The sequence below is a fragment of the Rousettus aegyptiacus genome, unplaced genomic scaffold, assembly GCF_014176215.1.
Source record: "Rousettus aegyptiacus isolate mRouAeg1 unplaced genomic scaffold, mRouAeg1.p scaffold_m13_p_6, whole genome shotgun sequence".
NCBI classification, from domain to species: Eukaryota; Metazoa; Chordata; class Mammalia; order Chiroptera; family Pteropodidae; genus Rousettus; species Rousettus aegyptiacus.
The window spans coordinates 75,281,020-75,353,108 of record NW_023416309.1 but is presented as its reverse complement, the minus strand read 5'-3'; the positions used below and the strand labels follow the sequence as shown (position 1 = coordinate 75,353,108).

At 42.1% G+C, this 72,089-nt stretch overlaps 1 long non-coding RNA gene and 1 pseudogene across 3 annotated transcripts; both read right to left on the bottom strand.

Moving 5' to 3' along the window:
- Nucleotides 1–30,684: 30,684 nt before the first annotated feature.
- On the bottom strand, nt 30,685–42,532 carry LOC118603990. Of its 3 annotated transcripts, XR_004951573.1 has the most exons (4): nt 42,251–42,532; nt 41,639–41,805; nt 34,189–34,277; nt 30,685–32,688 (listed from the first exon to the last, which is right to left on the bottom strand). It is a non-coding gene; the product is annotated as an uncharacterized LOC118603990 (long non-coding RNA). The 3 variants fall into 3 exon arrangements; XR_004951574.1 differs by lacking the exons at nt 30,685–32,688; nt 34,189–34,277 and adding an exon at nt 35,656–35,732 and having other exon boundaries at nt 42,251–42,531; XR_004951575.1 differs by lacking the exons at nt 30,685–32,688; nt 34,189–34,277 and adding an exon at nt 37,797–38,742 and having other exon boundaries at nt 42,251–42,531.
- A 21,735-nt stretch (nt 42,533–64,267) lies between these two features.
- On the bottom strand, nt 64,268–64,386 carry LOC118604312 (annotated as a pseudogene).
- Between the last annotated feature and the right edge of the window lie 7,703 nt (nt 64,387–72,089).

Genomic DNA, 72,089 nt, shown 5'->3' with positions numbered 1-72,089 from the left:
CTCTTCTGCTTCTATTTGCCTGATAGTTTATTTATTTATTTTACTCCTGATTATTTATTTATTTATTGTCATTTTGTTTTAGGGAGCTGACCCCTTTCAGTATTTCCTGTAGTGCAGGCATCGTAGTGGAGAATTCCTTCAATTTTTGTATGTCTGGGAAGGTCATAATTTCTTCTTCATATCTAAAGGAGAGCTTAGCTGGATACATTATTCTAGGCTGCTAGTTCCTTTCACTTAATAATTTAATTATTTGATTCCATTTATTTCTGGCTGGTAAGGTTTGCATTGAGAAGTCCGAGGATAATCTAATGGGTTTTTCTTTATACGTTTTTTATTTCTTCTCTCTGCTGCCCTGAGAATTCTATTTTTGTTGTTTTGGTTTTTGATAATTTTAATACAATATGTCTTTGTGAAGGCCCTTTTGTGTTGAGATAATTGGGTGTTCTATTGACTCTTTGAATTTCAAGCTCCAGCTCATTTTTTAGATTTGGGAAATTCTTGTCTGTGATTTGCCTGAAAATGCTTTCTAAGCCCTGCTCCTTTTCTTAGCCTTTGATAATGCCCATTATTTTTATGTTACCTCTCCTGATGATGTCAACTAATTCTTTAATTTCTCTTTCATTATTTTTCGTTCTTCGATTTCTCTCTTCTTCCTTCTGATTTATTTCTAGATTTCTGTCGTTGCTATCACTGATCCTTTCTTCCATTTGATTGACTCTATTTCCCAAGCTTGTTATTTCATTTTTCAACTCTTTCAGTGTGTTCTTCATCTCCAGAAGATATATTATGTTCTTTTCGAAGATTTCAATCTCCTTGTTCTGCTCATCTAAGTGTTTTTTCAATTTCTGAAATTGTCGACGTGACTCATTTCAGAATTCGCTGCGGTTTTTTCTGAAGTACCATCCTGAATTCTCTGTCATTTAAGTTGCACATTTCTATGTCTGTAAGCTTATTTTCTGGAGATATTTCTCTTTCTTTCTGAGATGCTTTGCCACCATGGTTTTTCATGGTGTTTAATGGACTATTTCTCTGCCTAGGCATTAATGGAAATGTATTCTGCTTATTTTCCAGAAAAAAAGATTTATTATATAAATGTCACTCTTTAGGCTGTTGCAATGAAGGCACTTTTCTTTTGGTTTCCAGTAGGTTGTGTCTAAGCCTCTTGGATCCCTGCTTTATATAAAGCCTTAAAGATGCCTTATTTTCTTATAGATATTTAATCATGCTTGCTACCCTCAGTTTCAGTCCCTGTCAGTATTAGCAACAGTTTCAGAAGTGTTTGCTTATATTCCCCTGGGGCTCCATGGTGATTGGTCTCAGAGCTTATTTCAGTGCTGGGGGTGGTGTGGGGTGAGGGAGCCCTCTATGTTGGGGTATGGGGGATGTAGCTCAGTCTCAGTTTTGCAAACTCAGTTTTGTAAACATCAACTGTTGTTTTTCGGCCATCCCGCGTCTCAGCTTTCTACTCTGATGACTGAGCCCTGCTGCCAGAAGCATGGACCTCACATCCCTCCTAGGCAGGGCTATTCAGTGAACTCGCCACACCTTCTCCCCTTCCCCTTCTCTTACAGGTAGCTCTGGCAGCTGCAAGAGGCACTTTCTTTTTATCTCCCAGTCCATTGTCTGACACACGGGGTTCTGACCTGTGGTAGCTCTTATGTGCAGATCTCATGCTCAGATGTGCTGGTATGCAATTTATGTGTTTTTTGTTTAGTTTTAGATGTTCAGCTTATTGTTGTATCAAGGGGAGATATCTTGGGACATCTCTCACACTACCATTTTTCCAAAAATCCAGTAAACATTTTGAAGTGAAACATGTATACATGAACATGCTGGGTCACACTCTAAATATACTTCTTCCTTTGCATTTTATAAAAATAACAAACCAAGTGGATTAGGGCTACCAGTATTGGGCTAAAATTTTGGGCTTTGACTTTTTAAATCATGCTTATTGAGGTGTGCTCTCCTTTCTCTAGTCCTTTGCCTCACCAGTAGCCAGTTTCAGTAAGTACTCCCTCTATACCTAACCAGATCACACTATGTCGAATGACTTGTTGGTATAACCATGGCCATTATTCTTCCCTGCAGATCATGCATGTACTTTCCTTGGCCTGTCAGCTGGCATCCCAACTCCTGCTCACACCATTCCTTGCTGTAGGTCCCTGTGGCCTTGAGCTTAGAGACATTTTTGGATTTCATTGAGAAATCTTCCTACCTCCTTCTCAGATGGGCTCATCTTTTTCTTGTATAGATCATGAGCCTTCGTTTTTACTTTTCTACTGACCACTTTTCCCTCTATCCATTCCAAGAGGAGATTCTACACCTCCCAGATATTCTTCCATGTTTCTGTCTGCTGCTACCATCATCGTCTGTTGCAGACTCTACTATAGACCGAACGTTTATGTTTCCCCCAAATTCATATGTTGAATCTAATCCCCAGTGCATTAGTATTTGGAGATGGTGTCTTTGGGAGGTGATTAAGTCACGAAGGTGGTGCCATAATGAACAGGATTAATACCCTTATAAAAGAGATCATAAAGTGATCCCTCATACCTTGCTCTATATGAGGTCAAGATGAAAAGACAGCTGTCTATGAACTAGTGGGCTCCAAATCTACTAGTGTTGCAGAAAAGTTGCAAAAAGCAGACTGGTGAGAAACCAAAGCAGCACTTGGAGAGTTGGAGAACTCAGTTTTATTATGCCAGCAGTCCCAGAGGAGCTAACGCTCTAAAGATCTGGGCCCAGAGCGCAGTTGCAACATTGCTTATATAGAACTTATTTGGCACATGCTGATTGGTTAATTTTTCCTCAGATGGTTACAAAGCATGGGAGTTGCTATGGGTTGCAGACAGTTATAAAAAGTTACAAAGCAGGGGAGTTGCTAGAAGGTTCAGGCAGTTACATTTGTTGCTTAGACAGAACAAGCAAAAGGGAAGATGAGTCTTTAGTTAATTTTGAGTATGATCTATGTAGCAAGCATATCTACAGAAGCAGAACAAAGGGCTGATTAGCCTTTTGAGTGAAAATTCCTCTTCACTAGCACTTTGATATTGGATGTTCCAGCCTCCAGAACTATGAGAAACAAATTTCTGTTGTTTATAAGCCACCAGTCTGTGGTATTTTTGATACAGCATTCTAAGCAGACTATGACAAACTCTTATTTTTCTACTTCTTTGGTAAATTCTATGCAGTTTTGGTAAAGAAAGATACATGTCAGGGTTGAAAGTGGAAACTGGATTTTTAAAAATTGAGTTAAAATGAAGAATTAATGAAGAATTCAGTGGCAATTGGTGAAGTTACCATATTATGCAACCATCACCTCTACCTACCTCTAAAACATTTTCATCACTCCAAAAGGAAATCTCATACCCATTACACAGTTGCTCCTCCCTCCCCCCTCCCCATCCAGGCCCTGGCCACCACTGACCTGCTTTCTGTCTCTATGGATACTCCTATCATGAACGTTCCATCAAATAGAATCACAGAACATGGGACCTTTGTATCTGTTTTCTTTCGCTCTGCATGGGTTTTGGGTTCATCCATCTTGTATCATTCATTTCTTCTGTGGTTAATACTATCCTATTATATGTGCACATCACAGTTTCTTTAATCCATCTGTCCAATGATGGACATTTGGGCTTTTTCTATCTTTGTCTATTGTGAATAGCATGTCTATGAAAATGCGAGTACAAGTATTTATTTTAGAACCAGTTTTTAATTCTTTTGGGTATATATCTAGAAGTGGAATTGCTAGGTCATCTTGTAATTCTATATTTAACTTTTCTGAGGAGCAAGGACACCATTTTCCACAGTGGCTGCACCATTTTACATCCCACTAGTAATGCACGAGGGTTCAAATTTCTACACATCTTTGCCAGCTCTTACTATTTCCTTTTCTTCCCTGATTATAACCATCCCAGTGAGTATGAAGTGGCATCTCACTGTGGTTTAACTTGCATTTTCCTTACGATTAGCGATGTTAAACATCTTTTCATGTACTTATTAACCATTTGCATATCTTTTTCGGAGATATGTCTGTTCAAGTTTCTAGGCCATTTAAAAAACTGAGTAATCTTTTGGTCATCGAGTTGTAAGAGTTCTTTACACATTCTGGATTTGGCTATGAATTCTATCTTTGTCTAGGTCTCTGTTTAACTATATTTGGGAAAGCTGCACTTATCCTGGGCTGATTTGGACCTAAACGGTCATGAATGAACTGGGGTGAAAAAGGTGTGCAGAGGTGTCCTCTGGCTCTCTGGTTTTGGTTCTGTTCTACCTAGCACTTCTACCAATGACTTGAAGGAAGTCACAACTAAAAATTAGGTAATGCTAAGTTTCTGCTTATTGGCTTGGAACACTGATAGGTGCCCATGAAGAAATTTCCAAAGAGGATTAGTTCTGTGCTCAACAGAACCTTAATGACCTAAGTTTCTTACCGTTTGGGGACCTCAGATGTAAATTGCCCATTAGAGGTAGGGAGGCACTTGAGGTTCTGTGGGCAGCACCTTCATTTACAGAGGAGGGGGGGGGGTGCTTACCATTACAGGGGATGTATGTGTGGGACATCAGAGGTAGAGGAAGGCTATTAAACCCATCTTCAGGAATTAAAGCCAAGAGATATTCCATGAAGCACCTAGTGATCATCTCAGAGAGAGCTTTCTTTAACTGTTGACATGGGGCCACACTCTATGGACTTTGTAGGATTCTGGGACTCCTTTAATGTCCTCATATTCATTGGTCTGTTACTCCCTCAGTAATCATTAGTGAAACACTTAAAATGCAGATGACCCGTGCTTGGCTTTGGAGGAATCAAGGAAAGAGATAGCTGTGAGCCACAACAGGCTGAAGGAGAACATGAGAAGGTATGAAAGGTAATGGGGTTACTCCAGGGGAGTATGTTTTGGTCTCTATCACTAGAAGTCATATTCAAAGATGACTTAGATGGGGTTGAAGATGGGTTGAAATTATGAAAGAAAAGTAAAAGTTTAAGGGGTGAGCAGAAAAAATGTATTATAGTTGGGTCTTAAAACTCAATTGCATACATATGGGATAAGGGAAAACAGGCTTGAAACATTTTACATAAATAGGGAGACCCGTTTTGGTCATTGACATGACAAGACTGTCAAAATTTGAATATAGTGGAGATACAGATTACCCAGATCAAGGGAGGCCATTATCTCAGGTTTTTTTCTGGGCTTGAGGTGATCTCACATAGTCATACACCCATTGCTTGCAATACTGTGTGAAGGGGTATATTAGACATGGGGCACTAGAGAGTTTTTAAAGCAGGGTGACAGGATTGTAAAAGCCTGGGAATCATGTCTTATGAGAGGTGGTTAGAAAAAAGTATTTTATTCAGAAAGGTGAATAGTTGAGGGTTGGGGCTGTAGTCATTAGCTTCATCTACATCAAAGGCTGCCATGAAGATGGTATATTAATTTCCTATGGCTGCTCTAATAAATGACTGCAAATCTAGTGGCTTATAACAACATAAATTCATCTTACAGTTCTAGAAGTCAAATGTCTCACTGGGCTAAAATCAAGGAGTCAGCAGAGCTGCATTACTTCTGGATGCTGTGGAGAAGAATATGTTTCTTGTTTTCTCTAGCTTCTAGAAGCTTTCATTGGTTTTCCAGCCCTCTTCCCTCTGCAAAGCAGCAATCTTAACCTTCTGGCCTCTGCTTCCATCTTTACATCTCCTCTCATTCTCCCGCTTCCCTCTTTCCTTAATAAGGTCCCTTGTGATGACATTAGGCACTCTCGAACCATCCAGAATCATCTCCCTAGCTCAAGGTCTTAATTTAATCATGTCTACAAAGTCTCTTTTGCCATGTAAAGTAACATTCACAAATGCCAAGGACTAGGTTGTTGACATCTTTAAGAGGTTATTCTGCCTACCACAGTTGGAAAAGTGCTTGGTTTCATTTTGTTATCTTCCATATGGCTCCAGAAGATAGAATCTGGCTTAATAGGTATAATTAACGGGGAAGGACATTTTGAACTAAGATAAAGTAACTGTGTCTCATATTCTGACTTTCTACAGCAAGAGAGGTGGGCTCAGGAGGGAGTGGTCCTGCTTTCTTGGGATCATTAAAGTAAAGGATGATTTTTGCTTGGAACAGTGGTTCAGTGGGATTTCTTATATTGGGTGGGATGTCAGACCAAATGGCATAGAAAATCTTTCCCAATTTTAAGACTTACATTTATGCAGACTGTTCAGGCATATCATGATTCAGGAGATTAGACAAGGTTTGTCACAAGTGATGTGACAAGACACAAGCATGTCATGCCCTGTATGGTAGACATGCGTCCTTCTTGTGCCCCCTCAGCATTCACCATTTCTGCACGGTCCAGCAACCCATTGCAGGCACCTGTCATGCTCTGCTCAGCCCAGCTGCATGCCAGGCTGCCATGACTGAAAGTTAATGCCACCAGAAGCAGCCCTTGGCCAATGACAAAAAGAAAGGAATGAATAAACAACTCAGTCTCCTCACCCCTGGTGGTGGTTATGGGGGATGCCTACAGAGCTTCCTAAGATAGTTGCAGAAAAGATGCAAAAAAAAAAAAAAAAAAAAGTCAGATTGGCGAGAAATCAAGCAGCATTTGGAGAGTTGGGGAACTCAGTTTTATTATGCCAGCAGTCCCAGAGGAGGTAGTTCTCTGAAGATCCGGCCCAGAGCTCAGTTGCAACATTGTTTGTATAGAACTTATTTGGCATGAGCTGATTGGTTAATTTATTCTCAGGTCGTTACAAAGCAGCGGGAGTTGCTATGACTGCAGGTAGTAACATTTGTTGCTTAGAAAGAGCAAGCCAATGGGAGGATGAGTTTTTAGTTACTTTTGAGTATAGCCTATGCAGCAAGCATATCTACAGAAGCAGAACAAAGAGCTGATTATCTTTTGGGGTGCCAAGTCCTCTTCAAGATCACCTCCCAAATAAACTACCCCTTCTCAAACCTTTATCTCAGAATCTGCTTCTGGGGAACCCAGACTAAGATACAATGGAAGGTTTAGGGAGGAAATACACTCTTCCATGACAAGATACGATTTGAGAAGAGCCTTCCCTGCAGGCAGTACTACAACCTCTCACGAAGAAATTCCTACCACGATAGTCCCATCTTCATTCTGACAGCTCTAAAATGGGCTGCTGCCTTTCCTAGCCCCAAGTAAAGTGTTGCTCTTAGTGCTCCATGCAGAAAAATCTATCACAAGGAGTCATGCCCTTATTCCTGGCATTTGTCTGTGTAATTGGTATGGAATTTTAATGGTCACAAGTTGGTTGGGGAAAGGTGTGATGTCCTTGATTTCTAGAATTGAGTTTATTTTCTGACTCCAAGCACCAAGCTGGTGAAGTGCAGGTTACTTCATTGAAGAAGTCCGTGTCTTCTTAGCCTATCCATTATTTGAGGGATATATTTGGGATTTCCACCTCAATCACTCTTGGCCTTCTTTCTCCTCATTCGGCCCCAAGGAGAGACAAGACAGGCCTGCTTTGTGATTGGCAGTACAGTGGAGAGTGAGGGAATGTGTCCTTCTTGTCGTTCCTACTGTGGGCTTACCATAGCTTTGGTGCCAGGCCATCCTCGGGCTCTATGCTTAGTAACCAAAGTTGGCTGCTTTATCCTGCGGTACTCTACATTTGCCCAATGAACAGCATCTTTCCATATCCTGAGTATCCTACTGTCAGCCACTCTCTGAGTCCCTAACTTGGGACCTTGGGATGTTTGGGCTTATCTTCAGCATCCCTGAGGACCTGGCTCCCTCTCAGGTCTCTTGTCCATGCCTTCTGACCTGTGGGTACAGAAGCATCTGTGGATTTACAACCCCAAAACTTTAGCCAACAAATGGTATATGAGCTTCCCTTCTTCTCAAATGCTGCCCTTTCTCCTTCCCATCAGAGGAATTAGTACTGGTCCCAGCAATTCACACTTTGACCACAAATAGTGACCACCCCAGTTCTCATGTCTAAATGGGGATGGTCTCTGTGTGTATAGAGGAGATGGGGGACAACAGAACAGTGTGTCCAAAGCTTTTACTCCACATATATTATCCTCTAGCCCTAGATGGCTTGAAAGCAGTAGGTATAAACAAATGGCAGTAGTTTCTCAGCATCTTGTGTCCCTGGGGCAAGTCCAGCCACAAGGAGAGCAGGGTTAGAGTGGCCACCAGATGAACCTGCCATGAAGACTCTATCCTGTTGCCTGGAAATGGCCTGGGGCCCTGCTGGAGAGGAGTTCACTGGGAACATGTATGCCCAGCATGGAGCTTTACGGGGTTTGCCTCAGTCATCAAAACACATTCTAAATATATCTCTCAATTATTCCTGCACTGGGGCTGTTTGGTGAATGCTCGGTTTGCACCACCTAAGAGATGGAGAGGTGGGCTCTCCAGTGGGTCTGGAGCGTGGGCTTCAGAGAGTGGTAATGTTTCTCAGATCTCCTCTGCAAAGCGCCAACTGTGGCAACACTGTAGCTCTGCAGGAAATGGAAACACACTGCCAGGTGGCAGGACAGGCTGCTTCTTTAATTAATTAAGGAGCCTCCCCAACTTTGGGTTGATGGTATGGTTTGTAAATAGTTTATGCACCTGCTGCAGCCATGTGATATGGGAATGCTCCCATACTCCATGGAAGTGGAGTCTAGGCCTCTTTGCCAAGAATAACAGTAGAAATAATATGTCTTTATTGAACATTTATACTCTACCTACTATGAGGCACTACCAGTCACTTTAACTGCATTTTCATTTAATCTTCACAACAAGTAGGTGCTATTATTAAGCCCATTTAATAGAGGGGAACACTGAGGGCAGAGATTAACTCAATAGCTTAAGCTCATAGTTGGTAAAAACGGATCAGAACACAAGACTTATCATTATACAAACCTGAATTCTGAGCCTCAGTTCATCATGTGTAAAATAGGGTAAATCTATGTACCTCATAGATTAACATGAAGATTAAATAAAATTATGTGACAAAACTCTACCAGCCTAAAGTTTGCCATTTAGCAATGAATCAGTATATATTTGAATGCCTATGTGATAGTTAATTTTATATGCCAACTTGGCTAGGCCATGGTATCCAGACATTTGGTCAAATATTATTCTGGAAGTTTCTGTGAAGACATTTTTTAAAGATGAGACTAACATTTAAATCAAATTATTTACCATCCATACTGTAGGTGGGCCTCATTCAATCAGTTAGAAGACTTAACAAAAAATGACCAAACTTCCCAGAAAAAGAAGGAATCTTGCTAGCAGACCCCTTTCAGACTCAAATTGCAACTCTTTCCTGGGTCTCCAGCCTGCCAACCCAACCTGTCAGATTTTGGAATTGCCAGCTTCCACAGTTGCAGGATCCCATTACTTAAAATAAATTTCTCTCTCTGTATATATAGATCCTGTTGACTCTGTCTCTTTGGAGAACCCTGACTAAAACACTTATGAATCGGAGGATGCTTTAATAATATGTGTTCATCCATATGGAATAATATGCAGTTGTTAAAAAGAACAACTCAGATTGATGCATTTTGATCTAGAAAGATATCAATCAAATTTTTTTTAGCTCACTAAGTACATGCTTACATTTTTAGAGAAAAAGAAAATGGAAACACATGTGTGTGTTTTTGTGTGCCTCTATGTTTATAAGCACAGGGAAAGATGTGAAGGGATACACATCAGGTTGTTGACAATCACCCTGGAGGATGGTGACAGTGGCCGTGAAAGTGTTACTGGGATAAGGAGGGAAAGTTGCTTTTCTTCTCTATACTTCATTATTGTTTGATTTTAGCATATATTATGTTTGTATTAAAAAGGTAATGAAATAGATAAGTCCATTATTAAAAAATGTGATGATTTTGAATCGTCCTCCCCACCTGTGTCTGCAGGCAGAGGGGACAGCACGGCAAAAGTCTGCATTCGCTTCATACTGATCCATACCAAGGAGACATCTTGTCTGGGAAAAATCGACTGGTGGTATCCTGAGCTTACTCTGATTACTATGGCTGTACCTACACAACGCCCTGGACTAAATGAGTGTCTAGGCCAACGTAGTTTGAAAGCTATCTCTTACTATTCCCGGCCCCGGTTTTGGGTGTCTGGGTAAGTTTGCTGGCCCCCTGCGTGCAGCTAGAGAAGCCAAGTATTGCTGGCAGTGCTAAAGCTCAAGTCTTCCACCTGTAGCTCCATATGTCAAGAGCATTGAGCAGCACCTAAGGGCTAGCTGCTGTCCTGGGTGTTGAAAAGTCACTTGCAGCCAAAGTTCAACTCTCCATGAACTTTGACTAAGTGTTTACCCAGGAGGAGCCATTCTGGAAGCCTAGAAGAGTGAGCTGTCTTTTCAGAGTGCCCTGGCTTTTGGAATGTGGCCAATTCAACACTATCAGAAGAATATCGAGCAACTTAACCCTCTTCCTTTCCATCCTTGTGCAGAATCAGCTGCTCACAATTGGAATTGACTATTGGTCTGGCTCACTTAGTTGAATTAATGCATGGTGTGCTCCATCTGCTAAGACTAATCTCCCACCTCCACGTTCAATGCAGACCAGGGGTCTTCTCTCCCCAGACTATGGAGAATGACAAAAGGAAGTGAGGGTTCCCTAATACCTCCTTAGTCAGCCACTTTGAAGCAATTTATCCAACAAATGTCCATTTGAATATAATTCACTATTGTCAGTTACAGGCAAGGCCCTGCTTAAGTATCATAGTTTGAGGAAAGTAAGACAGTTCAGGCAAATAAAGTATCCCAACATATGCATAATGAAGAAGGGGCCCTCTGTGGAGTGCCCATCAGAACCACATGAGAAGGTTTAAAAAATGCAGGTGCCTGAGCCAGAGATCTGTATTGAGAAGTACTATGATAGTACAATAGGATGGGTATTTGTTATATTAGTCATGCCCTATTTCTGAAATGATGTGTGTAAAGCAAGGAGGGGTGAGTGCTAAAGCTTACAACAGCAGCCATATCACAGTAGGGCTGGCACTCTGCAGGCCCAGCTGCAATGGTCCACAAGAGGTGACTCCTCTCATATTCCACTTCTTGTCTGTATATTAGGGAAGAACTGATGAAAGAGTGACAATAACTAGCTCACTGTAATTATCACTCCTGTCCTGAAGAAGACATGGTGTATCTAGATAATAGCAGGAGTCCTGGGTGGCAGCTAGAAGCCATGGGTGGCTGAGCTGCAGATCTAGTTCTGAACCATTGCTGACCTTAGGGATGACACGTGTTGGGATTGATCCTTCCTCATTCCTCAAGTGTAGAGGAAGCTCTTGATGAGAGCCAGAACTGGGGCCTGCAGCTCATGTAGGAAAAAAAGCAGTGTTGGGGCATCAGGAGACCAGAGACATTAGCCCTGGATCTACTTTGAGATTGGTCACAATGCCTTCTCCCTACTCTTGCATCCCTGAGCTTTTCTTAAACTATGAAAACTATGAAGGAATGAGGCCAGATGAGCTTTTATGTTCCCTCCCTGTTTCCATTGTTTGCTATTCTCTAAATATCTAGATAGAGTAAAACATAAACAAACTGAATCATCATATCCAGAGAACATCTAGTCTTTTTATAATTTTTTAAATCATAGAAGTAACACATGCTTATTATAAACATTCAAATAACACAGAAATATGCAGAATATAAAGTCCCTTCTTCCCTAATCCTGTTCCTGAGAGGCAAAAATTACTAACGGTTTAGAGATGTCCTTTCCACAGGTTTTATTATAATACCTCTATGTTTTAATTGTGAGCTTTACCAATGAACTCCTAATTTTAAATACTAGAAGACTAGGTTGACTGGGATTGAGACTTCGAAGTCACTGACTGGTCCCTGCAGTTCCGTGCAGGTGCGGATTAGTCAGGTAGAGCCACGAGCCCTTGGGCTTGGTTAGGAGGAACATGGGTGGTGGGAAATCTTTACTCTGAGTTGTGACCCAGGCTCCTGGCTGTGTGGAGGGATCCAGAAGTGCCTGCCACATTCCCTTTCATAGAGACATTGATTATGAGTTACACTTCCTTAGCCTGGGAATTGTATTTGCATGTTAATTCTTTAAGCTTCAAATCTTTTCATCCTGGCCTCAGGCTCTTGCACAGTTTGCTAAAGAAATCCTGTCAATTTATCAGCCTATGACTGATGACTGGATCACTCAGGTTTTTCACTCTGTGTGTGTGTGTGTGTGTGCGCGCGCGCGCGAGCATGTGCATGTGCAGGCAATTGACTAAGGTAGTATTGTGGGAGAGAATTGCTTCTAGTGGGCTGCAGCCAGTGTTCATCCAAGATAGCACCCCGGGGTCATACTTGTGGAATCTGGAATGGCCCTTGTGGTGGCTGAATACCTCAGCCTCGAGAACAGGAACAGGACCTATCCTGTAAGGAAAACTCCATGCCTTTTTGCGGGGGCTCTTGTGAGGAGGTGACTTTGACTTCAGTCAACATGAGATCTGCCTTGACTGAAGGCTGAGAAGGGTGAGGCCAGCTCACAGGTAGTGGCCAGTGGCCAGTGGGCTTTTTGTGGTCAGTCACCAACCATACATCCAAAGTCAATTATTGTGGTATACTGATATGTTGAGACCCCATCCTTAATTATGTCTCCAGATGTGTCCAGACTTATGTGGCTCCATTTATTATTGCAATTTTTTTTTTTTTGCAAAACAGAAACATACTAAACATATTATTCTCTGTGTCATTTTTCTCCAATCAACATTTTGTATATCTCTTTGTAAGTTAATACATGTAGATCAGTTTCATTCTTTGTAATAGCTGTGTAGTATTCCATAGACTATGCGGTCTCCAGGTTCACTTTTCCATTATAAACAAGTCTTCAGTAAACATCTTTGCTCATACATCTTTTGGACTGGTGGTTTTATTTCAGTTGGAGAGATTCCTAGAAGCAGCATTGCTTTTAGGTCAAAGGGACTTAGTACCTTTAACTTTAATAAATCCTGATAGATTACTTTCTAAAATGGTTTAAATAATTTACAGTTCCACCAACAGAGTTTGTGGGTGCTCCTTTTCTCATACTCTTGCCAGTGTGAGACATTTTCAGTCTTTTTAAATTTGGAGGCTAAGACATAGAAACACATTTTAATTTTTGTTTGTATTTTCCTGAAAATGAATGAGGTTTTGCTTTAATCCTAAATTGTGCTCTATTATCTTTGCATTGATGCATTATCTTTGCAGATGAGTTGGGTTGGGGTTGCATGTAAAAATAGAAGGTGAAGACCTTCCAGAAGGTCAAAGAGCTTGGAGAAGATTGGGCATGTCTCTTAGATCATTCTCCAGGCCACATGGGGGCTCCTGGTAGTGTCTGGTGCTACCTCATGCATACAGATGAAAGGATAGGGCTATGACACCAATGAGGGCAGCTTAGAAAAATGTAAAATGGAATTGGTGGCCTCTTTCTTGAAGGTCAGAGTCTAGCACAGAAGGATGGGCTTTTTCACAAGGTAGTAATTTTTTCATTCCTGGAAATATTTAAGCAGATATCATAAGACCATCCTCTGTTTATTCATTAAAGGTAGAATAGTGAATAAGACAGGGATGGTCTCTGCTTTCATCAGTCTCAGAGTCTAATGAGAAATTCATGTGTTTAAACACATGGTTATACACATACGTGTTTAATTACAAATGTGATAAATGCTTTAAAAAATGCAGAGAAACCTAACTTAGTCTGGGGATTTAGTCACTTGGGAAAGACTTACCTGAAGAACGTTTAAGATGAGACCGAGGGATGAATAGCAAGCAGCTGACCAGATGAAGTGGGTAGTGGCATTTCAAGTAGAGGGCACAGCATGTGTGAATCCTTGGTTGGGAATGTCTATATTGTACAGAGCTCAGAGTAGGTGACCTCTTGGCCATGGAGAAAGTAAGTCTTCATCAATGTGAGCTCCACCAAGTTGTCTCAACACCTCTTTTACAGGTGCTGGGCTGGCCTAGTTGGTCACTGGCTGGGAGGCATTTAAAAGTCAAGGGTCCATGAGGGAGTCTTAAAAGGCAGAGTTGAAGCCCAGAGAAAAAGAAAAGTCCTAAATCATACTGGAGTGATGAGATCCAAAGCATACATAAGAGAGGGCTATGGGTTGAACTGTGGTCTCCTCAAAATCAGATGTAGAAACCCTAATCCTCATGATCTGCAAAGATGAGATCTTTTTGTAGAAATAGGGTCTTTGCACATGAGTAAGTTAGGATGAGGTCATCAAGGTGGGCCTTAATCCAATATGACATGTCCTATTTAGAAGTGAAAATTTGGACACAAGGAGAACACCTTGTGCAGACAAAGGCAGAGGTTTGGGTGAAGTATCTATAAGCCATGGAATGCCAAAGATTTTCATCAAACCACCAGGATTAGGAAGAGACAAAGAAGGATTTTCCCACCAGGATTAGGAAGAGACAAAGAAGGATTTTCCCACAGGTTTCAGATTTAGGACCTACTGACACCTTGAATTCATACTCCAGAACTATGAGGCAATAAATGTCTGTTGTTTAAGGCCCCTAGATAGTGGTACTTTGTAATAGCAACCCTAGAAAACTCATACAGAGAGTGCTGGAGATCATCACAGTCAAAATTCTTTGGGGCAGTGAGAAGAGCCAGGATAAAAAAAAATCAAGTTCTGGAGCTTCCAAGACAGAGTACTAAAAGAGTGTGAGGACAGATGGGGCAAAGAAAAGAGACTCCGAGAGATGGCCAAGAAAAGCAATGTCTTCTGCTCAGTTTGGGAGTATTCTAGGGCTGGTGGTCATGAGCTATCCCTGCTGAAAGGCCAATAATGTAACATGCCCCAATGATACAGGAGACTTTGTAAGTCAACCTAATTGAACTGTGGAGATGACTAGCTCCTATACTTCCCTGAGTATAGAATGACTAAACATCCTAGTTTCCCTAGGACCAAGGGGTCTCCAGGATACGAACCTGCAGTGCTAAAATTAGCCAAAACCTCAGAAAAATTGGTATGAGTTGGTTACCCTACCTGGGAGTGACCTCAAAGGAAGCAGTTTCTTTAGACAATATGAAAACCCGGGTGACATTCCTAGGCTAGCCCACCAAAGAGGGTGAGGTAGGCTGTACTCCAGCCACACTACCGTGTTGATGGGTTTGGCCAGGCACAGTGAGGGTGCGGCAATGATATCCATGCAACATTAACCTCTTACAGATCTCAGAACGAGAGGCCACACCAGAGTCCTCCCTAATTGAGAAACTTCCAGGCTTCTCCATTCTAGTCCTCCAGAATCTGTGAAGAACACCTGTAGCAGGTTAAATGGTGACTCCCCTAAAGATCAGCCCATTCCTAATGCCAAGAACCTGTGAATATCACCTGTTAGGGCAAAGTTAAAGATCTTCGGAGGAGTTTATTTTGGATTATCTGGGCGTCCCTACATGCCATCATAGTTATCCTTATAAAAGGGATGCAGAGGAAGTCTTTATACAGACATACAGAAGAAGGGAAAGGTGATATGAAGATGAAAGCAGGTGGAATGATGCAGCTATAGGCCCAGGAATAACTGCACTGCCGCCGGAAGCTGGAGGAGGCAAAGGATGGAGCATCTGCTAGGGCCCCCAAGTGGGATCGCGGCCCTGCTGACACTTTAATTTTAGACGTCTAGCCTCCAGAATTGTGAGAAAGTAAACTTCTATTGTTTTAAGGCATCTTATTTGTGGTAACTTGTTACAGCAGCCCTAGGAAGCTAAATGCAGCACCCAAGATCTTACTTAGCTTTCTGGCCGCCAGATAAGAGAACCTACATCTGGGTTCTTCCCCGTGATCAGGGTCATGTCTGCATCTAACACGCTGTTGCCAAGAGTTTGTCATGAATGATAGGGAGCTGGCTTGGAGTGACTGCATTCAGGGAAGGGAGTGGGGGAGACTCTGCTCAGAGCCATCTGAGCCCTAGCGTTATTTCATAGTTAATCAGAACCAACCTTCTGCCATATTTGAGAATCATGGCCACTTCCTCTGCAGTTGAGAACTGGATTTTGCCAGGCAGCTTGTGTTTTCTGGGGGAAAAATAGGCATGCAGGGCTTCTGGCAACGTGATGGGGAAAGAAACTGGTGGCAGAGGAGGGAGCGCAGGGAAGGCTTGGCAGTGGAGCTAGTGTTAATTCATTCCAACAGCCTCTCCCATTGGTTCAGCCTTTTTCAGTTCGCAAGGGGTTTTTATATTGGATTCTGGCAAGAGCCCTGGGAGGTGGGCAGGGAGGAGTGCTGGTGTATTAGAAAAAAGTCTGTGATGGCTAGAGTGGGTGTTGAGTGGCCTGGGCTCACAGCTGTGAATGGAGGCGGCAAGACCAGCTGCCTCAAATCCAGTGCTCATTCTTTAGCTTTAGGGGACTAAGAATTGAGCTCAGGCAGGTGCTACTAGGCAGGTAAGACATCTGTTTTACTTCACGAAACAGCTCCTGCAATAACCATTGCTTCTGTGAGGGACTGTCTCAGGTTGGATCCTCTAGGATATAGACTCTGAACATGGACACTGTTAACAAGGAAATATTTGGGGGAACCTATGCCTGTGGAAGGGAGGAGAAAGAAGCGACACTGGGAAGAGGGAGAAGTTGAGCTGCAATGCCACCTTAACAGTGGCTTTATCAACCCCACAGAGAGCTCTGGAGCCCCTTCTTTCAGATCAGGGTACTTCAGAACTCCAGAGGCCCAGAAGGGCAGAGATAGAGGGAGCCTCAGGCATTTTACAATCCTATCTTCTTGTTGTAGCATAGGGAAGCCCAGGCTCAGAAGGGCAAGGAAATGCCCAAAGTCACCCCAAAGTTTAACAGTGCTCAGCTTCCACAGATAGCTCCTTAGTCCCTCCTTCCCTTGGCCTGGCCTGGGTTTCTCCTCCTCCAGGCAGCTGCCCCTGATTCACCCACCCAGCTCCTTTGCACCTTCAAGTTTCTTCCTCAGCAATGACACCTTTACTTTCCAGGAAGTACTTAGTGGTAAATGACAAACCCTGGAGCTTCAGCATCCCGTATACCCCTGTGAAGGTCACAGGGTTTGAGGCTAAAGAGACCTGAGTTCTAGTTCCTAGCCCATCACCACTGATCTTGTGTGACCACACACAAGTCCCTTTCCTTTTCTGAGCCTCGATTTTCCTATCTCTAAAACTGTAAAGGGGTTAAAAATACCTTCTGCACAAGGTTGCTGTGAAATTAAGTTAAATCATAAATATGAAAAAGATTATTACCATCGTTATTATTATTTCACAAGGTTATTACTTCATCTCAACTGCTGAAGTCCATTTGAAGATAGATTCAATATTCTTTTCCCTCTTTGCTCCCCAGGAGAGCTCTTACACAGAGAGTGCTCAACCAGCACAGTAACAAAGTGTTGGGGTGTGTGTGTGTGTGTGTGTGTGTGTGTGTGTGTGTGTGTGTATCCCTCTTTTTTCCCCATTTTTCAGCTTTATTGAAATATAATAGCCCATTAGTTGCTTGTATTTACATTGTACAATTCAATGAGTTTTTTCAACGATAGTTGGCATACAATAATATACCAGTTTCAGTTGTACAGCCTAGTGATCAGAGATCCACATAACTTGCAAAGCAATCACCCCCACTAAATCTAGTCCCCCACTTCCCCTTTATATATTTATTACAACATTATTAACCATTTTCCCAATGCTACACTCTACAGCTCCATGTCTCTCCATTTGTACCTCTTAATCCCTTTGCCTTTTTTGGCTGTACACCACAACTTCCTTCCATCTAGTAGCCCTCAAAATATTCTCCATATCTATGAGTTTATTTCTGCTTTTGTTGTTGTTGTTTATTTTGTTCTTTAGATTCCACATGTATGTTAAATCATGCGATATTTGTCTTTCTCTATCTGACTCATTTCATTCAGCACAATACCCTCTAGGTCTGTCAAGGCAATATCTTTTTCTATTCCCTTCCTTTTAGTCTGCATGTGTCTTTTAATCTGAAGTGAGTCTCTTGTAGGCAGCATATGTAGAGGTCTGGTTTTCTTAACCATTCAGCCACTCTATCTTTTGGTTGGAGCACTTAATTCTTTTCCATCTGATGTAATTATTGATAGGAATGTAGTTGTTACCATTCTTTAATCCTGTTTTTGATACATGTTTTTTCTTCTTAAAGAACCTCTCCAACATTTCCTGTAATTCTGGCTTGGTGGTGATAAATTCCTTTAGTTTATTTTTTATCTGGGAAGCTCTTTATCTGTCCTTCAACTCTAAATGATAGCTTTTCTGGATAAATTATTCTTGGTTGTAGATCCTGGGTCTTCCTCACATTGAATATTTTGTGCCAAGCCCATCTTTCCTGCATAATTTCTTTTGAGAAATCAGCTGCCAGTCGTGTTGGGTGCTCCCTTGTAGGTAGCTAACTGCTTTTCACTTGCTGCTTTTAAGATTCTCTCTTTGTGTTTAATCTTTGGCATTTTAATTATGATGTGTCTTGGTGTGGGACTCTTTGGGTTCATCTTTTTTGGGACTCTCTGAGCTTTTTGGTTTTATATCTATTTTCTTCACCAGGTTAGGAAAGTTTTCCATCATTGTATCTTCAAATAGCTCTTCAATGTCTTGTTTTCCTTCAGATACTTCTATGACACAGATATTTTTACATTTAATAGTGTCCCATAGGCTCTTTAAATTATTATTATAGTCTTGGCTTCTCATCTCTTGCCATTCTGTTTGTGTGTCCTTGGCTTCCTCATCCTTTATATAGGTTGTTCGATCTTCTTCTTTATCAACTCTATTGATTTCCTCTAATATACTCTTCACCTCAGATAATGTGTTCTTCATTTATGACTGGTTCCTTTTTATAATTTCCATTTCCATCTTCAAGTTTTTTTTAAATCTCCTTGTTAAAGTTCTCACTGAATTTATCTACACTTCCCTTAAGTTCATCGATCATCTTTATAACCAGTGTTTTGAACTCTGCATCTGTTAGATTACTTGACTCCATTATTCCTGGGTCTCTGTTCTGTTCTGTCATATGGTTTCTGCTTCTTTGTCTTCCCATTTTGGCTGCCTTTCCGTATCTGTTTCTATGTACTAAGCAAAGCTCCTAAGTCTCCCAGTCTTATTAGTGTGGCTTTGTCAAGCAGGTTTCCAGTGGCACAGTCCTGAGAGGAGTTCAGCTGCAGGCCAAATTTAGCCCTAGCCTGTGCCCCTCCAGGACAATGTGTCAAGATTCAGTAAGCAATCCACAGGTGCTGTGCTTATAGTGGCCTCAAGAAACCACACCAGAAACTGAGGCCATCTGTCACTAGTGTTGATCTCGGTGTTGCTCAGCAAGGAGCACCTAACTGGATGAGGACATACCTGGGTATGGCTTGGGTGGGGCCGCGAGTTGGGGGAGGCGGGGTTTCAGGGAATCCTCTGGATGGGGTGACCTCTGTTATCTACTTAGATGTTGTCTCAGCTATGGTGGTACTGCCTTCAGCACACTGGGAGTGGGGAGGGCTCAATAGAGGAGAAATAGATAATGCGGGTACTCCTGTCTGGGAGAGAGCCTCATTTCCAGCCCTCACTCTGACAACTCAGTGTCCCATCCTGTGCTAGGAGCATGTCATTTAACCCTGTCAACATCCCTATGAGCAAGTATTATAAACTTCTACTTTACAGGGAAGGAAATTGAAGTTCAAACAGGTCAAGTTACTTGCCCAACATCACACAGCCAGCACAGTGGTGATGCCAGGAATTGAAACTGGGAATGTAGCTCCAAAGCCTATACACCTTCTGTGTACTACTCTTAGTACATGTTGCCAGTGTCTCCCTAAGTTCTGTGTCCCAAGGCTGCTGAGTTTAGAGCCATGGGAAGATGACTGATTAAGTCTGCAGACATCACCCTAAGAATGATCTGTAGTTTGGACAAGAAGTGGGTTAGAACTCAGAGATGATTTCCCCCTAGAAATGTCACTGACAAATCATAATTACTTGGAACTGCCTTACTTTGGGTAATCTTTCCCTGTGGTAACATACTTGCAGTATGTGTCACTTTCTCCACAATGGAGTTTTGGAACTATCAACCCCTGGGTCTCTTGCAAGTCCCTCAATACTCCAAGAATAGCCTTGGGAAGATACCGGCTCCCACAACCCATCCTCTATAGTCTTCTACTGGGCCCCTTGGTGGATACTGTGATACATCACTCTTCAGATGCCATCCTCCTTCCAGATACCACCCAGAAGAAGAGAGCCACCTCATTCGCGATCATTCCACTTTCTGGGGCAGTCCACATCCAATGATCAACACAGTGGTAAAAATATCTGGCCTTGCCCCAACTTGAAATGGCCACAAAGGGTTACCCTGGTTCCAGAGCTCTCTGTGGGGTTGGCTAAGGCCATCACTGAAGATTGCATTGCAGCTCAACTTCTCTCTCCCCGGTGCCACTTCCTTCCCCTCTCTTCCACAGGTGTAGGTGACCACAATCTCCAAATGATTAAGAATTTCAAGACGGCATTCAATCAGGGACTGTCTTTTCTGAATTCAGGCCCAGTGCAGTTGCACATGCTGCAGGCCCTTGAAGCAAGCGCCAATCAGACCTGTCAATAATGGAACAAGAGCTGGTTTTGTGAGGTAGTGAACTCCTGCATGTAAAACCAGTGCTGGGGGTGGGGGTGGGGGGTGGGGAGGTCTTGAGCCTCCAAAGGGAACTGTATTCAAGTTGACAGGCCTCAGGACCAAGCTGCACATGCAGCTGCTTCTCTAGAGGGCCGAGTGAGTTAGGAACCTTTTGCATAGGAACTGGGAAGAGCCCCTTGGTCCCAGCCCTTCAAAGCTGCAGAAGAAAGATGAGACAACTTCATCTTTTCCCACCGCAGGGGATATGAGGTTTTGCCTGAAGGCTCTATCTTTACTCAGAGACTTTGCCCTCAATGCCCTCTCTTCCAGGTAGGAGGCCAGACTTGTAAATCCCTCCCAGTGGAGAGAAACAAAAGTTTTGCCTGGGAATCCTGTGGCAGATTCCTAATGCAGTAGAGTCTTGCAAAAATGATCTGCTTGCAGGACAGACAGCCGTTGAGGGCAGGGAGAATCTGTGGCTTCTGGCCAGCAGACAGCAGACAGCTGCCTTCCCAGACCTGCTAGTTCTGGCTGGAGGGAGATTTCTGCCCTGGTTCTAGAAGCCTGACCTCGGGTCCTGCTTGATTTCCATTATCCTCACCTGGCACACTCTTTAGGGACTCAGGCCTCAGAAACTATCTTCAAGAATGGCCCGATTCAGGACCACTGGACCTGGAGTCATGGGCCAGGCCAGGGAAAGCCTAGAGTTGTAGGGTGAGGCCGAAGCTGGCCAGGGTTGGGAGCCAGATGCTGTGCTGCCTCTGCTCAGTTCCCCAAGACTCCCCAGGCCTCAGGGCCTAGTATTGCGTGGAGTGCAGCTGCCTGGCCCTGATGTAGTGGCCTCCCTGTTAACCTCTAGGTGGATCTGCAGGCTTTCTGCACTAACCCCAATTTCCAATATCCTGTAGTCCAGGTGAGGCTCCTAGGAGGTTGGTTGATGAGGTATGGAGCAGAGTGTGTATCTGTTGCTTTGCCTCTCACATCACCTCAAATGTCTGGGTATCTTTCCAGATAAGGGCATCCTTGGGAGGTAGACTACAGGGTTTACATAGAGAGGGTGTGACTCCCCATACCCTTTGGATGACAATCTACAGCTTAAAAAGCACTTTAACATACTATCCCCTTTGATCCTCACCATAAGCTTTGGTGTAAGATTGTGATCCTTGTTTTATTACTAAGACTACTAAGCAGCAGAAAGGTTCAGACTTCATCCAAGTTACCCTGAGAAAGAGCTTGGTTAAGGTTTGAACTTAGCTAAGCCAAGATCAAAAAGACTAACCCTTGGCCTAGATCCTTAAACAGGATCAAGTATCCCTCCCAATTTTCTCTCCACTGGAGGGATTTACAAGTCTGGCCTCCTACCTGGAAGAGAGGGCTTTGAGGGCAAAGGTGGGTTGTTCAAGAAAATACAGATGTCTGGGCCCACCCCTACTTTCTGATTCTATAGTTTGGGGGTGGGGATAGAGAATTTACTTTTTTAATAAGTGCCCAGGTGATGCCAATGCTGTTAGTCAAGGGATCAAACTTCGAGAACTCCAAGCCTAGAAATACTTTTCTAGAATTCAGGATATAGACCCAGGCCCATAGGAGCTGTGTGCCTACTGTGATGCCAGCCCTGTTCAGGGCATGGGTGGTGAGAGGCCATGCTTGTGTCATGCTGGGCACTGTCTTCAACCCTTTATACGCATCCACTCCTTGCAGCAACTCTATGAGATGAGAATTCTCATTATTTCTATTTTATAGATGAGGAGGTACAGACAGAGGAAAATGCCTAAGGTTATACCTAGTAAATAGATTTGAGCTTCAAGCCCAGGCAGTCTGGCCACAAAGTCTACCCTCGGGTCTAGCAGACCTGTCCTATCACTTACTGTCTCCATAATCTTGAGGATGTTAGGTGAGCTTCAGTATCCAGGTTTATAAAATGGAGAGGGTAGTGGTGCCTGCTCTATGGGATTCTCAGGATTAGAGATGATGATTTGAAAGGACCTGGAGGAAGGGTCTGGCATACATAAGCAGTAATTAGTATTGTCACAATTGCTGAGCACCAGCCTCATTTCTTGGCATAAGTCCCTCAGCCTGTGCATGGGGAGAGCCAGGCAAGTCCATGATTTCTACCCCCTGGGACTATGCCAGGGAACCAACCATGAAGCCCTCAGCAAGTGGGCAGCCCTGTCCCCTGCAGTTTGAGGAGAAGGAGGCTATTCCTAAGTCCCTTACTGATAAACAGATGTGTAATATTGCCTCGACTGTGTGATTCTAGGCTCCTCTGGCAACGTAGTGGGTGTTCCTTGGCTATGTTTTGTGGCTTTTACAATTGTGTTTCTTGGGGTTCAGTAGACTATCTGTAGATCATGCAATTCAACAGACATGGCTTTGAACCCCAACTCAGGCATTTAATAGCATTTACCATGGGCTGGGCACCAGTCTAAGTGCTCTATGTAAATTAACACATTTAATCATCACATCAACCATATGAGGTAGGCACTGTTATTATCACTATTCTGGAAATGAGGAAGTAAGTCACAGAAAAGTTAAGTAAATTGCTTAAGGTCACACAGCTAGCAGAGTTGGAATTTGAACCCTAAGATACTGCTGTAGATGTTATTTACTTAGGGTTGTTCAAAGTGTAAGTAAATAACTCCAAGTTATTTACTTAGGGTTGTTCAAGATTAATTCTCTTAATCTTGCAGAAACCCTATGAAGTAGGAGTTATTTTTGTTCCTACTTTATAGATGGGAATTCTGAGTCTCAGAGAGATTGTATCTTTTCCAAGATTACAAGGAAGGTAGCATAGCCTGATTGTCAAGAACAGGAGGATCTGTGGTTGGACTGACCAGAGTACAAATTCCATCACCACCATTTACTAGCTGTGTGACTCTGAGCAACTTACTTAACATTTCTGACCCTCAGTAAAGTGGAAATAGTCATATCTAACAGAATTGTAGGAGATTATTACTTACTATGAGATAGCCTCTACTGTAAGCATGTAATATTTTACAATTTAACCTGTTACAATAACCCCATGATTCTATTATTAGACCTATTTTAATGAATGAAGCACAGAGAGGTTATGTAACTTGTCTAAGGTCACACAGCTAGCACATGGCAGAGCTAGGGTTAGATCCTAGACAGTTAGCCTGGGCAGAATGGCTCCAGAGTCCATGTTCTTAACTATTGCACTGAACTGATAATATATGTAATCAGTTTATTCAATGAGCTGAATTTGGTAGGCTGCAAGCAGAAGGTAATTTAACATTTAACTATGCCCCATTAATTCATTCTCTTGAATAATTCTTCCTCGTTCCCAGATGAAATCTTCAGCAGACCCTTAGTTTTCCTGCTCACTCTTAGGGATTAACAGATGACCTCATCCCTCCCCCACCCCCAGTTACTAAGAAGTCTGCTTCTCTCTATTATTGAAGCTCTAATCTCATACTCATTTTAAAACAACTTCATCTTTCTAGTCACCTCTTAGCGTGGGCCTCCTGCAGGCCGGGACACCTGCCATGGGGAAAGTGGTTGTGGCTGGACTTCTCTCCACTTTCCACCTTGCGCCGGTGCACCTCTTGCCTTCTGCAGGCTTCCCCAGGGGAGCTGACACAGGGACGAGAGGCACAGTAAAGGCACACGTGGCCAGAAAGTCACCGTCTGGGGCTTGTGCATTTTAAGCACTAATCCTAATCATGGGACACTTTGGAGGGTTTCTTGGGGACCTCTGATGGAAGTTCCCTGAAATAGTGGTCCCTGCTCACCAGGTTCCCCTTGGTCCCTGGCTTCTAGCTGACCATCCCCCAACAGACTCTCTAATGGAATCATCTCATCTTAAGTTGGGTCTTTTCATGAGTCAGCTTTGTCATCTCATTCCTGTGTGAACACTGGCCCTTCATGTGTGGATGGAGATGTTATTATCATCTACATATAAGCCATCTTGAAAAGAATCCAGGCCTTTGGAAGGCACCAGGGACTGGTGTGTCCTACATATTTGAAGGTGTGATTCACACTCCCAGTGTGACTGCTATAGCTGTTGCCACAAAAATCCAATTTCAAATAATAACATTTATTTCAATATCACAGTCTCTATCTCTGTCTAATTTTTTATCCCAATAGTTTCTTCATGCTTCCATTGACAACATCTCAGTTCTCCTGAATGGCCATAAAATAGAGTCAAGGTACATCAGATTTTCTTCCCAGGGGTGATATGTGCAGTAGAATAGAAATCCTCTTCATAAAGGAAAACATGTTTTCAGTTTTATTGTTGAAAAATGTATGCAAAATTTCCATGACACAAGACACTTGTTATTAGCCAGTAACTTTTATTATGAGTTTTTTTTTCCCTAGTAAAGTAGAAACTAATAAGAGTGTTTTCCAAGCTTGGGGAAAGACTGGTCAAACAGAGGTCAAGGGAAGATTTGTCACTGGAATTTGCCCTTGGCTGAGCAAAGCGAGGGGATTCCTGGGAATGAATCCCTCGGTGTGGTCACCAGAGCCCTGAGGTGTGTGTTCAGAGTCCAAACTCTAATTTGGCCCTCAGCACTGACTGGCTGCAGAGGTTTGGATAACTCCTTTTCCTGGGCTAGGCCTCAATTTCTTCACCTGTAAGACAAGGACCTCCTGGAAATGGGCAAAATTACTGGTGATAGTGAGAATTGCTATAACCACTTTGAAGAGAAATATGGCCATATCCAGCAGAATTGAAAATGCAGCCAAACCGAAGACCCAGTGATTCCACATTGAGGTTTTGACGCTGAGAAAAGCCTTGTGTGTGGGCAAAAACTGTAATGATGAACAAATGGAAACAGCCTAAATTTCAGACTCTGAGAAGGAACAGTGAGTACAATGTAGTATATTTATATAATGAGATTAAAAGCGATTAATAGGAATGAGCTGGATTCATGCAGCAATGTGGATGAATCTCAAGATTGGCATATTGAATGAGAAAAGTGAGTTGCAGAAAACACTGAAGAATGATAAATGGAATATTCTACCCCTTATGCAAATCAACACACACCCAGCAATACTACATATTATCGTGGATTCCTATGTCTACACAAAAGTTAAAGAATTGGATTGAAAAGGTGCACATCCAGTTTATGATAGTGGTTGCCTTGGCAGGAGGAAAGTAAATTGGGAATGAGGAAGAAAAGGGACTTTAAATCTAACTGTAATATCATATAGATGTATAGATAAATATATTTATTTTTTATAAAAGAAGGCAAAGAAAATAGCATACTGTCAATAACAAACTGTCAATTCTGGGTGGTAGATAAATAATTGTGCAATGAGTGCTTGGTTGTATGTTTTTCCTGTATCTTTAAAATTTCTCAAAAAAATTGAAAATGGAAACCTATGCATATAAATAAACTTATAGGAGAGAATGGGAACATAACAGATAAACGAGGCTGGGACCCACTCGCGGAGAGAATCAGGCAACAGAGGGAGGAACTGAAGGATCCGTGGGAGGTCTTTAAGGTGCGGTAGGTGATGGGGAGAGTCACACTGAGTTGTGGGCACAGCAAAGATAACAGCTTGGCAGTATGATGAGCATGAGGTTTAGGGAGTGGACAGGAAAGAAGATGAAATTGGAGATGTGTACTTGGGACAGGTTATTAAAGGGCTCTGAGAGCCAAGTCCACAGTGTGGACTCCACGCTGTAGGGCCGGGGAGCAGCAGAAGCCTAAGAAGTCTCCCTCTGGCTGCCGATGTGGAGGATGGGATGGAGAGGAGGATTTGGGGAAGTAGGGCAGGTCACGATTGTCTGGATGAGCATCTATGGGTGGGGCCAGCTTGATTTGGGGCAGTGCCAACAAGAAAGATAGGCAGATGCAATGACAATAATAGCTAAAACCCACATCACACTTGCTTTGCACCAGGCCAGGGCTTAGCACTTTACATGTATTAATTTGAAAAACTTCCCAAGAGCATGAGAAGTAGGTGTCATTTCTATCATTTCCATTTCACGGATGAGATAACTGAGGCAAAGTTAAGAAACTTGTGCAGGGCTCCCCAACCGGGAAGTAGGGCCAGGTGATTGACCCAGGCAGTCTCCATCCCAGGCCTATCTTGAGCCATTTCAGGGTGCTACCGCAGACATGAATGCTTGGTAACAACTGTGAAGCCTCCTTTGAAAAGAAGATCCACTAATAAAGAGATGAGGATGCCTAGATATGTCTTACCTGTGAAGGGAGCTTCCTCATTTCCAAGGGGCTTTCATCCAGCATTGTCTTAGAACCTCCCTATGAGGTACAAAAAGCTGATATTGGAATTTCCATTTTAGAGACAAGAGAACTGAGGTTTAGGTAGATTAAAAGATTTGCCCAACTCATGTGGCTGAATAGGCCTCAGACCCAAGGCCTTGGCTCCTCTGACCCCACCAAATGGCCTATTGACCTTTCAGCCTCTTTGATCATCGTCCTTACACAATTCAGGTTGATCTTTCACACTGTTCCTTTGCCTTGAAATATCATGAGGGCATCATGGCATTTTCCTGACTTCACCTTATATGTGACCTTTCACAGAACCAACTTCCGAAGCCTACACATTTTTCCTCAGACCCTTCAATGGTCTCCTCATGCAGCCCATTGATTGAAGTACAAAATTGGGCCTTTAGTTGACCCCCAAATGCATCTTTCCTTCAGGAGGCCCAATAGAGCAGTTCTTGTGGATAAATTTTATGGGTCATGTTTTAAAAATTGCACCCAAATTAAATTTGTGCTCATTTAATTAGAATATGTAAGGTGAGGGAATTTTTATTGTTCCTCCTACTGGGTTCCAGGCACATGACCTCTCTGGAAACCATTGTTCTGTCCACTAACAGATGGCGGACAGACCGGGCCCTCCCTTGTCTGCCTGTAGGTTAATGATCTTAGGAAGTAGGCAGCCAAAACTGGAGGCACCATTGTGACCATCAAAGTCCATGTCCTTTCTTGTATAAAGTGGAAACTGAGGGCCAGAGAAGGACAGCAAACTGCCCAGAATCACATAGATGGGGAAGATATTTTCGACAGTTGTGACACCTCCTAGGGGCCCTCTGTCCAGACAAGGATGTGGTTCAGTGAATGAGAACTTCTTCTTAGATACTGTGAGGGGCAGAGACCTGGACTTCAAGGTCTGGGGAGCAGTCCTAGGCCTAAGACTCCAAAAGCTATCCCCACTGAGAACCTAGACTGGGGCATGTTGTAGGAGAAATCATGCTCTCCCAAAGATGTCCGCCTCCTAAAGTCCCAAACCTGTAAATGTGTTCCCTCCCATGGCAAAAGGGATTTTGAAGATGTGATTCAATTAAGGCTCTAACATGGAGAGATTATCCTGTATTATCCAGATGGGCCCCAGGTAGTCACAAAGGTCCTTATGAGAGGGAGGCAGGAGCTGTCTAGGAATTAAGAATCCATATCTGAGTCAGAGAAACTGGGACAGCAAAAGCAGAGGAGAAGGAGGGGAGGGAGAGACTACGTGAGTGTGTGAGTGTGAGTGTGTATGTGTGTGTGTATGCATGCATGTGTGTGTGTGTGTGTGGCAGACAGATATTTAGAGATGCTATGCTGCTGGCTTTGAAGATGGGGGAGGGGCCATGAGCCAAGGCATACAGGCTGCCTCTATACACTGGAAAGAACAAGAAAGAGGATTTCTTTAGAGCCTGCAGGAGGAGTACAGTTCAGATCCCACCTTGATTTTGGGACTCTTGCTTCCAGAACTGTAAGAGTACAAATTTGTGTTATTTTAAGTCAACTGAGTTTGTGATAATTTGTTACAGCAGCTATAGGAAACTAACATAGGGTATGAAACCAGAACTTAAGTTTGAGAGGGGGAGACTGGATCAGCAGGACTTTTTCTGTAGCAGGTAACAAGAAAGCTAACCCAAATTGTCCTAAAACCAAAGAAAAGGGGTCTGGGAGGGAATCCACTGGTCACCTAACTGCATAGCCCTGGTGTGGATATGCCTTCAGGAAGAACTGCATTTAGAGCTCAGTTCCTTCTCAGTGCTCAGCTCTGCCTCTCCTGAGCTGCTTTCAGCCTTAGGCTTCAGCGGTGGCAAGACCAAGGCAGCAATTCCAGACTTGATTTCCTCTCATCTTGAAGTCTTTTGGCAAAAGAACTTCTTTTTTTTCTTTTTTTTTGACTTCCAAAAACCTCAGCTGACGTTTCATGGAATCTTATGAGTTCTGAATGGTCATGCCCACGTTGCTCACTTCTGGAGCTAAGGCAACCACAGGGACTGAGACCAAGGGAATAATGGATCCCCAGATGAAAATTAAAGGCTGTGATCAGAAATCAGGAGGTGAGATGAAAGAATGATTGTGTGCTCCAAACACACGTGGCCACTGTGAAGCAGAGCAGCACTATCATCAGTGCACTTCATATGGAAAAGCAGTGGTTCAAATTCAAGTGTTACCACTTATAAGCTTACATAGCTGGCAAGTCCCAAGTCTCATGTGATCATCTGTAAAATGGAGAAGCTAATACCTACCTTTTAGGGATGTTGTAAAAATTAGAGGTAATCTAATGAAGTTAGAGGTCACCCATCACAATACCTGGCCTGGAAGAAGTCTTTAATAAATAGTGGGTCTTAATGGTGATAATGATCTCAAAGATGATGGTGATAATGATCTCAAAGATGATGGTGATAATGACCTCAAGGATGATGATGATGATGTGATGATGATAATGACCTGGGGATCTTCTGTCTGCAAGCGCACGTGGTAGTTTTTGGTGACTAAAGGACTCGCTCGCATAGTTTTTGGGTATCCAAATCAATCAGTAAGTTAAAAAATAAAAATAGCTAAAGAAAAAAAAATCAAGTGTAGCTTTTGGCATAAAATGGAATTGGTAAAGTCTCCAAGGGAAAGTTTTCATTCAAATGCCACTGTTCAATCTGAATATTTAAAAATATCTTCCTACTGAACATATACAGTTTCAGTTTCTTGGAATAAAGAGTAGATAACAAAATTAAACAAACAACTGCATTTTTTGGCATTTAACAACTTTCACTGGCTCCGTGTTGTAGGCAAATTTACTGTGATTCTTTCCTTCTCGGATAGTTCTGTGCTCATTAGAGGAAATGTTCTTGAGGTCCGATCAGTCCTGGAACCACTGAATATCCTTCTACTTGGCAGGCCCTTTGGCCAGAGCCTGCAATAATGTGCTGTGCCTCAGACTCCTGAGGTCAACCTTGGGTTATGGTGACCAGGATGGAGAGAACTCCCTACCAAACCTAATCATCGCCCTCATGGGAGTCAAGGGGTGGAGAGGAACTTCCAGTTTGCAAAGTGCTCTTGCCTCCATCATCTCACTTGCTTTTCATGGCACTTTCATGACTTAGGTGTTGTGCAGGTGAGAAAGCTGAAATTTAGAAAGGAAATCTGAGTTGTTTAAGGTCACAAAGCAAGTAAATGTCTGGAACTAGAAACTCTACCTCCTGCTTGACTGCCTTACCTGCTGCTGGTGTCACATAAATTAACATTTGGAATGCAAATTGGCTAGGATGTTGGAGCTGTTTAGGAATTAAGAATCCATATCTCAAACCCATATGGGCCAAACAACATGCCAGTGCTTCAGATAATACAGATTCATGTCACTCTTGTGAAGTTTATACAAACAGTTTTTCATCTCCTTCTGTCAACAAAATCCTTCTAAGTTCAGGATAAAGGTCCCATCCTTCAGCAGGTTCTCTACACTACCAACCTCTTCACATTAATTCCCACACTGCTTTATAGAAATCTCTTGGATTTGCCTCCTTTTCCTTGTATCATGACATTTAGGTATATGTCTTTCCTCTAGTGCTAGAATGCAAGTCTAGTAGAACTCGACTTTATATTTGCACTTCTTTGCCCACCATGGTACCTAACAGAGCACATGATGTGTAATAAGTGTCCAGTACATGCCCAGGGAAAGGATGTCCAGTTTGTGGATGGCTTTCCCCATCATGTCAATTTAGCTCAAGAAGATCTTACTGGCAACAAAAGACCCACTTCATCTGAGACAGGAATGTCTTCACAAGGAAACAGGTTTTGTAGAGTTATGGATAATGTCACTGATATTCTCAGGGACCTCATTTCTCTTCTCATAAAGGTAGCTGACATGGCATCTGCTTAAGTAACATGGAAAGTGATCTTGGGCTTAAGATTGAACCAGGGATAAAGGACTGAAGCAGCTCTCGCTTGAGCTATTGAGTGGGCCTGATCCAGGAGTATCATGCATATCTTACAGTCTTAGTATTCATTATTGAGCACCTACTATGTGCCAAGCATGGACCTTGACATAGTCATTGCCTTCAAGGAATAGCTCACTTAGTAAAAGAGCAAGTCAGGCTATGATAAAAGGTCTATAGAAGCACAGAGAAGGGAAAAGTTGTTCTTGATATGAGGATTCTCAGGGAAAAGCTGAGCTTTCCCATCAGATAAAGAAGGCAAGGTGAAGGAACTGGACACTGTACTTCATACATGTGGCTTCTTACTCTTTATTTGCAATGGGCTAGCTTGTTCCTCTAACAGTTTCATCTTTGATCCTTTCTCACTGCCTAGACTATGACTTCCTGGTGGCAAGAATTCTGTCCTCTGCTCCTTCTCTTTCCTCTTCCTCTTAAGGAGAGGTCTTGCAGGCTGACAGTAGCATAAGATCAAGAATTTGGTCTTTGTCTCTGTTTGTCTCTGGGCTTGTGTTTTCATTCCTTGCCTTCCCTACCTGTTGGTCCTGACATGAAGAACACTGGGTGAATCCTCTTCAAGAATGTGGAATCTTGGGTGACTGATAGACGGGGTGGTCTGCCCAAGCACAGGCAGCCCTCATTCACTGAAGTCAAGGGAAGGAGGTTGCCTTTGTCTGGAGCTGACACTTAATGCTGAGAACTAGCTCTGGGAATGGGTGCTGGGGACTATGAACATGAGTGAGGTGGTTGAGGCAGGTGCACTTACTTTCTTTTCTTTATTCTTCTTTCTGCTTTGAGGCTAGCATCAAAACCTAGAGCTATAATTGGGTGTTCCTACCACACAGATAATGCATCTTTCAGATAATTTAAATTGAAAAGACTTCAGTTTTAGTTGTGGAAGTTGACAACCCCTTAGAGATGATATTCTCTAACCAATAAACTCTTTTCTCTAATTTTTATGCTGTCTTCTCCAAATCTAATGGGGTTGTATTTAGCATCTTAAGCATATTCCTATGGTCCAGGAGGTGGGCATGGCCCTATCACTCCATCTGTGCTTTGATGAAATGCTAGATTATGGTTTCAGAAAGATTAATCATGCCACAGCCAAGAGCACTTCAGAGAAAATCACTGTCAAAAGATAATTGTACAAGGTCTCCAGCCTTCTCAGAACTTTCTTCTTTTTTTCTTTCATATGACAGGAGGAGCTCAAAGAGACTGAAAGTAGTTGATTGCTGGGGCAACGGATCAGATCCTGAGAAGGCAGCATCTTTATAAATTTCAGAGACTTCCTGGCTTCTTTCTGCATGCAGGTGCTAGAATAAATTCTATTTTCCCTTACCCTGGCATTGAAGACTCCTTTCATCTGGTACCAACCTCTTCTCCATGTTTACTTCTAACCATTCCTCCTTTTCTCTGCATTCTAAGATATTGCACAAAATATTGGTTATGCCTTCAAAGTGCTGTACACTTTAAAACTGTTGAGCTTATACATTGCTTGGAACAGACTCCAGACTTTAATTTGGATAAAGAACTCCAAATTATTCAAGACCTGACACAAATGTCTCCCTCTCAGTCCAAGTCATTCCCTATTCCTTGAGGCAGAATCAATCCATCTTACCTTTGTGTTCCTATAGTACTTTGCTCATCCTGAATTATAACAAATTGTATTTCAGCAGTTTACCTTTCATTCTGTCTCTATGCTGGTTTGTTAGCTCCTTGAGGATAGGGAATATATCACATTCTACTCTTGTTTTCTCAGCCCTAGGCATAGCACTGTTTCTGGCACAAAGATGCTCAATAAATATTCACAGGATGAATGGCTGGACTAGTTAACACTTTTTGGAGTTTTTGAGTTTATATCTAAAAGAGAAGGAACAGACTAGGAACAAAGAAAATCAAAATATCAGTAAAAATGACCCAGTTAGAGAATCATATCTTAGTAGAGATTTTAGAGGGCTTGCTAATCCCTACCTCCAGTCTTTACTTTGGGACCACCCAGCTGAGAGGAAAAGCTCAAATCTGCAGACCAGGTCATCTCCCAATAGTCTAGGTGGCAGAGAAAAGAAAAAAGGGAGTCAATTTCCCCACATCCAAGATATTTGATAAGTATCTAATTGAGAAACAGTGGAACACGGATGCTGCCACCAAATTGGTAGTTTACTCTAATCCCAGGGGAGTTGAGTTAGGACTTGTCAAGAGACCAAACGTATTTAGGAAAAGTCCCCCTACATTGGAATTGGGAGACAGAGGAAGGGTTTCTCCTAAACTATGAACTTCTTTGATTTTTTTTTCTTTAAGCATCTTTCATTTTTCACCTTATCTGAGAATGGACTACCAATTTCCAGGTCGTTCTTTCAATAAAAAAAAATTTTTTTTCATCTATCTTCTCTTCTGTCAACTACCTCATCATTTTTATACTTTGGTGGAATTCTTCAATTGTTCTTTCCCTCTTTCCTCCCCTTTTACAAATAATATATAATATTGGCAGAATTACATCCAGAGGCTTGAGTTTCTGTAATTTGAGGGGTAGATGCAGAGTTATCCCACACTTCTCTTAAGTAGTTAAGTACTTTCTACATGGCAGACATTGCACTTCTTCTGGGGTAGGGCACTATATCAACAGGTTCACAACTTCAAAAGAATCAGTTTAGTGGAAGTGAAAGATGTGGAAAAAGAAAATGTTAATTGGAAACAGTACACTATTTAATAAAGAGAAACATAAGACACGGTGGGGGTGTAGATTTGGGGCTGAAGTAGTAGAAGGTATGAATTTTCTAGGCAAAAGAAATACAGTGGGTAATCAGGGAAAGCTTCCTAAAGGAGTTATGCAAAGTAAAGGGATGATGTGTGTGTGTGTGTGTGTGTGTGTGTGTGTGTGTGTGTGTGTGTGTGTGTGATATTTCAGGAAATAGCATACACAGAGGCCCAGAACTATGGAACAGCTTGATGTATGGGAAAAATTGCAAGTCATACTGTGAGGCTGGGGCATGAGATTCTTGTTGGAGAGTGGTTAGAAAGGGGGTTGGAGAGTTAGAAGACAGGGTAAATTGTTAATCCAAAGGAAAATTCTGGGAAACACCTACTTTCGAGAAATAAGGCACTTTGTGCAACCTGATATAATCTTGTGCTGGAGACAATGTTCAGAAATGAGAAAGCAGACAAGGCTAAGTTGGATCCGTGAAGGACAGATCTTAGTTTAGAACCATGAGCAGCGACCAGCTCACTTCTAAGGCAGATTCTCTGATTTTGAGCCAATCTCAGATCCCAAGGCAATAAGGGGTAGAAAGTGGGAGGCAGCTGGAGAGTTGGTGTTCAGAACCTAGTCATAATAAAAAAAGTGTGTACACGTTTAATTACTCAAAGATTTGTGTGAAATGGTGCTCTTGAGAAGTTGACTCTGCGATTCAAAGTTGGATAGAATTAGCAAGCTTTTTTTCCACCGAACATAAAGACATCATTATTTCTAAAGCATAGAAGAACCAAACCTTGAGTCTTTATTGTACTATATGATGAAAATGTTCTTTTCCATGAATCTGCTTTAATTACCTTTTGGGTATAGGTTCCAGCTCGGAGGCTAGAGTCCCTGGGCTCAGTTTGGAGCTAAATCCTCACAAAAGGAAGCTGCTCATTAGAGTCTAAAAGTCAAAATGTACAATAGAAAATTCTCAATTCATTGATATTACAATTCATTTGAACATTAATTTTTTTTACATGCAGTAGAAATAATAGCTATCCAACGCCCTTTGCTTTACATTCTGTCTCTGGCAAGTCTGAAGGGGCATTCTTTCTCTTTTTGCTGTCTGAGTTAGTATCTGTCATTTTCCCTTTCACCTGTGAATACCTATAGGGATGAGTATGAAATTTAGCCATTATTTAGCAATCTCTAAACTACTTAAGTCATCAATTCTATGGCCTCTGGGAAAGTCAGACTTGTTAGAGGGGGGAAGAAGGTTTCCTGGATTTGACAGAACTGGTAGAGAGAAGTGTTTCTGACCTAAAATATACCAGAGGGCTTTAGTGGGTCATTGCTGCTCAGAAAACCACTTGCAAAATGGTGCGTGTGCATGTGTGTGTGTGTGTAGCAGTGTACATTACATGTTCATATATCCAGGAAGCAAGCAGGAAGCAGGCATCTCAGATCTTCTGAGATGCCTGTGACTTCTCCAAATGAGTTAAGAACTACAGGATAAAGAAAGGAGAAAAGTCTTAGAACAATAGTCCCCAACATTTTTGTCCCCAGGGACTGGTGCTCTTATGAGAATCTAATGCCTGATGACCTGAGGTGGAGCTGAGGCAGCGATGCTAGCTCTGGGGAGCAGCTCCAACTACAGATGAAGTTTCACTCACTCATTCTCTGTTCACCTCTTGCTGTGTGGGCTTGTTCCTGATAAGCCAAGAATTGGTACCAGTCTGTGGCCTGGAGGTTGAAGACCCCTGACTTAGAGGACTCAACCACCCCCTGGAAAAAGGTGATACCCATACCCCTTCCCACCCAGGCAGCCTATCCTAAAAGCCAAAATAAACTCTGAGGTGGGCTGGACTGTGAGCCTCATGAGGGAAAAGATTATCTATGTTGCCTACTATTATATACCCAGAACCCAGCACATGGCTTGTAGAGCATAAAAGAATAAATGAATGAGCTCGATTGGCAGAATGGAGGTAAGTAGGTGGTTTGCAGAGATTCCCATACAAGAATAAATAAACTCAGCTTTTTAAGGATTCTAAAATTCAGAGTTGCTCTGGTACAGCCTCAAGGCATCAGTTGGCAATGGCTCCTGCACAGAAGACTACCAAGCCTGAGTTTGAACAGGTAATAACGGTGATGGTGAGGCTGAAACATCCCAGGATCCCAACGGTACAAAGCACTCTCATATCAAATACTTAATTTGATTTCCCCTAAAATTCTGGCAGATTAATAATACATTTATTAATATTTATTTAGAATGTATTATGTATCAGATAGTATGCAATAGACTCACCTCTTTAATCTTAAAGAAATCCCTATAAGGAAGGTACAATTATTATTTTCATTCTATAAGTGAAGAAACTGAGGATCAGAGAAGGTAAGTAATCCAACGTTGGACCTTAGCCTATATAAAAACAAGAATTTAAACTCAGGAAATGTGGTTGTTAAACCTTTAAGACCTGCCTGATATTTCATCTAGAGTCTTGTTCAACAAACAAGTATACAAGTAGGCATAATAATAAGATAATATTAGCAAGTAATTTCAGGTGACAATAAATGTTCAGGTGGTGTGGTAGGCAGAATAATGGTCCCCTAAAGATGTCCCCAGAACCTGAGAATATATTAGGATATGTAGCAAAGAAAAATTAAGGTTTTGGATATAATTAAATTTCTTAATCAGGTAACCTGAAGATAAGGAGATTATTCTGGATACCTGAGCAGGCCCAACGTAAGCACGAGGAAGTAGAAGAGTCCATTTGAGGAAGATGTGACTACAGAAGAAAGGCACAGAGAGATGCATCATTGATGCCTTTTGAAGGTGGAGGAAGGGGTCATGAGTCAAGGAATATGAACAGTACAGATTTCACAGACTCTAGAATTTGGAAAGGGTAAGGAAATGGATTCTTCCCTAGAGCCTCCAGAAGGAAGGCCTTCTTGAGAACATGGCACTGGAGTTGAGAATATGGCAATGGAGTTGTGTGGAATGACACAAGGAAGCTAATTCTGAAAGATCTGAGAGAAAAGCTTCCAGGTAGAGGGTATGGAGTAAATGACCTATGATGATGACAGGCTGGTGGCTCCAGGAACAGAGAGATCAGTATATAGACTTGCTACTCAAAGTGTGGTCCATGGACTAGTAGCATCAGCATCACCTGAAAATTTGTTAGAAATGAAAATACCCTGCTCTCATACTAGACCTATTAAATCAGAACCTCCTAGGGGTGGAATCCAGGAATCTGCTTTTGGTAAACAATTCTTTCTTGCAATAATATAGAAGAGTTGAATGTACAGTATAAAAATTTATGGTTTTTTAAATGATTTAAAAGCAAAGTGCTAACCTGATGTCCTATCATCCTTTGTTACTTTAATGTATATTTAACATAAATAAGAACATTCTCCTACACAATCACAATATACCATCAAAATCATGAAATTAACAATGATGTATTATGCATCTAATCTAATAGCTCATACAAATTTTGCCAGGTGTTCCAATAATGTATTTTGTAGCAAAAAGATCTATTTCAGAACCTTGTGCTATATTTTGTTCTCATGTCCTTTTAGTCCTTTTGGTCTAGAAAAGATCCTCAATTTTTCCTTGGCTTTCAAGACCTTGACACTTTCGAAGAACACAAGATAGTTGTTTTGTGTCTGTTTGATGCTTCCTCATGATTAAATTCAGTTTGTGCATAGTCGGCAGGAACAGCACACAAGTGATGCTGCAGTGTTTTCCTTGCAGTCTGTCTTGTGACATGTGATTTCAATTTGTCCCATTGCTGGAGATGATTGCTTTGATCACATACTTAGGACGGTACCTGTCACACTTCTTCACTATAAAGTTATTCTTTGTAATAGATAAGTGTTTTGCAGGGAGATATCTTGAAATTAAGTAATTATTTAATTTTCAATTTATTCATGTGTATGTGTATATGTATATGAACTCATGGTTTCCAATTTTATTTAATGAGTTCAAATCCATTACTACCTTTGTTTAATTTGATATTCAAATTGTCTCATATTTGACCAGTGGCAACCCTTGTGTCCTTTTGACATTTTCCACCGTTCTCCAAGTACTTCCTTGCTTTTGGGTGTCAGATGTTCTAGGTTCATCTTATACTTCCCTGCCCTAGGCCTGGAATCAACCATTTCTCCAAAAAGCCTATTTTTCTTTTAGTGAAAAATAGTATGTAGGAGCCAAGACCTAGGTGCTATATCTCTGGATACCTGGGCTGACTCAGTGTAATTACATGGGATTCTTAAAAGTAGAAGAGGAAGTTTCATTGTTAGTGGGGTGTCACTGCTTTCGGATTTTCTCAGAAAACAGTTAAGATTGCATATTATATTAGTATTACATATTATATTTAATGATTTGTATATACAAGCATGTTATATATTATTATATATCATACATTATTATTATGATATATATGCACTTACATACATACATTACATTTACATTTATTTCTGTATCTATTCCTAAATATTAGAAACCATGAGATCCCATTGGTAAATCCAATTCAAATTTAACATTGCGAGGTTCATTCTCGTTTTCTCTCTTTTGGTGTTCATAACTCCCTTCCTCAATAACAACAAACATGGTGTATTAGTTTCCTAGGGCTACTGTAACAAAGTACCACAAACTGAGTGGTTTAAAAGAGAAATTTATTGTCTCGCAGCTCCGGAGGCTGGAAGTTTGAGATGAAGATGTAAGCAAGATTTGTTCTGTCTGTTGGCTGTGAAAGTGAATCTGTTCCATGCTTCTCTCCCACTGCTGGTGGCTCTCTGGCAACCTTTGGCATTCCTGGGCTTGGATATGACTTGCCCTGATTTCTGCCTTCTTCGTGTTCTCCCTGAGTATGCGACTGTGTTTAAACTTCCCCTTCTTGTAAAGACATCAATCATATTGGATTAGGAACTCACCCCATTTCAGTATAACCTCATCTTAACTAATTATATCTGTAACAACTCACTCTTTCCAAGTAAGGTCACATTATGAGGTACCGGGGGTTAGAACTTCAACACGTGAATTTTGAGTGACACAATTTAACCCATAACACCTGGCTTTCATTGTTTTCAATGTACTTGATCGATCCTGCTTGAATGCAACCAATCTTCTATCTTGGCTGCCACCTTCTCCCCTACCCACAATGGGACTCTCTTATCCTGCTTGAACTCTGAATTCTCATTTCAGGCTGCTGCCATACCCCTATGTAGATGCCGTCTGTACCACTTGGGTTCTGACACCCTATGTCATTCACCTGTCTGTGGGGATGCTTGGTGTCAGGCTACCCACATCAGGTTGCCTCCTCAGTGGATGTCTCCGTCACCTCATCCCTTGCATAATGTCCTTCTTAGTCAGTCTGGTTCTGTTACCTCACGCACAGGTGCTCCTCTGGGATGGCATCCTCTTCACCCTGTTTGGGTAGTGACATCCCGTGTTGCCTCACTCTCTACCATGTGGCTGCCTTCCTCACCCTATTAGGACTCTAATACCCTGTGTGAGGCAGCCGCTTATGTTATTACTCTCCTCCCCCTGCTCTGGGCCACCATGGCTGCCCTTGCCTCACTGCAGATGCCTACCTGGCTCTGCTGTGTCTCATGGCTTTAGGACTAAATGTTCAGGAAGGAAAGGCATAGAAGAGGGCAGAGGAGGAGGGAAAAGAGGAAGAGGAGGACCTGAAATCTGTATGTCAACAAGCTTTCCTGTGATTCGTATACATGCTAAAGCCTGTGACTCCTGGTCTGGTGGTCAGTGAGTAGGGAGACATTGCAGGATGTGGCTGGACAGGTGACAGAGTCAGCTCCTGGAGGGTCTTGCAGGATTTAGTAAGGAGACTCTATTTTATTTTATTTTTCTAGAGTTGACAAAAATACGTTTATCTGTGGGGCAGAAATGCTATCACAAAGAATATAAATTAGCTCCAAGTCTCTTCTCCTGAAAAAAGGATTCATCAATTACCTAAATAAATCACCCCCAGCCCATAAGTTCTTCCCTTTAGCTTTTAGCATGCTTAAGTTGATCCTTTCTAAAGTAACAACACTTCCTTAACAGTCTGCCCATTTGCACCTCTCGCCCTCCTTTTCCCAGCCATACTTCTTACAAGTGTTTCTGTACTCTTTGTCTTCATGTCCTAAATGCTGTTCACGCCTTGACCCAGTGCAATCTGGTTTCCACTCAGGAGCTTTGTTTTCATTTTACTTACATTGGAAAGCCACTGAACGGGTTTTAAGAAGACAAACATCACTTGATTTATGCTTCGGAAAGATCCATCTGGCTATTTCGTAGGGAATGGGTTTCAAAAAGCCAAGACGACAAGTCAGGAAGATGCTGCACTGCTAGCTAGCTGAGAGGACCTTGGTGTAGACAGAGTATCAGTGGGGCCTGGTGAAAAGGGGAAAGATTGGGGATATGTTTGGGAAGTAGAGTTGGCAGGGCATTCAGATGGATTGGGTGTAGGGGTGAAGAAAGAGAGACAGAGTTGCTGAAGACATCTAGGGGCTTGGCCAGAGAAGCCGGATGGATGGCAATTGTGGGAAATGACTAGAGGAGGAATAGGTTTGGAGAAGGGGGACATCCTGGAGTTCCATTAAGGTTATATATTTTTTCGAGGTCCTAATCTACATAACAATATGAAGTGAACTGTTGACGATATCAGTTTGGAGTTTAGGGACAGGACATGGGCTAAAGGTTTAAATCTAGAAGTCATTGGCTGATAGGTGGCTGCCTACTGGAGGAGTCACTAAAATGGTGTTAACTTGGAAATGCGTCTTCCCCATGAGATGCTAAAGAAGGCTGGGGACAAGGGTCCAGGGAGAGGTGGAAGCACTGTCCAAGTGACAGCCATCAGGAGAGGGCTGGTTGGACAGCTGTGGACAGGCCACAGGTCACCATTTGTCAACCCTGGTCTTGATGCTGTCTTGCAGAATGAAAGGACAGTCAGCATGCTAGCATGAATTTGTCCCAAGGATAGTCATTCACATATGGGACAACTGCCAGGCCCATCAGACCAACCTCTAAATTGAAAAACAAAGTTTGCTCCAACTTGATGATAAGTTCAAGGCCTGATTCAGAGCTCCAGGCCTCAAAAGTCAGCCCCTGTCTCTCTTCAATCCGGAGACTCTGCAAACCACACCATTAGCGACTGCCCTTGTAAGTGCAGGGCAATTCGTGCTAACATCTGTGACCCCATCTAATCTTTACGCTGGCCCTCAGAGGTTTTTTCTTTGGCCCTATTTTATAGCTGAGGGAAACTAGGGTTCAGAGGTTCAGACACTTGTCCAAGACCACACATCCAAGACATGGAAGAGTCAGGACTTCAGACCAGAACTATCTGCCTCTAAAACCTCAGTCCCACCTTCTGCTTCTGTCAGGATCCATGCCTGCCTTTATCTCTGTTAAAATGTGAGAACTGTCACTGGCCGTTATTCATCAAGAACCCAAGTAGGTGCTGCTTTATCCTGGGGTTGATGTTACATTCTCTCATCCCCAATCTAGTTCTTACCCTTGGAGAGACTGCACTGATTCCTAAGTACTTGGCTTACTCGGGTCTCTTCTCCTCCTAGACAGTACTTCACCCCTTTTCTGCTGGTCAGAGCCCCAATATTCCAGTTCCACACCATATGCTCAGTTACTGGCTTCTGAGTCTCACCTCTTAAATGCTCCATGAAGGCTCTAGCCTCTCAACCTGACCACATCCAGGGAGGTTTCCTGATTGCTCTAGCCTCCCTGCACTTCTCCAGGGGTCTCCAGACTGCAGTAGTCTTGACCTCTAATCCTTTTAGCTTAAGACATGTTTTATTCTACCAAGCACTGCAGCCTGTGATTATTCACACATGGTCCCCCATCTTAACTCTTCTAACTCTAGTTATCTCCACCCCAGGGTCTTTAAGTTCAAATTCAACATCTCTTTTTAACCCAGGGGGCCTGATTCAGCTTTCTCTCAACCAGCAGAAGCAAATAAATTAGATCTGGACTATGAGTCATAGACACTCACGAGACTTTAAAGGTCACCTACTTTAACCTTCTGTCTGATGTTATACTTCCCTCTCTGACATTCTTTTCAAAGTCAAGTCTCTCCTGACACTCTGTGCTCACTAACTCTTAGGGAAAGTCGTTCCTTTTTTGACAGATACTTTAAGAGTTTTTTTCCTCTTCCCCTTGAAAGTTGCCTACCAACAACACCTTCCCCTGCCACAAAGCTACCCTGTATAAGGCCACTCCTGCCTCAGGTGGCCATTTTAGGGATTCAAGGCAGTGATCTTGACCATGGACCCTCTCTTTTTCGAGAAAAAAAACATTAACTTTTTCACCTTGTGTATCATCCCAAGGCTTCTCCTTTCTCCTGGCCTTCTCTCCAAGACAGGCCTCAGTTTCTTTGTCTTAGAGGCTCTTCACCTTCTACAATCAATGCAGATTCAGATAAGATTCAATAAGTATTTATTGAGTGCCATCTCCATGTCAGGCATTGGTCCAAGAGCTGAAGATCAAGCAGGGGACAAAACAAACAATAATCAAGATGGAGTCCACATCTCAGTGGTCAACTGCATGACTCTATTCTCTTATTAGTGTTTGTGACAATCAGCCTCAAAGCTATGGTTATAGGTGTGTTCCAAGCATGGTGAAAAAGATATTGTCCCTGTTCCTGAAAGCTCATGGCTTCATTGGCTTAACCTGGTTAATAGGTCTGTATTAAATCTTTCTTCTCTCTCTCTCTCTCCATCTTTCTGTCTCTCCCTCTCTCTGTCTCTCTGTCTCTCTGTTTCTCTGTCTCTCTGTCTCTCTGTCTCTCTCTCTCTCTCTCTCTCTCTCTCTCTCTCTCTCTCACACACACACACACACACACACACACCCCAATGCAAGAAGTTTACCAATTTCTGATTCATATAGACCAATCTGTACATGTTCTAGGTAGCAATACTGACCTGAGAAACTTGTCCCCACTTCTTTTCACCCCCAGTCCTGTCCCAGAGGATTCTGGGGGTCGAGTTCTTGGTAGAATCCTCTGAGGAGATCCATGGGACATATCAACGGGTCTGTTGAACTGTATGCTCTGGGCTAAATAAATAATTATTACCAGTCGACATGGCTAAATAATCACCAAATCCTGTAATGCAGAAATCATGCTCCTTAAATTCTCCTTATTTAATACCTGACAGAAAATGCTAATCCACCCCACAAGACTGTGTTCTATTTTTCTAGGCAGGAAGCATTTTCTTTAGTCACATCATGACTTTCCTTGACATAATAACGAAGGAATGTGAATTTAAAACAGCCTGGGCTGCTGGAGCATTCCTTGTTGTCTGTGGCCCCAGGAGTGTGGGGGGCGGCTGCACGGAAATAGCTGGAGTAACTGCTGACTTGCTTGGCCTTGTCGTCGTTGAATTAACTGCTTACAGAGACTGGAATTTACCAAATTAAATTTTAGTGGGTAATTTCAGCTCATATAAACAGCAGAAATTAAACTATTGTAGATGTTGATAGGCTGCCACATGGGCCTGGCATTTCATTAGTAGAGTGCTGTGGAGTCAGGCAGAGCCAGGACATGGTCAGCAGGAAACCTGTCCGCTGGGGAGAGAAGATCCTGAGCTCTGGATTAAGGAAGGCCAATGTTCAAATCTTGGGTTCCCCACTCCTTATTGGTGTGACTGAGGCTCTCTGAATCTCAGTTTTCTTATCTATAAAATGGACATTATTAAGGGTTGTTTAAAGATGAAAAATGGACTGCATCTATGGAAGCACTGGCTACCTGCAAAGGTCTGTGTCAATATTGTTGCCAGTTATAATGTACTACCAGACTGAGGAAGTTGAGCAGAAACAAATTAGGAATAAGAAAGTAAGCTCTCGTCTCGTATGCTGCCTTTTGCAAAGGCTGGAGTTAATACATTACATGGTGCAGGGAAAACTCAGAGCACCCAATGCACCTCTGGAAATAAGTTTCATTGGAAATGATCAAACAGTCAATTAACTCAGTGGGATAGTGGTTGGTTGAATTGGTTAACTCCAGGCAAATTAGTTGCCTGTGATGCCAAAGTAATACACAAAACACAAAATGTTTGGCTTCTTGGTCCTTGGCGAGGTTGAGGAAACAATAAGAAAGAGTATATTCTCACCTGTGTATAACATATGTGTGTGGTAGATCAGATTTTTGTTTTAAAATATCCACCCCCTCTTCCTTACCTTTGTGAAAGTTTATTTCCTTACTCCTTAGCTTTGGGCTTGGCCTGTGATTCACTTTGGAACAGCACCAGACTTGATGCAAGCACTTAAAAATGTGCTGGTGCAGCCGGGCTTGCCCTCGCGTACCTCTGCCATTGTTATGAGGAGAACTCTCTAGTAGATGCTTCCCTGTCATCCTGGCCTCTAGAATAAACATATAAGGAATGGACCAGAGCCCAACTTGGTGGCAAGGAACCGATTATAGCCAAATCCACAGGCTGAAGCAGAGTCGCTCAGCCTGGCCAAGCTTAGCTCAGACAACCTTAGCTTACCTACAGACAGGTGAATGAAATAAATGTTTATTGTTCTATGAGATTTTTGTGGTTGGTTGTTATGCAGTAAGATCTGACTGATACAAGATGCTTTCATATCTACTGGCTCATTTACTCTGCAGAAAAATCCCCATGATATAGATAGGTCAAATAACTTTAACTCTCATTTTTAGGTGAGAAAACTGAAGTTCAGGGAGGAGAAATTACTGTGATCAAGAGGCTAGTCAGACTGAAGGCCAGACTTTCAGTAAAAAGTTGAGTGTTCTTTCCCATGTATGACAATGGCTTCCCTATAGGGGAGCTGGGAGCTGGGAGAGATCCCTGGGTTCCCAAGGAGAGAGAGAGAAGCTTCTCCCACTCCCATCGATCTCTCACTTCACAACTTCGTCAAAGGCTGGAAGGGCTGAGTGGCCTCCTGGGGGGAGTTAAGGATTGGCTTGTCTTTCACACCGCAGCGTTTCCGGTGATTTGGGTTGGTGCCAAAGTGTCACTGGGCAGAGACAGAAAGCAGTTTGTCATGTATAAATTTAACAAGTAATAACGCCAACTGCTAAGTAGTATATCATTCCTGATGATGTTGTCAGCCCCTAATCAGTCTAATTTATATTGTCAACATGATGTAATAGTCCCACCCAGTGGGGCCTTCAGAAATACAGGATCCAACAATGTGAGAGACCAAAGTGTATTTCACTGGTTCTAACTCTGGAAATCACATTAGGAGTGCTGACCCCCACTGCCAAGAATCGGAAGGAAGGTCTATAAAACACCTAGCAGAGGACCCAATACATGGTAGGGAGGCATGCAGTGGGATGGCTGGTCCTGTTTTTTGCTGTCATGAAGCTGAGCCAGCTAGTACAGGGAATTTCACCCTTAGAGCAGCGGAGAGGGGAGGTGCTGGCCACAGGAATGCCTATGCCATGGTTCCTGCACCCTTCTGCTGTCCTGGTTTCTTCTAAGCCCTGAGAAGTTTACAAAGGTACCTTTCAGTGCAGTATCTATACCTCCCTACAGATAAGAAAGGAGGGCCCCTGACTCAGAGAAGGTGCTGAGTGAAGGAAAATTCTCATAGTCTCAGGACTCCATGGGTAAGGACATGCTGTCTTTCTCACTGTAGCAAATGGCAGCACCAACATGTAGTTAGTGAAGCCAGAAATCTAGGCTTCATTCCTGACCTGTCTTTTTCTCTCACCTGCACATCTACCACTAACATATACTGCGGCACCTGCATTTCCTCCTTTCCCCTGCTACCGCCCTTATTATGCAAGCCACTAGCGGGCCAGCCTCCTAATGGAGCACCATGTTTATGCTCCTGCCCTCTTCCAAGTGAACCTTCACACGGTGGCCAGTTTAATGGTTTCAGGTCAGAAACTAAACCATGACACACCTCTACATAAAATTCTTGGCACTTCAAACAAAATCTTAACTCCTGCTTGTCACCTAAGTATCAGTCAGGGTTCAGCCAGGGAAACAAAATCTGTGGCAGGTGGATATTAACAGAGGAAATTTAATGCAGGGAAGGAGTTAGAAGGTGTAGGAAGAGCTGAAAGAGCAACTGGTAAAGTGGAGGGGACCCAGAGATTAGTCACTGCAGGGAGCCCATGCCAATCCCGGGGCTGCAGGGACAGAGGGAGGAGGTGGTGTCAATGGGGTCCAGGAGCCACTGGGTGGAGCAGGAGCCATGGAAGGGACTGTGTGGCAGAGCTGGAGCTGAGGGGCAGAGGGGACCATGGAGATTCCACCCACAGCAGAGCGTGACAGAGAAATACCACTGCTTTTTTCCTTTTGCTCACCTTTCGATCTTCTCAACCTAGCAATTCCATTTCTAGGCATCTATTCTGGAGAGAAATGTGTATGTGTACACGAAGAGTCATGCACAAACATGTTTTTCACAATGATTTTTGAAATAGCATAAAGTAGAAACCAGTCTAGATGTTCATCCACAGGAAAAATGGATAAATACACTAAACTAGGACTCATCCACTATTCATACACTAGACTACTGCTCAACGTTAAAATGAATGGTCTATGTGAAAACAGAAGAAACAAGTGAAAACGACTGAGCTGCTCATGTGCCTGTCTGCCACATCCGTTCCCCGCCCTTGCTCTGTTCTGCATGGCAGGGAGGCCAACCCCTGCAACTGGTGTCCACTGGCAGGAGATTGGAAGGTGAAAGACAGACAGTGCCAAGCTGTTTAAAATTCCATTAGTTGCTTATAGATTGTCCTTGAAGAAGCTTATACCCATTTATAATGGCCACCACAAATGCAGAGAGACATGCCCATTTCTTTCTCCACACGCCAACCAGTGCTTTATGATACATTTAAAACATAATAGGTAAATAATGGAAAATTATTATCGCTTTCGGTTGCATTTCTTTGATGACTAATGAGATTGAGTCATTTTTCCTGTGCTCTTGGTCATTTATAGTTTTCATACCATGTGCAGATTGCCTTTTCATAACTTCTGCCTGGTTCTCTCTTTCTTATTGATTTGTAGAGTTTTTTTTTAAATTCTAGGTTTTTATATCCTGTTGCATCTGTTATAAACATTGCTTAGAATGCATTTGCTCTTTTTGAGATTTTTTGTTTTAATTCTTAGAACTGATAGGTTTCTGCTCTACATTAAACTGGCTGCTGTATATTTGTGTTACATAACTTTTGATTTTTTCCCCCTATTTGACCCCTGTATTTGTTGCACTATTTTACTCTATATCTTTCACTTTTTTTGTCTGTTTTTATTCTTTCCTCATTTTACTGATGTATATCTTTAAGTAACTCTCAGAGAAGATGCACAGGAAGTCATAGTTTCTGAGATCCCACACATCCCAAGTGGTTTCTTTTTCCTGCAGGCTTGAGTCATAGTGTAGTCATGGTTTAGTCTCCATTGCTTTATCTTGTAAATTATGTTTTTGGTTTTACATCTACCTTCCCATTTGACTGTGAAACTTTGTCTCACTTGTCCCTGAATCTTTAGTGCTTGGGACCAAAGTACAGGTGGAAAGAATATGGGAATTTTGCTCCCAAGCCCCCCAGTTTCCCTTGATTTCTGAGTGCTTTCCCCCTGTTATCATGCTGTACCCCTCCAAAAAGCTCCATGTAGGAGCAGCAGCCTTGTCACCATGGGTTTAACTGTGCCCAGGCTGTCCCCAGACTCCACACAGTGAGTACTGCCTACTCAGTGTACTCTGGGTTCACAGCATTCAGATGGCTCTTTTATTGTTCCCTCTGCCTCCTTCTCCTTATTCTAGGAAACACCCACTCTGGGACAGTCTGGAGGGAGCACACATTGGTGGTGATCAGGGCTAGAAAGAAGAAGTCACTTCTTATGGGGTTCACCACATTATGAATTCCTTTCTTTAAATGTTTGTCTAATATGTGTATGGGGGGAGGTAACTTTGATGGAACATAGTCCTCATGAATCCTTCCCCCCACCCCCAATTCAGGCAATGGCTGCTCTTACCAGGGAGCTACAGAGGAAGACCAGGTGGATGAGGGTGAAGCTTGAGATTTGAATGCCCTGGAAGATGGGGAGGGGTTTTGTGGTGCCATGGCTCTAGGGTGGAAGGTGGAGAGAGGAGGGCCTCTTTCCAGGAAAGAGCAGGAAAAACTATAAATCATTTCTCCATTTGCATGGGTTAAATGAGCACCACTGTAACCAGTCACTGGGATGGTGGGTACAAATAAACAAAATTAACAAGAGGGAGGGCAACATGCTGAGGGGGAAAAACATTGTAAGAACAGAAGCTCTGAGTTTAAGCTCCAACTTGGTCACTTACTGAGTGTCCTTGGGTAAGTCATTGAACGGCTCCTCAGTTTGTATCTATCCAATGTGTTTGTCTTAATAAATAATAAATTTCTGTGCAAAAGCGAAGGTGAACTAATAATATTTTATGTGTCACATATTATAATATCTTTTTACCCATCATCTTATTTAGTTTTTTCAATGATTCCAGGTAGAGGACCTTAATATTCCCTTTGACGGAGAGCAAATTGAGACTCAGGAGTCTAATGACTTGACCAAGATTACCTGGTTAGTAACAGCAGAGCCTCAAAGGAGCCCTGCCTCCCCAATTATGGTCCTCAAACCTCTTGACCCTACGAGCCTCTTTCCTAAAGAGTGGCGATCAGAATCTACTTATTTAGAAATTCCTGGATATTGGGTATTGATTAGACAAGGCAGTGCATTTGTTTTTTGTTTTTCATTCAGATGTTTTGTTGCTGGGTACACATGGTCTTCATTTCTAGTGCTAAATTTCATGCCATAGAGCACCATCTTAGGGAAATAAATTAGGCTGCCTGAGCCTTGGTTGTGCTAATAATTCTCATGGCCTCCTGTCTCCGAGCTTGCTAGAATAATTACAAGGTCTCTTTGAGATCATAAAGCTCGCCTTCAGGGTCACAGAGCTTCTGACAGGGTAAAGAACTGCTTAAACTCCGGCACAGTGGCCCAGAGCCAGTAGAAAGCATAGAATCCACTCAGTTTTCATTTCAATTGGAGAAACTGAGGCTCATAGAGGAGACCAGCTTACCTAAAGTCATCAGCAACAAAGTTCAGACCAGAGCTTACCGAGGATACATCCCCCACCTCCTCACTGGGTGGTTGTCTGGGCATCTTCGGTCAGGATCATGGCATATAATCTTTGGAGATGACTTCAGCTGTGAAGTTCTCAAGGTTTAAAGCAGGACAGGGAAATGTTTTCTACAAAGGCCCAGAGTAAATAATCTGGGTTTCGCATGTTATACAACTCTGTCACAACTATTTAGCTCTGACCTGTAGTCCAAAAGAAGCCACAGACAAATGTAAATTAATTGACATGAATGTTTCAACAAAACTTTATTTACAAAGGCAGTGGGCCAAATCTGGGTTGCAAGCCATAATTTGCCTCCTCCTAATTTAAAGATTAGAATTTTTCCAGGATCCAGTCTATGGTCCATGGAGCACTATTTTTGGAAAAAATAGTACATAACTGGCTCGTCAGGGGTGGGGGGACCTCTGCCATTAAGACTAGAATCAATTTATTAATGCCCAGCTCATGCTGGGGCCTCCTTTGGCTTCCTTTGGACTTTCTCTTTATTGAGAAGACCCTTCATTGCATTAATTCTGGAAAATGCACTTGGCTAACAAGAAGGGAATTTGTGTGAATAAGGGCAAGGCAGGGCTAGAAATCCCCTCTGTGCTTTCAGAACCCCTGTGCTTTCCTATCTTAGACCTTATCACCATGCCTTGGGGTTTTCCATTTTTCTGTCTGTCTCTGCTACTGAGCTGGGACCTCTTAAAGGCAGAATCCCTACGTATTCGTTGCTATGTCTCTGTGCCCCATACTGTGTTTGTTAGAGTACATGCTCAGTAAAGAGTTGTTGAGTAAATGAATGAACAAATGAATAAATGAGTGAGGGAGTTCCAGAAGGGAGAATGAGGAGCCTAGAGGGGCCAGGGTCCAACTTCCTAGTTGGAAGAGGGGAAGGTTGGTGCAGAGATGACAGCTGGGGATTGAGAATCAGCAGGTCTGCTGGCTTGAAATGCCTTCACCCAAAACACTTGTTCCTAGGTTGTTTGGAGGGGAGTTGAGACTTCGGTGCTATTTTCATAACTTACAGCCAGGGATCAAGAGACTTGATCCTGCCTTGACATTCGCCTCTCCTGTCCAAGTGCTTCCAGAAGGAGCCATACAGACCAGGAACACAACCAAAATGGAAATTAAAAGCTATGGATTGAACTGTGTCCCTCCCTGCCCCTCAATAATATATATATGTTGGAGTCCTAACCCCAGTACCTCAGAATGTGACCATACTTGGAATAAAGTCTTTACAGATGTAATCAAGTTAAAATGAGGTTGTCAGGGTGGTCCCTAATCCAATATGACTGATGTCCTTATTTTAAAAAAATGAGAATTTGGACAGAGAGACGCACACAGAGGGCAGATGATGTAAAGAGATGTAAAGAGAAGATGGCCGTCTGCGAGCAAAGGGAAGAGGCCTCGGACACACCCTTCCCTCACAGCCCTCAGAAGGAACCAAGCCTGTTGACACCTTGATTTTAAACTATTAGCCTCCGGAACTGTGAGACATGGAAATAAATTTCTGTTGGTTAAGTCACCTAGTCTTTGGCTCTTTGTTACGTCAGCCCTAGCAGACTACTACAAAGCCTTTGCTTTTAAGGTAGCAGCAGAAATAGCCTATGTGCTATCCCCTGATGCAGAGCTCTGGCAAATTCAGAGCACATCCCTTAGGTCTGGGCCCATGTGGGGTCTCCCCTCCCTCTCTGCTTCTAAATAAAAAAGAGATGGCAGGGGAGTGGGCCGGATTCCAGAGAGTTGAACAGAAGCTACTTTGTTTCCTCTCTTTTTTCAGTTGATGTGTGCTATGAGCTCTTTAATATGGTACTAAGAGCCACATGTGGCTGTTTAAATGCAAGTTGACTAAAATTAAAAATATAATTCTGTGACGTTAGCTTTTAGCCAAGATAGAATGATGCGGACCAGATTTACCCTCTTGCCTGAAATGGTAGCAACAAGAAGACAATTAAGGACTGTAATCCCTGGGTCCCAGAAAGGTGGGAAACAAACAAGGAAGGCCCATGAATACCCCAGTTTTGTTCCTTGACTGAGTTTCTAGCCTGCAGTGCAAACTTTCATTTTCTTTTTCTACGCTCGCGCGCACGCGCGCACACACACACACATACACACAGAAAGTGTTTTTATATTACTAATACTTCCGCCAACATTATGATTACTGAAAAGGTTTATTTGCCATAGTTGTTTGTTTGTATTTCAATCAGTCTGCAGATTATATCCCACTCCGGTCATGCAATGTAATCCCTGTGATTCAAAGTCATTGGGTAACTTTCTCTCTGGGTGGACATGTCACTAATGGGCTACAAAGCCAGACTCATATGTTTCATTATATTTTCTATTCTTAGAGATTACTTTTTAAGATTTAATTTTTTGTATAATTATGCAAAATATTCATGTGTTTTCAAAGCACAGACAATAAAACAACATATATTCAAAGAAGCTGACTTTTATCTCTGCTCTCCTCCCTCATCTTATCCTTTCTTATCCCTTGGGTGCACTTAAAAATGTTTTATGGTTTATCTTCCCATTTTAAAAAAAGCAAATACATATATATTTTCATTCTCTTGCTTCCTTATATAAACCATGTACACTTTCCTCATTGTTTTTGTTTTTAAGCTTATTATCTTGCCTTCTCCCTCTTGCTTTTTAAAAAACTTAAGTATATTTCCCAACGATTATTCCATAGCAGAACAAGATGCAATCCCCATTCTTTTATAGCTGCACAGTATTCCGTGGTGTGGATTAATGATATATATATATATATATATATTTTTTTTATCCCAGTTCCTCTACTTGATTTGTTTTCTGTATTTTACCATTACAACTACTAAGGGCTCAAACTTGAATGCAGCACCATTTGATTCTATAGCCAGGGCTCTTGATCTCAACACCAAGTTCCGCCAACATTATGTTTTCAAAGGTACTTATCAGAAAAGGGTTTTTGAAACAATGCCTAAAATTGAAAGTGTGACTCCATCCTTGTCTTTCACTGATTCACTCAAAGAACCTTTGTTGTTTTATGCTCTGTCCCAGGTTCTGAAAATTCATGGAGGATCACTGGTTGGGGTGAGCCCAGAAGCTGGGGAACAAGGGAAGGGACTGTGGCAATGGCTTAATAAGACAATAAGAACAAGACGAGGATGTGGGCTATGTGGATGGAGAGGAAGGGATGGATTCTGGGTATCTCCTATCCTCTCTTACCAGACTCTCTTTAACCAGGAGCCTGGAATTTCTCTTCCTTCCCTTTCTTCCCAGTTAAATGGAGGTGACTCAGCCTTCATGTATATTTCAGCCACAGGTATATTAATTTATCTGAGTTCTTAGGCCACAATGGCTCTATGAATCCTGCCTTTCCTTGAGCTAATAGGGTGACATAAATAACTCTGGGAAAAGCATTTGGCCTGGTAGCTCCCAAGTCAGGCTGGAGTTAATCAATCCTCTGCTGATATGTAGCTGAAGGCTGGGATGCTGGGTCAGGGGTTGTGCCTGTATAGGGCTAATTCCTTCCTAACAGATGTCACTCCAGAGAGCTTGTGTGTCCTTCGGTCAGAGGAAGGCAGTGATGGAGAGTTAGGAATCTGGCCTCTGACATTTTTTCAAAAACAGATGGAAATTCAGCCAACTCATGGAGTAAGTTAGGGTAGCTCTCTGACTCTCCCTCTGGTGGTCCCACCAGTCTCCTGGGAGAGACTGGTTCATCCTCTCACAGCTGGGAGCAGGGTCCTATCAGAGAAGCACCAATGCTGCTTATCTGTCTGCTGTCTGCATCTGTCCCCTAGGAGAAGAACAGGGCTGAGAATCAGGGCCCTCACTACTGGGGCTCTGAGGCTCCTGCCAGCTAAACTGAGAATTTTCCAGGTCCCAGCATAAGCAGGGGGTCGATCTCAGCTGCTCAGATATTCTCTGATGGTGGGCCACTGCCATCCTGAATTGCTGCAGGCAGTGGACCAAGCCTTCTGGACTGGGTCACCTCTCAAGCTGCTTGCTGTGCTTGATGCTCAGGGGACTCCGAGGACATCGGGGAGGGGGTTTAAGTACCTGAGGACACAGTGTCCTTCACACTGGTGCATAAAACTTTACAAAGATCTTTTACCTCTTTTTGAGATCTCTTATAGACCTGCCCAGAGTGTGACAAGACTAGAAGGTTAGGAACTCTCCCATTTCACAGATGGAGATGTTGAGACTTGCAGAGGGGATGTGGTCTGTCCAAAGTCCCACATTTAGGGCAATGGGACCATCTTGCAGCTGTCCAGCTTATACAACCTTTCCAGTCCTAGAGTGACGTGGTCCCTAGTGCTGCCTTCTAGCCCATCAGCTTCTCCCAGTAAAGGCTGTTCCTCCTCAGCCCCAGAGGGCTGAGCTCAGGCTGGTTGCTGGGGACAGGAAGCAGGAGAACCCCACAGAGCTCCAAATGGGAGCAGGAAGTCTGGTTGCAAAAGACTCCATCACGTATTTATTTTCAGAAATCATTGGGAGAAACCCAACTCCCAGAATGGCGGTCCAATTTATTAAGCTCAGATGATTAATTACAGGGCAATTAAACATTTGATTAAATTAATCCTGAGGTGTTTAAACATTGTTTTTCAAAGAATGTTTGCTCATTAATTAGAATGCCTAAATGCACGAATTAAGCAGGAGTGGGGGCTACAGTAGAGACAAGTAAGCTGGAAGCTCACTCATATGAAGTTCTTCCCCAGAGAGACAGGAGTTTTCTCTGCCCAAAGTCATCTCTGCCGAGGGTGGCCTCCTCTTTCCTCATTCTTGGCATCTCCATGTTCTCATTTGCAAATGTGTCCAGGGAGGATGAAGTCTTAGAAGGAGCCCTGAGAGGGCCGGGGTCAGGAAACAGTGAGATCTAGCCCTGGCTCTGTCACTGACATGCCAAGTGCCCTTAGGGAAAGCTCTGCCTTCTCAGTCTTGGGGGCTGGGTCTTCAAATCCACATAATGGCAAGAGCATCAGCTCTCTAGTTTCTTCTGGGTCTGGCTCTTGAGGGATTTGTCCCAACTGGATCTATATTTTTATTGCTAACTATTGTATAATCTGCTATGGCCCTCATCTCTGCAGACTTATGACATCTTTTGGAGGTCTCTGCCTGTACTGGATGCCCAGTTCTGACCAGTGGGTAACCATGATGTCAAATAAAAAAAATCTGGACTTAGATAGGGGAGACTTTAATTAGAAGAAAGATCATTGCAAAGAAAGAACACTCTGATCTCAGAAATTGTCAAGCTTTTCAAAATCACACAAAAGGTTTTCTTTTATGGGTGAAAGGGAGGCAAGCCAAGATAAGCAGAATCTTTAGCGGGAGAGTTGGACAAACATGTGGAAGTGATGAGTGGGAAAGTGTCAGGAAAGTGTGCTGCTGTAGTCGGTGATTCTCCCAGGAGAAATGAATAGAGTAGTGGAGTGGAATGGCATGGGAAGAGGAAACATTTCAGATTTTTTTTGATGTGTGTTTGCTCAGTCCTGGGGGCAAACAGAGTTCCAGGGTCTGTGGGGAGGAGAGAATCTTGTCCAAAGAGTGGTCAAGAAAAAGCAAAGCGTAAGCAATGGGCAATATGGACACTGGGTCAAGAACAAGCCAGTTTCAGTGGTGGTGGGATGGGAGCCAGGCCAGGGTGGGATGGTGCTGAGCAGGAGGTGAGCAAGTGAATGCAGACATCTCTTATACACTTTATTGTGAGGTGGCGGCTAGATGGAGAGGAGATCAAAAATGATGGTGGGATGCTTAGAAATCATGGAGTATATTTTTATGCTGTTGGTAGTGATTCATCAGGCAAGGAGGCTGTGGCATGCCATCTGCATGTGCTGGCTGCAGTCTCTGCTTGCTTCTTTCTGTCAAAACTACCTCCAGGCATACTTCCTCCTCTCCTGAGGTCCCGAGACCTCTTACTGCCCTGGATAGCACCTACCCCAGGATGGTGTGTGGCTCAGAGCCCTGGACCTGCTGAACTTACCAGGGGAAGCACAGGCACAGCCGCTCCAGATGCTGTGGGGTGACTGAAAGAGCCCTGGGCAGGAGGCATGAGCATTGGGTTCTCCTCCCTGTTCAGCCACCAGCTGGCTGTGTGGCTGCGTGCACTCCACCGTCGCTTACCTGGCAGGGCATCAGCAGCTCTGCACTGTTGTTTTGTGAACTGATGTGTCCCTTTTAGGATCCCACTCTTCCTGTACTAACCCTTCCACCCCCACAGTGTGACCCTGGAAGTCCAAGGTCCCCGGCTGCCTTCTGTGCTGTTGTTTGCACCCTTCTCCTTAATCTTCTCATTGCTTCACCCTTCCCTTCCTTCATAGTTCAGCTCAAGTCCACTTCCCCTCAAACTTCCTTTGACAGGCTCCTAGGATGGTTCAAGTTGGTGCTTTTCCTTGACTCAAAATGGGTCAGCTGGCATTCTCCTCCCACCTTCAGCCCCTCCTTACTTGCTAAGGCAGAGTGAGCCCACTCTCCCTCTAGTAAGAGCCAGTATTTGGGCCCCTGCAATAGGGGGAAGACCCAGAGTTTTTTCTTTCTGTTCCATAGGAATCAGGGCCTGCATGCAAATGAAGTTCTAGGACCTCCTGGCATCACCCCCTTCCTCGAATACCCCAGGGCAGAGCAAAAAACTTTCCACCTGCAGAATCAGAGCCCTTTCAGAAGCCAAGCCTAGGCCACCCCTCCCTCTTCTCCTACAACCACTCATCCGCTGCTCTGCTCAGCATCTGGGTCACCAAGTAGATAGGAACATTCAATTCACTGTGTTTGTGAGAATTAAAATAGCAGCAGAGGGATTCCTTGTCCCCACCCTGCCTGCGGCAGCCTCTGCATATTTCACATGCCTGGAGGCTTCAAGTTACTTAAATCAAGTGCACTCTTAACTCCTTCAGTTGTAGATGTTTGAATCCTCTATTTCAAGCTTGAAAGAATAGGAGATTATCCTACATGAAGACAGTGTGTTGTAAAAAAAAACCTACAGGTTTGAAATCATATTGGTATTGACTCCGGAATTGTCCCCTACCATTTCCCAGTAGTCTGCATTTTAGGAAATTCATTCATCCTCAGTTTCCATCTGTAAAATGGGGATATTAGCAATAACCCCTGTCTACTTGCCCCACAGTTTGGACATTAAATAGAAGTATCTGTGGAACTATTTTGGAAACTCGTGGCCCGTGGGGTGGTGGTTGTGAGAAGGTGACTCGGCTCGCTCGAAGCTGCCTCGCACAGTGGGTTTGAATGGTGTTTTCCCAGGAGGGGTCACAGTGCTGTGCAGGGCTCCATTTTCAGCTTGGATACCAATGAAGCAGTAACTGTTCTGGCTAATTGGAGCAGAACAAAAGTCTCCCCCAATGCAGCAGCAAAAAAGAAGCCTGGAGAGGGTGTGATGGGGCAGGCTGCTGCGGATTCATAGAGAGAAATGGTGGATGTCAGCCAGGAGAGCAGACAGGGGTCGAGAAGGAGCTGGAACAGACTCTGTTCACAATGCCGTGCTGGTTGCTGGAGGGAGAACTAGAAGTGGATGTCCGAATGCAGTGAGTGGTGTTTTACTTTGCCAGATGTACCTAGGTCTCACTAAAATTTTAGTCAAAAGTGTCTAATTCTCTTTTCAAAGAGAGATCTCATTTTCAATCACTCCTTCAGTCTTAACGAGTTTTAAAATTTTAAGAGTCACTCTTGTAGATACTCTCCTGTTTTGCCACTGCCGCTGATACTTAGGTACCCTGAAACGGTTAAAGGCAGAAAGAATTCTTTCTGAAAAAGCCTTTTATCTGCCTGTGGTTGCTGCTTATTATACAACTATAAGCAATGCTCAAGCCTTGGTAAACTAAAACATACCTTCCTAAAAGACAACCTGATCAAGTAACATGAGAGTCGGAAGTGAAAGACCTGGATTAGGATTCCAACTCTGTCACTAGGTGAAAATTTTGTTATTCATTCAACATGAAGTCCAAAATAAAAGACTTAACATCATCTAAACAGAAACTCTGAAAATAATTCGATGGCATTCAACCATTTCTTAAAAATTATGAATTAAAAATTAAAAGTTTCTTCAGTAGGAGAAAGCATATCTATTTTAAGCCCAAAATCTGCCCTGTAAATTAACATTAAAACTAGGAATAAAAATGAATTGCTGTTATCATCACACTGATAATTAACGAGCAAGTTAATATATATCCTTCCAAGTTTCTGGAAAAAAAAAAAGAGATTTACTTCAACTTGATCTTGTTTGGACATCCTAGTCAATTCAGTAAGGCAGAATAAAATAAACTGAGGAAAAAAGGACAACACAAGAACCTTCATATAGATAGTAGACACAAAAGAATCAGCAAAAATTCATGAATTAAAGAATTTTTGAAGGAAAATGAATGCAAAATATATGCATAAGAAATGATGGTCATCCTGAACATCAGCAATCGCTAGAAAATAAAATGGAAAAAATCCATTTATAACAGAAACAAGTGATATAACATACTTAGAAATAAATACATGCCTGACCTTTCTTAAGAAAATCGCAAACCCTAGAGGGTGGGGGAAGGGTAGAGACATAATATATTCTGAGATGAGCACTTTTGGTACTGTAAAAATGTCTCAAAGCCTTAGATAATTTGCAAACATAACCTACCTCCAATCAATCCCAAGAGTATTTTTCTGAACTCAATAGACTCTGGGAAAACAAATAGATGAGGATTTCAAAGGACATTCTACAAAGAAAAACAGGGCGAGTCACAAGGCCTAACCTGTTCGATATTAGAACACTGTATAAAATAATAATTTAAAAAATAATTAAAAATGAATGACATTGGGAAACCAGATAGCATTGAAGAATTTTAATTTCGAACTCCCACTTATACCAAAATAGACCACAGATAGATTAAAAGCTAAATATCTTTTTTTAAAAGAAAAGTTAGCACAAAATGTAATATTTATTATCTTTACAAAGAAAGACCACTCTCAGCTTTGAAGCATTAGAGAAACGGCGAAGAAACATACTGACAGATGACAGCGAGAACAAAATAAAAGCTCCTCTAAGTTAAAAAAAAAAAAAGTAATGAAATGAGAAAATGAGAGATGGAAAAAGGTGGTTGCACCAACTGCAATACACAAACCGTTGATAGCTATGCCACATACAGGGTTTATTAAAATTTATAAGAGAAAAAAGATTACATATGGCCCAATAGATAAGTAGGCAACACATTTAAGCAGACTATTCACATGAGGGAAATCCAGTGTATTAACAAACACCTGGGAAAATATTTAGCCTTGCTAGTAATCAGAGCAATTAAAATTAAAGCAGTCTTGAGGTGCTATTTGATACTTATTAACCTAGCAAGAACTGTTGCCTCTAAATGCACACTTATAGTAAGCCACCATGGTGAGGTTGGGATGAGGGTGTAGGATATGGGTGGGGTGCTGCTAAACTCGGTTACTTTCAAAGGTAATGTAATTAGTACTACTAGTTAATGAAACAGCGTGCAATGAGTTGAAAATATGTCCTTTGGCCCCATTACTTTGTCTTGGAAGGAAACAATACTCCCTTTGAAGTTGTTCAATATGGTGTGATTCAATAATAAAAATTTAGAAGTAACCTGTATAACCAGTGATAGAAAAGTTTAGTAAATTGGAGGGCATTACACTGTTCTATTTTATGCAGCTCTTAAATTTGATTATAAAAGTTGTGTGGAAACATGAAAAATGTTAAGTGAACAGAAATCCCCACCTGAATACTAAATTATACACATATTATAATTGCAATGAAGGAAAGTCGTGTGTCTCTATGGACAAAGCACAGAGGAGATGTATAAAAATTAAAATAGTTTTGTTAGGGTTGGAATTTTTGGTGGCTTCGTTGTTACTTTAATCTTAATTTTAAAAATTAGGGGAAATCCTCCAAAGCTTGCAGGGTCCATATCACAGTCTCTTTCCCAACCACAGCCCCATTCTCTAGCTGGAATCTGTAACCCCTGGATCAGCCTGGATGTTCAATTCCTTGGGCCTGGGCCCTGCTTGGCTTCTCTGAAACAAGAGCATATTTACACCCCCTGGATGTGGACAATCAGGCTAGCAGCTTCCCAGGATACCCAGAGACCGCTGCACTCCCAGCAGCTTTGAGGCCTTCATGCCTGTCGCCTCTGCAGTACCAGCATTCCCAGGACCTGACAGGACCTGACTGTCTTTCCAGAGAAATTATTACTGTAGTCCTCAAACTGACCACCTTTGGTCTAGTGACTGGGGCTTCTAGAGTGTCTCAGACATGGGGCCAGAGCCATCGACCCCAGATCCAACAGAGCTGTTTCCAGGGCCCAACCTAGAACTGCCCCATCCAAATCACAGGGACAGGTACTGGGGAGCCTGTGCAGGGAACCAGGAGCCGACTGCCCACAGCCGCTGGGGACTTAGGCCACCTCTGAGAGCCAAGCTACCTAGATGCTGGGATGGTTCCCTGAGAAGAGGTCCTGCCCGCCCCTCTCGCCTCATGTCTGCAGGCATAAGGAGCTCCAGGCTGGGCTCTGAGACCCTTCGATGCTCCTACCATTCCCAGAGCTACTTAAATGTGTGTGTGCAAGTGTGTGTGTAAATGGGTTTGGCTGGATTCCTCTTATTCCTTCTCTCCTTCATGCCTTCTGCATTTACTGATTGTCCTCTCTGTCCTGGTTTCTGAGGTGACTGCCCTTGGGGCTCCACCGTCAACTCCAAGCTTGTAGCCCTGTCACCCTTTCTCTAAGACTCTGTTTACAGGGCCTGGTTATGAATAATAACAAGAATAAAGGAGCAACCACAGCAAGTGGACAGCACATTAGAGTTTACAGAGTGCTTCCATACACATTTTTTTTTTTTTCATCTGTGCCCTTCATTCCCACAACAGGACAATCTCAGCTTCGAGCTGATCTTAATGCTGAAATTGATTCCATCCCAGGTTTCCACAAATAATTTCAACCCACCAGTGATGTGATGATTTTTATAGGTTTCTTGAAGATTTTCAAGAACATAAAAAGAGGTCATACAGTATAGGGCATGGCATTTTGCTGGGAATTTTGCGGTAAACAGGTTTCTTTGGCTGTGGATCTTTCCTCTTCAAGCCTGGAGCGCCAGCCCCACTCTGGGTATGAATCGAAGCATTCTGCTTGCCAGGGAGGGTCTCTTCCAGCAGAGGGTCCTCTTGCCAGATGCTAGGGCAGCATGGTTTGTTGTCCTAGAAGCAAAGGCCCTCATTTCATTTATACTGTAATAAAACCCTTATTGATTTTAATAAAATTGAAAAATCTCTTTGTGAATGAAAACCCTGGGGCCCCACCCCATAACTGCTGACTTGCTGCATTTTCTCCACACCTCATACACAATGATTCATGCCTGAACACTGTTGCAGTCAAGGGCTGATTTCCCCAGCAGAATAAATGCGATCTATAAAAAGTTACACGTTTGAGGCCCTCAGTGGGTCCTGGCTGGGAGAAAGGCCATCACCCAGTGGGGTGGTCTGAGGCACTGGGACAGTGAAGAGGCCTCCCAGGGAAGGAGCAGAGAGCCAGTTATCATTCTTCCAATGATACCTCAGTCCCCAGTCCCTACTGCTCTGCCGAGCTCCATGCAACTCATTCCCCAAGGTCACGCCTTCTTCGGGACTGCAGATTGCATGTCTTAAACTGAACTCCTCATACCCCTATCCATAGGGGTGCTCACACTAACAACCAAGTGTCTTGCCATCCTTGACTCCTATTCCTGCTCCTTGAAGGACCTGCTGTTCTCTGTACACCCACTTCATCCATGCTGTGATGTTTGTTCAGAATCAAACACCCCACTTACCCTCTACTCGTCTCTCTCCACTGTTAACTCTTCAACCCCGGCATTCACTGCTGCCTTTTTTGTGTTCTCGTGGACCCTGAATAACTCTATGTTTTTGAAAGTAACATATTGCATGGACTGTGTGTCTGTCACACTCTCAAGCACTTTATCATTTGATCCTCATAACAGACCTAGGGGATAAGTACTGGTATTATGCCCTCTGTCATGGATGAGGAAAAGGCCTAGAGATGTTGAGGAACCTGCCATAGGCCACACAGTGAGAAAGTGACCCCCGCCTCAGCATGAACTCTGGCAGCCTGGCTTCTGGGGCCAGGCCTGTAACCACTATGTCTCCATTATAACAGGGTCTCTCCCAGGAAATAAAATCATGCAGGGATCAGTTTTAGCTGGGCCCTTAAATGGGGAGTAAAATAAAGCCAGTGCTGGGACAGACTTGAGTTGAGAGAGTAGGGGAAGGGGTGGGAGAGAGGGAGTGAGAGAGAATAAAGGAAGAGAGGGGAGGACAGGAGATGACAGAGAAAGATCAGATGTGCAGAAGGAAACAGAGACCATGAGGCCCTGCAGAGATGAAGAAGGCGTGACCTCAGTTCCTGGCAGCTCTGTTCTTGGTTGCAGCTCCTCTTGAGGCCTGTATGAACTCACTCATCTTGTATTCCAGAAGACACCCCTTTATTGTTCCAATTGCCCCCGTTTTTGTTTGTGTAAACTGGTTCCAGTGCGTTTTTGTTACCTGCAACCAGAAACTTGACTAGGACATGCGGTCTTGAAATTGTCTTCCTCGTGAATTCGGCCCCTGGATGACAACACAAATCTGAGACTGGGAACACTGAGAGAACACTCACGTTCCCCTATCCCCAGAGAAAAGGTGGAGAAGGCACAAGGGGACCATGGACACTGACAGTTTTGCTCTTCTATTGAGGGAAAAGTGACCCAGGCCCACGGCATCAGGGCACATGGCTGGCGTCTGTGCATATCTGAAGGGCTTTGTGGGACAGCTTGGGTCGTGGAAGGTTCCGAGGGAGTTTCAAATCTACGTAAGTGTGTCTTGGGAGGTGTGGCTGCTTTGGGAGGCCAGGTCTCCTGAGACTCAAGGCATGACAGAGTGGATCCAGCAGGAGATGGGCTGCATAATGCTTAAGATCTCTTCCTGCTTCAGGATCCCGAGCCAATGAATTTTTGTAAAATGAATTTGTCGTCAGTGCTTCAACGATGGGTAGATGATTCCAGATCCTAGAGGACTAGGGTGTAAAGGAACTGAACGAAGTTCTCTGACCTAGGCTGAACTAATCAATTCCCTCCAATAAATGGAACCATATAGAGACAATAACCAGTTTCAGCTGGGTCCCAGAATGGGTGGGACCTCAGGAAGCTTCTCGCTCACCTCAGAGGCCCACTCAAGCCTGAGGTTCCCCATCCTTTGGCTCAGCATTCCAGAATCCACTGGCCATGGAGCTGACAAAGGTGATCTGGCTGCTAGGCCAGCACAAACCCCCACTGTGGCTTGACCCTGCTCCTAGCACATCTCTTCTTTCATTCTCTACCTACCCTGAAGGGGAGATCAAGCCAGTGGCCAGACAGCTTCTTAGAATGAGCTGTGAGATTTGGATGGTTTAACATTGGGTTGATCAATTCTTAGCTAAATGCCCTTCTTGGGCTGTCAGACAGGAGGAAGCCTGGTGTTCATTGAGCCCTGGATTTACCTCCAGGCTGAAGATCGCTATCTCTTTGGGATCCCTGCAAACATTGGGTGGGTGGAGGTAGGTTAGGGAGTTAGGGAGGTGAAGCTCCACACCTCCTGCCTGGTAGGTCTTTAGGTGACACTAGGAGCCTTTTTTTCTACATGACTTTAGAAAGGGGGCCTCTTCTGTCCAGCACACCCTGTCCTGGAAGTCTCCCTCACGCTCTCCAGTTACTCTCTCCCAGTTACTCTTTCTTTGATAATAATCCTGCCCCATGTCTCCCCTCCTGCTCCCCCACAATTCCTCCCCTTCATTCACTCTCCTCTCTCCTCATTCTCCTATTGTTCTGGAATCCTTTCCTGTGCACCATGCTTCAGGCATCCAAAGCTTTTCCTAAATTGTATGTAACCTCACTAGCTAATTGCTTCCTGCATCTCAGCACAGGACAGCTGTGGGGAAGGGGGGCTGGGATCTTCTTGAGGATATTCAAGTCCACTGTTCACTGACTGCATTCCTTGAAGCTTCCATCCTGTGTACGGAGATGGGGTAATTACTGTCCCTATATACATCTGCTCTGATGTATATAGGCTGCTGCAGCTTTCAGAGTTAAGACAATATTTTAGAGTGTTCTGGCAGCATTTCTCTGGAAGTGCCAATTAACTCAGGAGCCCATGGAAGGGGAATTGAAGGTCCTGGGCTTCAGACCAAATTTGGCCTCAAATTCAGGAACTCCACAGAAACCCAGGACAGTGATTGAGTCTAAACTTGGAACTTGGGCCAAGAGTGGACCTACAAGCCTGGCCTCTGTGTGGATGCTCACCACCTGTTCATTATTCATCAGTCTCTACTTTATTCATCTGTTCATCATAAACCTCTAATCTATTTATCATTAACTCCTTTATTCCTCATTTGTCCATTTTAAAATTTATATATGTGTTCTTGATCTGTTTACTAATCCATATACTCATTTATTTGTTCTATTTCCAGCTTTACAGAGGCATGGAACACAGGACACACTGAAAGTGTACAATTTGATAAATCTTGACAAATATTCCATTGTATGGATAGACCTCAATTTGTTCATCCATCCACCTGTGTTCCAGTACTGGACTGTTACAAATAAAACTGCTTTGAACATTCACTCACGGGTCGTTGTAAAGACATAGTCTTTCATTTCTTTCAGGTAAATACCAAGGAGTGCAACAGCCAGATCTTATAGCAAGTGTATGTTTAACTTTATTATTAGTTGAGAAATTATACTGAGATAATTATAGATTCACATGCAGTTTTAAGAAGTGATACAGAGAGATCCTGTGTATTTATACCCATTTCCTCCAAGTGGTAACATTTTGCAAAACTATAGCACAGTATTACAACCAGGATGTTGACATTGATATAATCCAGCCACTTTATTAGTTTCTTCAGTTTTACTTGTATGAATTTGAGTGTGTGTGTTCAGTTACATACAATTTATCACATACGTAGATTCACCTGTTCACCGCCACAGTCAAAAGAGACTGAACGGTTCCATCAGAACAATTCCTTGCATTGCCTTTTCTAAATACACATACCTCCTTCCTATCTTGCCCTCATTCCTAACCCCAATCATAAAATTGTTCTCTATTTCTAAAATTTTGTCATTTTAAAAAATGTTATATAAAGGGAACAATATAGTATGTGCCCTCTAGGCACTGGCTTTTTTCCTTCGGCGTAATTTCCTGGAGAGTCTTCTCAGATGCTGCTTATCTCGATCACTCTTCGTTATTGGGTAGTATTCCGTGGTATTAATAGATCCAATTTGTTTAACCATCCACCTGTTGAAGGACATCTGGGTTAATTCCAGTTTGGAACTATTATGAATAAAGCTCCTATGAACAAATACATACAGATTTTTGTGTGAACACAGCTTTCATTTCTCTGGGATAAAAGTCTAAGGGTGCAGTTACTAGATTGCATGGTAAGTGCATACTTAGTTTTGTAAGAAACTGCCAAACTATTTTCTAGAGCTGCTGTACCATTTTACATTTTTCACTAAAATGTATGAATGATCCAGCTTCTCCACATCCTTAACAGCATTTGGTGTTGTCACTGTTTTTTTTTTTTTTTTTAGTTTTAGCCATTTTGATAGATGTGTAGTAATATCTCATTATTGTTTTAATTTGTATTTCCCTAATGACTAATGATGTCAAACATCTTTCCATGGGCTTATATGCCATCTATACATCCTCTTCTGTGAAATATCTGTTCATGTTTTTTCTTCACTTTCCAATTGTATTCCTTGTTTGGTTTTTACTATTGAGTATTGAAAGTTCTTTTTTTATTGTAGATACTAGTCCTTCGTTGAATATGTGGCTTACAAATGTTTTCTACCAGACTGTAGCTTATTTTTTTAAATTCTTTTCTTTTCCTTTTCTATTTTTTTAATGCCTACAGCACCTGGTACTCCTAGGTGGTTGCCCATCCAAATACTAACCAGGCCCCACCCTACTTAGCTTCTGAGATCGGACGGGATCAGGCTTGTTCAGAGTGGCATGGCCATAGACTTTGTAGCTTGTTTTTTTCATCCTTTTAACAAGTTCTTTTCAAGAGCAAAAGTTTTTAATTTTAATACAGTCCAACTTATCAATTGTCCCTTTTCTGAAACATGTTTTTGATATTAACTCTAAAAACTCTTTGCCTAGCCTTAGTTACTGAAGAGTTCGTCTTATTTTTTTTCTAAAAGTTTTATAGTTTTACATTTTAATGGAAGTCTGTGATGCATTTTGAGTTAATTTTTGTATAATATGTGAGGATTAGATTGAGGTTCAAATGTTTGCCTGTAAATGTCCTTCCTCAACTGGCTTGCCTTTGAAACTTCGTCAAAAATCAGTTAAGCATATTTTTGTGGGTCTTTTTCTGGATTTGCTATTCTGTGTCATTGATCTGTGTGTCTTTCCCCCACCAAGACCACATCGTCTAAATTACTTTGACAATAATATTGAATTAGGTGACTCCTCCCAATCTATCTGTTCTTAATGATCAAGATTGCCTTAATTATTTTTGGGTCTGTGACTTTCCATATAAATTTTAGAATAAGTTTGTTTATGTCTATAATAAATAGTATTTTGATAGAAATACTGTATTTTGATAGAAAATACATTAAGCCTATAGATCAATTTGAGGATCATTTAACTGTTTTAAATTTTTCAATCTGTAAACACATGTCCGTCAATTTATTTATGTCTTCTTTGATGTCTTTCATCAGAATTGCATAATTTTCAATATACCGAATCTGTACACGTTTTGTTTAGTATATACCTAAGTATTTCCTTATTTTCGAAGCAGTTGTAAATAACATTGTATTTTAAATTTCAGTTTCTGCATATTCATTTTTAGTGTATAAAATGCAACTAATTTTAGTAAGTTGACCTTGTAACCTGAGAACTTATTGAACTCATTCATTAGTTCTAGAAGTGTTTTGTTGCTTTGTAGAGATTTTATACAGAGATAATCTTGTCATCTGTGGACAGAGATGGTTTATTCCTTCCTTTCTAATCTGTATGTCTTTTATATTCTTTTCTTGCCTATTGGATTAGCTAGAACCTCTAGTACTATGTCAAATAAGTGTGGTGAGAAGAGACATTCTTGAAAAAGTCTAATATCTTTAACCATTGAGTATAATGATAGCCATAGGATTTTTTTGTATCTGCTTTCATCAAGAAGTTTCTTTCTATTCCTAACTTCCTGTTCTTTAAAAAAAAACCTCATAAATGGGTGTTGGATTTTGTCAAATGCTTTTTCTGCATTAATTAATATGATCATATAATTTTTCTTTGGTTTGCTGATATGATGGATTACACCGATTGGTTTTAAATATTAAATCAACTTTGCATACCTGGGCTAAATCCTATTTGGTCATTATGTATAATACTTTTTATACTTTATTGAGTTCTCCTCAATAACATTTTGTTGAGAATTTTTACATCTTAATTGATGAGGGATATTAGTATCAGGGTAATATTGACCTCATAAAATGAGTTGACAAATACTTTCTCCTTTTCTGTTTTCTAAAAGAGATTGTGTAAAATTGAGGCTTTTTTTTTTTAGCTTCATAGAAGTATAATAGACAAAAAATTGTATACATTAACCATGTACAATATGATTTTTTTGGTATATGTAGACACTGAATGATTACCACAGCCAAGCTAATTAATGTATACATTACAGACATAGTTATTTTGTGTGTGTGTGTGGTAAGGACATTTAAGATCTACTGTCTTAGCAAGTTTCAAGTATGCAATATAATATTATTAACTATAGTTATCTCGCTGTACATGAGATCTCCAAAACTCCATCTTGCATAACTAAGACTTTGTACCCATTGACCAACATCCCCTATATACCTCACTCCCTAGTCCCTGGAAACCATAATTCTACATTCTACTCTGTATGAATTAGACTTTTTTAGATTTCGCACATAAGTGAGATCATGCAATATTTGTCTTTCTGTGTATAGCTTGTTTCACTTAGCATAATGTTCTTCAGATCTAACCATGTTGTCACAAATGGTAAGATCTTTTTTAAGGCTGAATAATATTCTATTGCATATATATATTATCTCACATTTTCTTATCCATTCATCTGTTGAAGGACATTTAGGTTTATTCCATATCTTGGTTATTGTGAATAATGCTGCAATGAATATAAGGGTGCAGATATCATCAAGATACTAATTTTGTTTCCTTTGGATATGTACCCAGAAGTGAGGTTGCTGGATAATATGGTTGTTCTATTTTTAATTTTTTGAGGAACTTCCAAACTGTTTCCATAATGGCTGTACCAGTTTACATTCCCACCAATAGTACACAAGGGTTCCCTTTTTCCACATCCTTGCCATCAGTTATCTTTTGTCTTTTTGTGCTAACCATTCTAATAGGTATGAGGTGGTATCACACCATGGTTTTGATTTGCATTTATATGATGATTAGTGATGAACACTTTTTAATATGTTTAGGCCATTTGTATGTCTTATTTTGAGAGGCATTGGTTAATTTTTAAATGTTTGGTAGAATTGTCTTGTAAAATCATCTGGGCCAGGGAATTTCTTTCATGGAAGGTTTTAATTATGAATTCAATTTATTTAATGGTTCTGAGTTGTTCAGGTCATTTCTTTAATCTTGGTTAAGTTTTGGTAGGTCAGAATGTTTTAGAAATTGGTCCATTTCTTTTTTGTTGTATTATGAATGTAAAGTTTAAAATATTCCCTCATTATTCTTTTAATGGCTACAAGATGTATGGAGATATTCCTTTTATTTAATTCCTGATATTGTTAAATTGTGTTTCTCTCTTTTTATTTTTCTCATTTTTGCAAGAGGTTTATAAATTTTGTTGATTTTTCAAAGAACCAGATATTTGTTTTTTTATTTTTCTCTATCATTTTCTTATTTCAATTTCATTGATTTCTGCTCTGGTTTTTATAATTTTCTATCTTCTCCTTGCTTTGGGTTTAATTTGCTCTTTTCCCCTAGTTTCTTGATGTAGGAACTTAGATGACCGATTTGAGACTTCTTTATTCTTTTTTTAAAAAAATATAATTCAATTTTATTATTACTGTTTTTTAAAATTTTAATTAGTTTCAAATATACCATACATTGAATAGACATTTATATAGTTAGTAAAATGATCTCCCCATTTGCTCCCCCCCCTTGACCTTCCACCTAGCCAATGTATTAATGCTAATTGTTTTCCCTATGCCATGCAGCTACTAATTTGTGCTTCTTTAACCTTTCACCCCATTCTCCTAGACCCCAAACCTCTCTCCCCTCTGTCCATCATCAAATTTTCCACTATATTTGTTTTTAATTAGTTTGTTCTTTTTATTCCTTAAATTCCACATATATGAGAAATCGTATAGTGTTTATCTTTCTCTGTCTGACTTAAATACCTTTTAGGTTCATCAAAGCAATATCTTTTTCCATTCTCTTCCTTTTCATATATAGGGATCTTGTTTTCTCATCCTTTCAGCCACTCTATCTTTTGGTTGGAGCACTTAATTCTTTTCCATTTAAGGTACTTATTGATAGGAATGTAATTGTTACCATTCTTTATTCTTGTTTTTGATAAATGTTTTTTCTTCTTAAAGAAGTCCCTCCAACATTTCCTGTAATTCCAGCTTGTTGGTGATAAATTCTTTTAGTTTATTTTTGTCTAGGAAGCTCTTTATCTGTCTTTCCAATCTAAATGATAGTTTTGCTGGGTAAATTATTCTTGGTTGTATATCTTGGGTTTTCATCTTTTTAACTATTTTTTGCTAAGCCCTTGTGTTCTGCATAATTTCTTTTGAGAAATCAGTGGCCAGTCATATGGGTGTTCCTTTATATATAATTATTTTTTTTTCTCTCGCTGCTTTTAATATCCTTTCTTTGTATTTAACCTTTGGCATTTTAATTATGATGTGTCTTGGTGTGGGCCTCTTTGGGTCCCTGAGTTTTGGAATTCTCTGAGCTTCCAGGGGTTGTATGTCCATTTCCTTCACCAGGTTAGGAAAGTTTTCTATCATTATTTCTTCAAACAACTGTTCAATATCTTTATTTTCTTCAATTACACCAATCAGATGGGTATTTGGACCCTTAATAGTGTCCCATATGCTCCTTAAATTATTTTTATAGTCTTGGCATCTCATCTCTTGCTATTATGATTGTGTGTCCTTGGCTTTCCCATCCTCTAGATAAGGCATTTGATCCTCTTCTTTATTCACTTTGTTTATTCCTTTGTTATTCTATTTAATATACTTCTCATCTTGCATAATGTGTTCTTCATTTCAGACTGGTTCCCTTTTATAATTTCTACTTCCATTTTTATGTTTTTCACCTCTTTGTTGAAGTTCTCACTGAATTTATCTACACTTCCCAAAAGTTCATTGAGCATCTTTATAACCAGTGTTTTGAACTCTGCATCTGTTAGATTACTTGACTCTATTATTTCTGGATCTCTGTTCTGTTCTGTCATATGGTTTCTGCTTCTTTTTCTTCCCACTTTGGCTGCCTTTCCATGTCTATTTCTATATAGGAAGCAAAGCTCCTAAGTCTCCCGGTCTTATTAGTGTGGATTTGTGAAGTAGGTCTCCAGTGGCACAGTCCTGAGAGGGATTTAGCTTCAGGCCAAATTAAGCCCAAGCCTCTACCCTTCTGGGGCCACCTGTTAAGATTCAGCAAGCAATCCACAGATACTGTGCTTATAGTTGCCTCAAAAGGCCACATCAAAAAACGAGGTCAGCCTTCTCCACCAGTGTGGGTCCCAGCAAAGAGTACCTGACGCACTAAGCATACACCTGGATGTGGCTTGGGTGGGGCTGCAAGCTGAGGGAGGCAGGGTTTCAAGGAATCCCCAGGTTGGAGAGACTTTTGTTATCCAGTTTGATGACATCACAGCTATGGTGGCCCTGTGCCCAGCACACTGGTAGAGAGGACGGCTCAACAGGGAACAATGGATTCCACCAGCACTTCTGTACGAAGTGAGTTTTGCCTCAGCCTTCACTCCCAAAATGTTTCCCTGTAAGTCCTTAGTGCCCCCTGCATGCAGCCGATGAGCACTGGTGCTCAGAGTGAGCAAGTCTGTCTCTGCGAAAATCCACTTTAAGAGGCGGCGGCTGCTGCTGCTGCTACTGCTTCTACCTCTTCTCTGTCTCTTTCTCACTCAGCCACTCACGACTGGGCAGCCCTGCACCCTCGCCCCATCCTATCTTTTGCCGTTGCAGGGTGCTTTTTGTGACTTCTCTCTAGTTATATGTCTTGTTCATCTAGATTCCAGGTTGTTTTTCTTTGCTGCTACTCCTCGTTTTCATCACAACTTTGATTTGGTTGCCAGAGGGATGAAAAAAAACTCTATTATCTACTCCATTTTTCCCTCCCTCTTCTTTATTTCTTTTTTTAAAAATTAAATTTATTGGGGTGATTTCAGCATTTAGTTCTATAAAATTTCTTCTCAGCACTGCTTTAAAATTGTGATTTATTTATTTATATATTTTTGGTTCTTGATATGACAAGTGATTTTCGGTCGTATACTGGATGTTTCATTTCTTATATTATGAGATATTTGGTTGCATTTAATTCTTTTATTTAACAGGTAGTAACCCTGTTTACTTTTGTGAGTTACTTTTGTGGCCTACTTTTGTGGGCTATGGTTCTAATGACAGTTTAATTTTAAGAACTTTTGTTGTATTAACTGGTTTGCTTGGTTTATCCGGTGCCACTGTTTCTCCCACTGGTTCCTGTTAATGCATCCTGAGACACAAAAGCCCTGGGCCAGGCTGCTGAGTGCGTTTCAGTTAGAAGGCAGCTTTGGGTGCAGGGACAAAGAGACTTTCTAGGCTGAGCTGCTTGTTGTGTTGGGGTCTTCTTGCCAGCGCTCCTTGGCCACCCCAGTGGCTCTGCATGGGAAAGGGGAGTTTTATGCCTACAGAGTGAAAGATGCTTCCTGGGCCAGGTGGCTTGTTGTGGTGGGGACTCCTTTGCTAATGCCACTGGATGTCCTGTTGTCCCTTGGCAGAAGAGGGGAGTCCAAGGTGCAGGGGGGAAGAGAGAGCACTTTTCCTGGCCATTTATTATTAGCAGGGCTCCCAGTCGATCCCCCTTGTAGGTGGTGCCAAGACAACTGTATGAGTCCTAAACGTCACCATTTCTTGCCTGTGTTATAGCCTTCTAAAAGGTACCTCTGCTTCCATTGTCACTGTTCCCTCCCTGATCCTCCAGCTCTGTTCTAGAGTGAACTTTGAAAAAGATAAACTCTAATCATCTTCTTCCTCAAAAACCTTCCAATGGCTTCCCACACTCTAAACCACGGACTCTAAAACCCTCCTTTGTCTGTTCTCATCTCTGAGCACATTCTTTCTCTTTTTTATATCCCAGCTTCACTGACCTTCATGTAATTCCTAGTACATGCCTCAGGGCATTTGTGCTTTCCTTTCGCCCTCCTGGAGCACTCTTAATTAGACCTTCACTTTCTTCAAGGCTCTGACCAAATGCTACCTCCTTCGAGATTTCTTTTTCCTTCCCAAGCTATTAAAAAGCACAGTGGTCATTCCCTTTCTCTTTATTCTGTTTCTGAAGCTAGAATACCTGGGTTTAATTTTCAGCATAATCCCTGGGAAGGAAATGTTAATTTCTCTCCTCCTCACCTCTATTATCTATTCTCCCTTGTTTATTTCAGAAATTGACTTTTCTCTCAGATTTAATCTGGCCATATGGCTACTCAGGTAGAGACAACATTTCCTTGACTCCCTTGCAGATAGGTGAGGTCAAACAACTGGGTTTGAGCTGATGGGACATGTGTGGAAGTGATGCCTGAAGCTTTGCTGGTCTTTAACACTCCTTTCCCATCTCACAAACTGTAATGCAGCCATAGAACTGAGCTAGCTTTGACCCTGGGGGATGGCAGAGAAACACAGTGGAAGATTCAAGTTTCTTGAATAATCCTGTGGAACAGAACTTTCCACTGATCCTGAACTACCTGCCTACCTCTGAGCTGTTGCAAGAAAGAAATAGACTTCCATCTTATTTAAGCCACTGCATGTTGGGGTCTCTTTGTTACAGTAGTTTAATTTATACCCTAACAAATACAGTAATTTATCAGCTGTGTGAACCTGGGAAAGTCATTTAACTTCTCCATGCTTCGTTATCTTCATTACCAGCTGGGAATACTAATATCTAACTCATGGTATTGTTACAAGAGTTAAATGCATTAATATGTGAATGTTGGCTATTATTATTTATTCATCTTATTCATCTAATAACTTATTCATTTACTCATCTAATAACTCTATTGCTACCTGGCATGATATATATGTCCTTGTTTACTTGTTTGTTGACTATCTCCCTCCATTAGAATGTAAACGCCCTGAGGAAGGGACCAGCCTGATCTACTGCCAGCTGTAGCCTCATCTCTAGAATAGCGTCTGTTCCAGAGTAGAAGCTGAATAAAGGTTTGTCAAATAAGTGAAAATGAATGCTGGCATGTATTAACCTATTATTTATTCTCATTCTCTTCCTTCTTTCCTTTACTTATTAACTTATTCATCCTACTCATTTCAACTTTGAAACATGATGCATTTTAGCTGTTCATTTAGCCATCTCATGAGAATGGAGTAAGCATACATTTCAGCTTAGTCCAGAGCAATGGTGCCATGAGGCTTCTGTCTGCTGCTTAAGCACAAACTGCCAGGACCTCTCACAGATGTTTTCTTCTTTCCCTATCCACTCTGACAGCTATG